The sequence below is a fragment of the Protopterus annectens genome, chromosome 2.part1 (assembly GCF_019279795.1).
Source record: "Protopterus annectens isolate FY-2018-M chromosome 2.part1, PAN1.0, whole genome shotgun sequence".
Lineage (NCBI taxonomy): Eukaryota > Metazoa > Chordata > Ceratodontiformes > Protopteridae > Protopterus > Protopterus annectens.
The window spans coordinates 1,005,398,778-1,005,470,866 of NC_056729.1; the positions used below are offsets into that span (position 1 = coordinate 1,005,398,778).

At 37.4% G+C, this 72,089-nt stretch overlaps 1 long non-coding RNA gene across 1 annotated transcript; it reads right to left on the reverse strand.

Moving 5' to 3' along the window:
* Positions 1–8,211: 8,211 nt before the first annotated feature.
* Positions 8,212–26,921, reverse strand: LOC122794761. Its single transcript, XR_006363690.1, has 2 exons — positions 26,773–26,921; positions 8,212–8,459 (listed from the first exon to the last, which is right to left on the reverse strand). It is a non-coding gene; the product is annotated as an uncharacterized LOC122794761 (long non-coding RNA).
* Between the last annotated feature and the right edge of the window lie 45,168 nt (positions 26,922–72,089).

Consider the following 72,089-nt stretch of genomic DNA (forward strand, 5'->3'; position numbering starts at 1 on the left):
CAAATCATTGCACAATAAACTTAAAGGTGCCAAATTCTCCAAACTGCACCATCTTTTCTTAAACTAATTTCTTACAGTTTTGCCAAACTTTTTACAACTATCTTTAATCTCTTACTAACAACTGCCTATGCACCATCTCCTTTCAAACACACATGAATAGTCCCAATACCCAAACTGTCATCTCCCAGGGAGATGAAGGCTTATAGGCCCATCTCAAACCTTTGTCCTATCACAGAAATATTTGACAAACTACTATATAAGCAACTGCTAAAACATATCTAGAGTTATATGATGCACAGCATGGCTTCAGAAACTCATTTAGAACTTTTACAGCTGTCTTAGCTGCAATTGATAACATTTATATTGACTAGAATGAAGGTCATATAGCTGCAGGGCTATTAGAAGTTGTACATGAATCCCTGAAATGATGAACCATGAGATACTCCTCAAGAAGCTACAAAATAAAATTTTGGAGAAACCACAACCCAGTGGTTCAGAAGCTATCTACAGAATAAATCATTCCAGGTTTGCCTGAACAATAGTTTTTAACAGTTGGTCTACTCATTATAGGTCCACTACAAGGATCAGCTCTTAGGCCCTGCTATTCTCCCTGTTTGTCAATGACCTTCACATTGAACTACCACATATAAAGCTGGTTATGTATAAAGATGATATACTACTCCTACAGTCCAGCCAAAACCATTGCAATCTTGGAGGCAAGCTACAAAACAACTTCACCAAACCGTACCAATGGTCCGGTCTGTTAGACTTCTTATTAACCATAGAAAGTCACAGAAATTCAAATGTTATGATTTTCTCCACACCTAAAAAACTACCTATCATTCCTCCAATTCATCTAACAGACCTTATGGGTAAGAGTATACCTAACATGAATGAAGAGAAATACCTGGGCTTAACATTAGACCCAACCCTCTCCTTTACAAATCACACAGACGTCACTGTCAATAAAGTCTTTGCACAACTAAAACTATGAAACAGCTTCACTCAGCTCCTGTCTGTTAAAGCATGTCAAAAACATACTATTACCCAAATTAGAACATGGCTTTCACTTCCTAGTCTTACATTCAGCCTATAGTTCTCACAGGATACAAATAGTAGAAAATAAAATCTCTAGGAATATGCTACTAGCACCCCCTTTAATACATCACTGTTAACTTCTTGAAGGTACACACTGGCTCACAGTGAATGATAGGGCCACATATCTCCTTAGTTCATTGATATTTCAAGCCCTAAAACAAGTATATTCTCCTTCTTTAAAAAGAAAACTACCTAAATAAGGGATTTTATATCAACTGAGGAAACAAATGGGATAATTCCTTATCACTTTCTCACTCACCTTTTAAAACCACAATTGGTGAAAGATTCTTTTCAAGATTAGGACCGGCAACTAAGAACCACTTACCAACAAACATTAAAATCAGGAATCAGAAATAACTTTTTAAAAAACTCTTAAAGAACAACTGTGTCAAAATCTACTTGTCAATGTTTTCAGTAGATAATATTGTAAATACTTCATTGTATTTACTGTCGCTATCAATCATATACATGCACATATGTAAATATATTTATAAATTGTGGAAATAACTAAATGTGGAATGTTACAATGGCTGCATATAACTGTTACAACATATGTGCTATGACACCATATACCACAATGTTGTCTGGCATATGTAAATGAACAACACTGATAGTCGCCACTATGATTCTGGATACTGGCTAAGTCTCTTGCCGTCCCAATAGTGCCTTTTTTAGGCAAGACTCAAACATCAAATGCACCACCATAGTAGATACAAACAAGCAAAATCTAAGGGTAATGCAACTCAATGCTAGAAGTCTAAACCTCAAATTGCACTCACTCGAGGCTCTCATTAAGATGGAGAACATCAACATCTGTGCAGTGACAGAGTCCTGGTTTAAGACTCCAGAGAACACCCTTGCATTACCAGGCTACAATTCTTACAACACCTTTCGGCCACCTAACCTGGACTGAAATACTAAAGGAGGAGGTGTGCCCATATTCATAAAGGATATGCACACCTCCCTGCTAGTTGCTCAACATAATGCATCCAAAATTATCCAAGTACAATTAACCAGTGAGCATGACTGCAATTCAGGTTGTAGCATGTTACAGCTCCCCCACCATGCCCGAGGACGCCCACTCCATGTTTCTTGATATACTGGATAATATTAAGGTACAGCCCAATACCCTAATTTTGGGAGATTTCAACTACCCTTCCATCAGCTGGGGAAAACTGCTCATGTACTAGCTCATTTACCCAACATTTTCTGGAATTCATCAATTCCAACACCCTGGATCAGTTTGTCCATACGCCTACCAGGGGTAACAACATCCTGGACCTGGTCATTACCAATATGGGTAACAGATGATTCATGCCAGAGGTCAACTCCTTGCTGGTCAGGTCCAACCACAAGCTAATCACCCTAGACACCCATATACCACCCCCCTCCCCATTAAGGAAACCACAGTAAAAAACTTCTCCAAAGCCAACTTCATGCTTCTTAAGTCAGAATTGGCAAACTTCACTACACAAACACAGATGGAAAATAGAAGCAGGACTGCTGAATCATATACAAATACACTGTATAAGCACATACACGAGTGCATGGACTGTGCTATCCCCAAAAGAACCAAGACACTATCCTCCAAAAAAAGGAAGCCAATCTGGTGGTCCCCTGCCATAAACAAACTCTACAACAGAAGGACGAAACTGTTGCAAAAAAGAGTTAAATCCCATGATTGCAGGAACTCCCTAGTCAGCCTCAGCAAGAAGCTGAGATCCCTCATAAAATCCTCCAAAGCAAGTTATGAAAATAAAATTGCCATGGATTCTAAAGACAACCACAAAGCTTTCTACAGCTATGTCTAAATCTTCATGAATAATGTATTGAAATATTTTTTGAGTTTTTGCTGTCCTGTTTTATTAGCTTAATGTGGAGCTTATCTCCTCAGGCCTCTACTGAAAATGGACATATATCCAGTTGGACTAGCCCGGTCAACAAATGTAAAATAAAATAAAATAAATAAAATAAAATAAAATGTCAAGAATTTCAAAGGCAACACTCAGATCTGCTCTGAACTACAGCACAATGGCACTACATTTACCGAACCAATTGATATTGCCAACATCCTGGCAGACAGGCTCAGTGCTAACTTCACCTCCCATCACCCCCCAAAGGGCCCATCCCCATACCAGGTGATTACAAAGCCCCTGTAATCATGGCCACACAGGTAAAGGTCGCATTCTCCAAAGCCAAGAACACAGCATCCTTGGGATAAGACAACATCCCAGGCTGTGTTCTGCATAAACTACAGTATGAACTGGCATCCCACCTAAGTGCCATGTTCAACCATAGCCTCACTTCAAGCTTTGTGCCTATGGAATGGTGCACAGTGATGGTTATCCCACTCCACAAAGGAGGTGCCACCACTGACCCCGGTAACTACTGCCCTATTAGCCTGATGAGCCTGGTCTGCAAGGCCATGGAACGCATCATCCTTAAACAAAGAAATAGGCAACCTCCAAACTCTAGACTCCACTCAATTTGGGTTTGTAAAAGATAGATCATACCTCCTAAACCTGATTGACTTCTTTGTAGCAGTCACGAGAGCTGTAGACGAGGGTAAGGTGGTGCACACAGCCTATCTTGACCTCGCCAACTGGCACCATCCCCCACTCTGGTATTATAGATAAACTCACTGAACTAGGCATAAATCCATATGTCACAAGATGGGTGGCCAACTAGCTCACTGACAGAACCCACACAGTGAAAGTAGCCTACTCTAAATCCAACTTCAGACTAGTGATATCAGACTACCACAGGGTTCTGTCCTGGGTCATCTCCTGTTCAGTATCTACTTCTCTGAAGTCCAGGCTAATACAGCTGGTCTCTGGCTAATGAAATTTGCAGATGATTGCAAACTAGGAGCCATAATCGATTCAACTAAGGATGTGGACATTCTGCAAATAGGTCTCACTGAGACTGATGCTTGGTGTCAAAGTCATGGCCTAAAGCTCAATGCCAAGAAGTGCATTGTCATCCCCTTTGGAAAAAACACTGTACCCATGAACTACCACATAGGCCGTAGTCTTCTAAATACCAAAAGTGTGACAAGAGATCTTGGGACACAGGTGGACAGTAGTCTCTTCTTTGATAATCACATCATCACAGTAGTCAGGAAATCCTTCTAAGTGGCACACCTTATCACAAAGGGGTTTTCCTCCAGAAAAAGAGAGGTCATTGTTCCTCTCTACTCATCCCTTATCAGACCCTTTATAAAGTACAATGCCCCATTTGGCATATACCTTACAAGATAGCTGCAACAACTAGAAAGGCCACAGAAATACCTTACTAAGAGGATTACCAGCCTCAAACAGATACTATACGCAGACCGTCTCAAAAAACTCCAGCTCTACTCCGTCGCATACCGCCTACTGAGGCGACCTCTGCCTAACATCCAAAGTCATGTCTAACCCAGATCTGATGGACATGCAACACTTAAAGAAATCCCACTCTCTCCGAGCCACACTCTCCAGGGACCTAAACCTTGTCACCACAATAAACAGAACATGCTGGAGGGATAGATTCCTATCCCAGACACTTCCCATGCTTTGGAACAGGCTACCCATTCATGTCAAACAAAGCTCCTCATTAGCCCTCTTTAAGAGAAATCTCGACAACTGGATGGGAAACAGGAAATTCACCCTGGGGATCACTGCTGTGGCTCTGCTCAACAGGGGCACAGGAAAATAATTTTTGGGTGGCGAAAGCCAGGGAACCTCATTTGGCTAGGCTTATATAGGCTCTAGAGCTGATAGCCTAGTACATCCCTATGAACCTATAAACCTATGAACTATCTTTTCTGTATCACTAGAGGTACCCGGGTCTAGAATGAAAAGGGTTGATGGACCAGTTAAAGCATGTAGTGCAAAATGCAGGCAAAATCTGGAAAATCCAAAACAAAAGGCTGTCCAGCACCAGCAGAGAATTCACGTTGTTTAATAATAATCCAATGGACCAGTTCACTGACTGTGTTATCAAATGGAAATAGAGAAGTAAATGCATAATCAGTATTTCTATTGACCCATAATGATGTCAAGCATGATATTTAATTTTTCTCTGGTATTTTTCTTTCAACTCCTTTTTCATGGGTGGTATGAGCAAGATATGTTCAGCAGGATAAAATGTAGTAAATGTATGTCTTATATATCTCCTATATAAAGTTTGAGGAAGCACCATTCATAGACTGGTATATTTACAAGGCCCCTTCTATCTGTAAGCCACTCATTGATATCATATACCTATGTCCAAATATAGCACTTAGTGATGAGTGAAATACTAGCTATGTCTTGTCATTATAACTAATTTTATTTATTTGAGAATATATCAGTAGTCATCATGACAAGTAGTGATGGTTTGTGTAAACAACGGTTCTGTTTTAGAGAAATTTTACACTTTCTTGTAATTTCAAGAAATTGTCAGGGCTAGATTTTATTTAATTTCATTCTTCAAATAAAATAAACAACAGATTATGCAGTTGCTGGTATGCTTATGTAGGGGGTGTTTCAGTGTGCCAGGGTCCAAATGGAGAAATGATAAATCAGTAAGCAAATGAGGGTAGCATTGTTGCAATTAAATTCATCCTCAAGTCTTGGTGAGTACCTTCACAAGGTAGACCTGTTTTTTTACAAAATCTCACCAAGATGACACTGATATAGTCTGTATTTTATACAGCATATATCATGGACAAAAGTAGGTTAAAAAAGAAAAAAGACAGCTGGATGCACAAGACCCAAGATAAAAGTTCCCAGTCCTGGTAGGTGCCAGGAATGGAAAAAATGACAGTGTAGAATCCTCAAGACATGAAAACATTCCTACAATGGAGCTAGGCATGGCCCATGGGGAGGATGCCCCCCCCCCCCTGTTATAGAAGGAAGTAGTAGTCCTCAAAAATCACAAAAATTGATAGACCAAAAATGAGTCATAAAGATGATAGAGTGGAATATTGAGGAAGATAAAGAAATTATGTATTGTTACTATCAAATGTTGGTTCTGTTTTATATCAATTTTAGACTTTATTGTAATTTTAAGAAATTGTCAAGGCTAGCTTTCATATCATTCTTAAAATAATTAGATTATTCAGTTGCTGGTATGCTTACATAGAAAGTGTTTCAGTGTGTCATGACGTGGCTGGAGTGATGTTGTTGCAGAATTAAATCCTTACTGGGGATGACTAGTAGGGAACATGTCAGTTCATCAAAGATGATTTCAGCAAATGCAATGAAATGTAAGCCAGTTTGCCGAAACCACCTTAGATGAAAGTGGAGATTGCTTTTTTCCTCCAATGTTGTGTGACCTTGGAGTTGGTATATATAATTTCAGGGGCTATAGGAGGTGTCCCCCACATGGACATGCAGGGGGGCTTGTCCATCTGCAAAAAAATGTTTTCAATGTTCGCTGAAGGTGGTTCCAGTTTATATGCATTCATTGAAACTGTTTTTGAGGGATTGACGTGAACCCTGAGTAGTGAGATGGACATTTTACAGGTATCAACCATGATATGAAAAATATATAAGCTGTCACATAAAGAGACTTTAAGCTCCAGGGATTTAGGAATTCAGCTATGTAAAAGAAACATGCTCAGTCATTGAATACTTATCCCTGTGAAATATAAAGCTTGCATAATGATGTATCTATATCTACAATAAAAAATTAAATATTCTATTTACAGGCCATATTAGGTAGATATTCTTGATATAACAGACTTCATAATTAAATGACAAGATGGGACTCGATTGAGGTCATGTGCTTGAGTAGCTCCATTGAGAGAATGTGTTCTGTGCTTTCATCCCAAAGGAACTTCCTCAGAACTGCTGTTACAAGAAAACACCATGTTTAAATACTATCTTAAAAAAATCACATGATCAACCATCTGATCTTTACTATTTGAAATTTAAAATATGAAATAAAAATAAGAAAATAAAATATGTACTTTCAGCTTAAAACACATGTATGTATATATTAATTGATAAATTGAGTGTTAACATCCTAAACTCTTGAGTTTGAGGACAGGAACAAAGGAACAGGCATCATTTAAACCAGGGGAAACGTGCATTTAAACTCAGCTGCCACATCAGTTCTCTCATCAATAAATGTTCTTCTATAATTCTACTCCTCACATCCCTTTTCAACTGTTCCACAACTCTGTACTTAACATAATAGTTAGGATGGTCCCTCACATGCCTGTATAATGGATTAGTATATATTTTTTTCTTTTTATATCTCTTTAATGTTCATAAATTCTTTCTTTCACCCTTCTAATGGTTTTGCCTATAGAAAAAGCTGGGCACAACTGGCAACAAGCTGAATAAATTGACCAACTGGTATCAAAGTTGTAACACTCTTTCACGTTTAAAGGTTGACCATTGAGGGTAACTACTTCCCCTACTAAAATGTGTTGACATAAGCTACAATGTCCACATTTAAACATACCCAGCTTAGGCTTGATAGCTTTATTACCATTTAAACGTATTTCTAATAAATCCTTAAAACAAGTGTGTTTTTTTTTTCTATAAACCACATTGGGGCCATCCCCCAACAATTTATGTAGCTGGGTATTAGATGAAATAGTTTCTGAAATCCACCATTTTCTTGATTGCTCAAATTGTTATAATTCAATAGGGGGTATAAATTCCTATAACTCTTTTACTAGTGACCTCTTTATTATTTCAGACAAAAATTGCATAGGATACCCACACTTTACAAACATCCCTAACAACTTATCACATTACAACTCAAATACATGGTCCTCATATACCATTCTAGCCAGTCTCACTAACTGATCTTTGACAAAAGATTTTTTTCTGAAACTTAGAGTCAACTTTGGAAATGCAAACAGGTATTAGAGAATCTCACTTTACGATGGATGTTAGAAACAAAACTTTCATTTTGGTAATTTTTAGAAATCTCACCATCTAAAAAAAATGTTGTCCTTATTAAATGTATGCACAAATTTCAAAAAAGAAGATTACATACTTATATAGTCCAATAATTCCACCAACATATTTTCATTATCCTCCCACACAATAAATATGTCAACCAAAAAGTGGGTGCAATAAGACCAGCAATTTTGAAATGGGCTATTGAACACATAGTATTTTTCCCAATAAGTCATAACCAGATTTGAATCTTTAATAATATATTTGTATCAGTACACTAAGACAAACACTTGGTTATCCCATTGTTGCAAACATCAATACAGTATTGACCAGCTCAGCAGTATTTATTAATTACAAGTTTCGGTGCAGCCAAGATTTTGTCTCCACATCGGCTCCAAGACATTTCACCATCATTTTCAACAGACAGTGAATTTCCAGCTTTTGGTTTCAGTTGACAGCCTGATCACCTGTTAGCCATTTCTGAAATACAGTAAGACTCTTTATGAAATAACATGGATGCCATCAAGGACTTAAATGTAAAATACCCACATCCTGTGACAATAGACTTAAATCAAACACCAGATAAAGTTTGGACATTACTATGCCAATGGTATGAACAAGCCAGCGTTGATATTAAAAGTAATAAAACATTGTTTGGTATTAGCAAAAGTGATACAGTTTATCTTTGTAAATGGATACAGTGTTATTACTTGGAAAAAAATAGAACACTTGTTGAATGGAGATAACAATTCTCAGTTCTGTATTACATGTCATAAAATTGTGTTGCGAAAGATAACAGCAAAATTTTCACACGATTGGTTAGATATGGCATGTGAAGCAAAAGGTCATTTTGTAATGCTGACCTCCATTTTGATAGGGTATTTCAGTCATTTTTAGATAAAACAAAAGGTTAGATTTGGGGATTTAGCAGAAATATTTAAGGCTTACTGTCTGCAGTGGAATGACATTACTATTAATGAAGATAATAAGAAACATTCAGACAAACAGCAGCTGGACAATTTAAGAAAGATTAATGAAAAACAAATGGAAATGTTAAAAAGCATGACATAGAAGTTAGGAAACATGCACAAGGTGTTACTGCCATTTTGGAAAGGGCTGAAGTAGTAATGCATGCTGCTACTAAGGCTCAGTCAAGTGGAGGAGATGAAACAGAAACATTTAGACAAGAATTAATCAAAGGAAAACAAAAAGTCCTGGAGGCGTTAGCTAAAGAGGCAGAACTACCCATAAAAATAGAGGAACTGCAGAAACAATTACATGAATGTAAAGCTTCAGAGGCAGAATTACAGAAACAGTTGCAGGAGCTTAAAGCTTTAGACACCATTAAGCCTGAGGATTTGCAAGTCGTGACAGGTCCTTCGGTTGATCTATACCAGCAGACACATCAGTTACAGACGATACCTCAGTGCAATGATAAAAAAGATATTTTTTACAGTATGTTAACATTTGAAGATTGGTTGTCATATACAGCTGGAAAAGCATGGAATGACTCTTTAAAACAATGTTTTTAGTATTTCTTCCAAAATGTTACAAAACTTTCATTATTGCTAATGGCTGTAATCTTGATTAAAAAATCAAAATTAAACAGAATGGCAGATGTGCTCCTGGCAAATTCACAGGGGCAAACTCTGACAACTAAGTTGTTAGAATATTTTAACATCACAGTTTCCAACAAAATGTTGGAATAGGCAGAACATTTTAACTGTGCTATTCAAATTGTTCACAACATAGATGACAGGGAAATGGAAAGGCCAGACTTAAGGAAAAGGTTAATATATGCATTTTTGGAGCAATAGAGGGAGTTTTGGATGACATTAAATGTATCTATGAAGAAACTACTGACACGATAGAGCAATGTGCTCACAAGTTGATGAGAGGATGGGTGATGAGTGACAACTGAGACATTTTCAAACATAACATTTTCTCCCTCGGCACTGATGAAGATGGTTTTGAAATTTTAAATGCAGTTGAATGGGGAGGAGGAAGAGGCAGGTGGGGAGATGAGAAAAGGGATATACTGTGAGCAGCATCAACTGCTTCAGGTATGGTAAGCCCTGATCAAAAAAAGGTGACATGTTTTTTCTGTAAGAAACTTGGACATGTCAAGCAAGAGTGTCCACATTACAAAAAGTGAAAAAACAAGTAAATAGTGAAGGGAATAAATGCTAAGGAACCAGAAAATAAGGAGACCAGAAAATGTTATTTATTTAACATTTGTTTACAAGGAAAGTCTGACTTCAAATGAAGCCAATTTTCGGCAGAGGCCCAGGGAGAAACACTCTAGACACATATCTTTATAACATAGGAGGAAACCAGAGCACCCGGAGAAAACACACACAAATGCATGGAAGGTATGCAGACTTCACCCCAGCTGAGAATCAAACCAGAAAACCTCTTGCTGTGAGGCAACAATGTAACTGCTGTACCACTCGAAAGGAAGACAAAAAAAAAAGCAAAAGTTGCAGGATGATAATATTGAGAGTCAAACTTTTTCAATAAGGCAAGGGGAAATTATAAAAGACAACAATATGACAATGAAGGGAATGTCTATCCAGTGGAATATATGGAAAATACTCCCTATAATCCAGACCACAAGAAAAGACAGGCTGTGTCTCAAAAACTGAAACGTCCTGCATCTACAGTGAATGAGAATGAGAATTCTCAGGAGCAGAAACACAATATTTGTGTCATTAGAGAAGTTCCCAGAAACATAGGGGATGTAGGGGATGATGTACACACCCAAATAGTTCATTTAGCATGTTTTAAGTGAGGGAATGATGGTTGACATTTGACCAATGTTTGGGTAGAGGGGATGCTGAGAAAAAATGTCTTAATGGACACAGGAATGTCAGTCTCTGTTACAAACAGATTGTTAAGGATGGACCTGAAAAAGAAAACTTTAATTTCAGGTTTCACTGTTAGTACATGTATAGCAGTAAGCAATGAGCCTGTAGAAATCAGATTTAATCAGGATGGGGATCTTGTAACAAGAGCATTTTTGATGCATCCCAGTTGTGGGACCACCATAATAGGGATGGATATCATGAACAAGTTGAGAATAGTAGAAGTCTCCAAAATGTTCCTTGGTAGAATGAAGAAGCACAAATTTATAAAATAAATCCACTTTATTAAAAGTGAAAACTGCAGAAACTGGTGTGAGCGCTTTCGCGTTGGCTTGCAACGCTTCATCAGACATAAAAAAGTACTACAGAATCCATCTTTAAATATGTTAGAATCACATGACATTACATAAATTTAAAAGGGCAATAAGAAAAATAAAAATAAGAAAAATAACTGTTGATACATAGATTTCATACCATTAAAGATTGTGCAAAACAAAAAGCCACATAGTAATAATTGTTTAGAAAAAATGTGAGAATTAAAAAACTCCTTATATAAGAACTCCATGTTAATGTTTGAGTGACCTGGCTGCTAAAGAAGGCTTGATACTAAGCCTATCGTTAAGCCCGAACCTGTGTGCTTGGAGTTTCAAGAGCCATTTGTTTTCCCTTTCCTCTACCTTATTCTGTAAATTACCTAGCCTTGCATCTGTATAAACTAGTTCCAAGACTAGGAATTTGAAAGTGTGAGTACTTCCAAGCTCAGTTGTATGTTTGGCCAGGGCGTTGAGTGTATTGTTCTTGTTGATGGCATATGTGTGTTCCCTTATGCTCACGCAAAGATCTTGTGGTCATACCTACATAAAATTTGCGACAAAGTTGACACTCAGCCAGATAAACTAAGTTAGTAGATTTACAAGTGGCATAGTGTTTGAAAATGTAGGTTCTCTGTGTGGTAGGATGTGTATATGTGTGAGTGTGAGAGCCAGAGATGTGTCTGCATTGATTGCAAGATTGGCAAGCAAAAGTTCCCTTCTTGTGAGTATTATTTGACTGAAAACTGTGAGGTCTATCATAGCACAAAAGTCGATTGAGAGACAGCATATTTCTATAGGCTATCCTAGGTCGAGTCTCAACAAGAGATCTGATGTTATCATCTATCAATAAAAGGTGCCAATGTTGATTAATAATTCGTTGTATATGATTGTTCCTATTTGTAAAAGGTATAACACACATATGCCATCAACAAGAACAATACACTCAACGCCCTGGCCAAACATACAACTGAGCTTGGAAGTACTCACACTTTCAAATTCCTAGTCTTGGAACTAGTTTATACAGATGCAAGGCTAGGTAATTTACAGAATAAGGTAGAGGAAAGGGAAAACAAATGGATCTTGAAACTCCAAGCACACAGGTTCGGGCTTAACGATAGGCTTAGTATCAAGCCTTCTTTAGCAGCCAGGTCACTCAAACATTAACATGGAGTTCTTATATAAGGAGTTTTTTAATTCTCACATTTTTTCTAAACAATTATTACTATGTGGCTTTTTGTTTTGCACAATCTTTAATGGTATGAAATCTATGTATCAACAGTTATTTTTCTTATTTTTATTTTTCTTATTGCCCTTTTAAATTTATGTAATGTCATGTGATTCTAACATATTTAAAGATGGATTCTGTAGTACTTTTTTATGTCTGATGAAGCGTTGCAAGCCAACGCGAAAGCGCTCACACCAGTTTCTGCAGTTTTCACTTTTAATAAAGTGGATTTATTTTATAAATTTGTGCTTCTTCATTCTACCAAGGAACATTTTGGAGACTTCTACAGCTCGTGGTGCACTCTATACCTTTTTTTATATCTTATTGTGCCTTGTAAGTAGAGTGCTTTACCTGGCAGTTTGAGTTCTTTGTTCACTTTGTTTGCTGTTGTTTTTACTCTCATTACTGCCAGGACATGGCTGCTGTACCTGTCGAGTCAGCTTTGGATTTTGAAACTAATGAACTGTTTAACCTGAATGGACTTGTTGACTTTGATGTCAACCCATTATTGAAATTAACTGCCAAGGATCTTAACACTGAAGGTAATGCAGCACAATGTTTTAAAAATAATATGCAGATCATGATGGCCACAAGGAATCTTGAAGGTAAACTCCATAAACTTCGTAACACACAATGGCAGAGACTTCATATGGAAGCCTGCCTTGAGTTCAAGTTAGTTCCGAGGGGCCTGAGGATTTTAAAGATGCCAACCTTCGGGAATTCCAATCCCGAGTTACTAGCTAAGTGGCAAAGATCTAACATTGAAACCAGCTTAATATACATTAACATTCTTGTTGAACATTACGATCTATTAATTAGTGAATTGAAACGAGAAATCGCAAAGATTCATAATGATCTGACTGAGTTATTGAGTAATGAACAACTCGACACCCTTTTCAATGATTTAAAACATATGATCTCATCCTTAGACATCAAATGCCTAAGTGATAAAAAAAGAAAATTACAAAGGGACTTCATTGATTTTAGTAGGTCCCAGGTTTTTTCTTGGCCGAGAGACTCATTACCATCGAGAGCCGAGAATCCTAACACACGATTGGACAATGCGCCTGTTCCTCATCCGCCCATCGAGCAACCACAAGGTTTAGCCACTCCTGCACTGCTGACGTCGGTTGAGGGAGTTACTGTTGTGGAACAAGCTACCACTACGACACCTGTAACGCATGAACAGCCGTTAGATCAACGGCCCAAAACCATTTTGGTTGAAGCGGAGATACATAATGCGTTTGACTCTGAGCAAGCTTCTGTTTCTGAACAATCTTATTCTGCTACTAGACGCAAACAAGATACTCGTGTCAAACAAGTATCCATTGACACATTCATCAGACAACCGGCGAGTGAGTTATTTGCCTTAGGTGAAGGCATGCCTTCTTTTCCTTTGCCCTACAAACCTCAGGAGAGGAGGACTTGGTCGCCACAAATGAAGGCAAACAAAAGGAAGAACACGGACGACCCTACACCACCTGTGAAGAAGGTATGGCGAACAAGGACTTAAATGACTTTACATGTCTTGATAATGAAGTTGACCCTGAGCATTTAGTGATTAATATTTCTAACTATTGTTTAGATGCTGTTGAAACTGAAGTTTTGAACAAGGGTCTTGCATTTATCCCGTCTAGCTGTAATGATGTGACAGACATTGTTGTTGACGTAAAGTTATTCACTAGAAACTTAGCACTGAAGTTGTTATATGGTAAAAATGATGACTATCATACTAATAGTGTTATACCCTTTAGGAAACCATCATTATTTATACCGCCACAGCATCCTTTACTTGATGCATTCGAACAGGCAGTTGAGAGAGACCTGTTTGATTTATATAATGATTCGAGTGCCAAACCAGAGTTCTATAATCTAACATTTGCTGAAAGGCAAGCCCTTAACAACTTACGACAGAACAATAATATCACTATCAGACAAGCTGATAAAGGGGGAGCTGTCGTTATTATGGACAGCTCCAAATATGATGACAAAATGCATTTTATGCTCACAGATAGTGAAACATACTTATCCATACCAGGCTACAAGTTGAATACCCTGATTAGGGATGTACAAGCCATGCTTTATGATTTATTGTTATCTGGTGTTATTGACAATGAGCTATACACTTATTTTTTGGTAGATAAGCCCCTAATACCATCTTTTAGGGGGCTCCCAAAAATACACAAGAATCCTTCTAATCCGCCCCTACGTCCAATTGTATCTAGTCGAGGTTGGTTGACCGAACCCTTGTCGATTTACCTCGACAAGATGTTTAAACCGATTGTAACCAATATTACTTACATCTTAAAGGACACCAACAGTTTTATACATAATTTGGCTAACTTTAATGGTACCTTTTCATCTACAGACAATGTATTATTGGTAACTTTAGATGTTAAATCGTTATTTACCTCCATACCGAATGATCAAGGTATGGAGTATGTTAGAGCACTTTTGTTACGCAATCAATTAGCCTCACGAACTATCAATAGATACATGTCTCTTTTAGAGATTATTCTAGAGAATAATGTACTTTGTTACCAAAATGAATATTTTCTACAAACAAAGGGCGTAGCAATGGGCACCCCTTGTGCCAATGCCTACGCCAATTTGGTGTTGGCACAGTGGGAGCACAATTTTGTATTCATTGAAGACCCTAGTGTCTCTAACCACCTGAGGTTTTACAACAGGTTTGTGGATGATGTGTTCCTCCTATGGGATGGGACACCTTCCCAACTTTTGAAGTTTGTTGAGTATCTAAACAAGTCAACTGATTTTCTTGCCTTTGATTGCAATCATTCCCCAGTCAATATAGATTTTCTTGACATTAAAGTTATTATGGGGTCACATGGTTTCGAAACTGAGCTTTTTAGAAAAAGCTGTTGGAGAAATAATCTTCTACATCGAGGGAGCATGCATCCACCACACATCTATAAGAATATAGTTAGAAATCAAACCACTAGGGTTTCTAGGTTAACATCTGTAGATACATCTTATCACAAACACAAAACATGTTTAGCCAAAAACTTTATTTCTAGAGGATATAACAAAAAGCTAGTCAATCAGGCTATCCTTGAAGGTGATTCCAGAAGATCCAATGAAGGTGCTCCACTCATTACTAGGCCTGTCCTCTCCACTAGTCATCAGCCTTCTGCTATAACCACTCAGAACAGAATTATTATACCTTTTACAAATAGGAACAATCATATACAACGAATTATTAATCAACATTGGCACCTTTTATTGATAGATGATAACATCAGATCTCTTGTTGAGACTCGACCTAGGATAGCCTATAGAAATATGCTGTCTCTCAATCGACTTTTGTGCTATGATAGACCTCACAGTTTTCAGTCAAATAATACTCACAAGAAGGGAACTTTTGCTTGCCAATCTTGCAATCAATGCAGACACATCTCTGGCTCTCACACTCACACATATACACATCCTACCACACAGAGAACCTACATTTTCAAACACTATGCCACTTGTAAATCTACTAACTTAGTTTATCTGGCTGAGTGTCAACTTTGTCGCAAATTTTATGTAGGTATGACCACAAGATCTTTGCGTGAGCGCATAAGGGAACACACATATGCCATCAACAAGAACAATACACTCAACGCCCTGGCCAAACATACAACTGAGCTTGGAAGTACTCACACTTTCAAATTCCTAGTCTTGGAACTAGTTTATACAGATGCAAGGCTAGGTAATTTACAGAATAAGGTAGAGGAAAGGGAAAACAAATGGATCTTGAAACTCCAAGCACACAGGTTCGGGCTTAACGATAGGCTTAGTATCAAGCCTTCTTTAGCAGCCAGGTCACTCAAACATTAACATGGAGTTCTTATATAAGGAGTTTTTTAATTCTCACATTTTTTCTAAACAATTATTACTATGTGGCTTTTTGTTTTGCACAATCTTTAATGGTATGAAATCTATGTATCAACAGTTATTTTTCTTATTTTTATTTTTCTTATTGCCCTTTTAAATTTATGTAATGTCATGTGATTCTAACATATTTAAAGATGGATTCTGTAGTACTTTTTTATGTCTGATGAAGCGTTGCAAGCCAACGCGAAAGCGCTCACACCAGTTTCTGCAGTTTTCACTTTTAATAAAGTGGATTTATTTTATAAATTTGTGCTTCTTCATTCTACCAAGGAACATTTTGGAGACTTCTACAGCTCGTGGTGCACTCTATACCTTTTTTTATATCTAATTGTGCCTTGTAAGTAGAGTGCTTTACCTGGCAGTTTGAGTTCTTTGTTCACTTCAAGTTGAGAATAGTAATAGATTTTTCAAACTGCATTTTGTAGGAAACAAAAGATAAAAATGAAGTAGGCAGTGACTGTAAGTGTATAACAGTGCACGTTAACTTGATAGAGAGTAAAGGAAACAGGACAGTGACCCTGGCAGATGAACAGAAGGCTATATAGAACACCATAGAGCAAGAATTTCAGACCCTATGGGCAAAATCAAAAACAGATTGTTGTAGATTAGAAGTACCAGTCATGGTAGGAAGCTCAAGGGACTTCATCCCTCCTTTCAAAAAGCAGTATCCAATTCCAGCTGAAGCAGAAGTTGATATGAAAAAAATACATTTTAGAAAGGGAACAGGCATGGATAACCCGAAAGGGACATAATCCAACAAATTTGACAATTTGGCTAGTTAAAAAGAAAGAGAGAACTTACCAATTGTTAATAGCTCTCCAAAAAGTAAATCAGTACACAGAACCAAGAGCGGATCTGATACTGGGAGTCTTGGAATTAGCAGCTTGAATAAAATCAGAAAGTCAGTGGTTCACTGTGACAGACATGGCAAGTGGAGTTTTTATAGTACCACTTTAGAAAAGGGATTGGCCATGGTTTCCCTTTACCTATGAAATCAACAATAGGTCATGACTAGATTACCACAGGTTTTTCAAAACAGCCCTGTGATTCTCCATCAGATAGTGGGGACAACCTTGCAAGATACGAGCAAGAACAGCAGGGCTATGTATTACATTTATGATATTGTGATACAGTCAGATATGGTAGAACATCACATACAACAGGAAGGAAAGGTTCTAAAGCAACTGCAAGAGGCAGGGTTTAAAGTAAACAATGGCAAAATGCAGTTAATGTTGCAAGAAGTCAAATTTCTAGGAACTATTATCAGACCAACAGGGAAAACTCCTTGTAAAGAAAGGGTGTGAGGAATTCTGGAGCTGCCAAAACCTTTGACAATTCCAGATTTACACAAATTCATTCAAATCATGAACTACAACAGGGAATTTATAAAACATTATGCAGCACCTGAAGCTCCCCTCTATAAAATGTTGTCAGAACAAAAACATGAATTCAGTCTAAAGTTGATATGCATTGAAGAAGAGGCACTAAAAATGTTAAACCATAAGTTAGTACAGGCAATGGAGCTGAGAGCTCCCAACAATAAATTGCCTTTTATTTTTCAAGCAGTGGCAGGAAAAGAGACACTCAGTAGTACTATTCAGTCATGGCTTCATGGGATATCTCCAGGAATGGAGAGATGGTTGAGGCCGATTAACCTTTGCAGCCAAAAAATGACTCTGGTGGGCAAAGGCTATCATCTCTGCATTCAGCAGCTTTTGGCTATATACTGGGGAATAAAACAGATGGAATACTTGACAATGTTTTCAGGGGTCATAGTACAAACTCCGCATCAGACAATAAAAACTCTGTTAAGTAACGAGATGAACAAAATTACTGAGGAGGTTAGACAGACTGTTTTTTGAAATGGCTGGCTACATTCAGTACAAGAGATATACACACAGAGATATGGGACAAGTATCACCTATGCAATTTTATTGGATACGAATAAAAGCCACATGACTACATGGCAGATCTGAAAAAGCCAGATAAGTCACCATTAAAAGCAGATCATGACCTCCAAATTCCATCTATGTATGTGGATGGTGCCCGATTCTGGAAGAATGGGAAACATTATATTGGATTTGCAGCAGTGACTCTGAAGAAGGGACACAAACTGATTCTATTCAAATTAGTAGGATACATGTCAGCACAGAGGGCAGAACTGGAAACTGTAAAGAAAGTTTTGCAGAACTTCCATCTGGTGAATATTTACATGATACTGTCTGTGTGGTAAATTCATTGAGACTACATATGGCAATGTGGGCAAGGAGAGAATTCATTGATAGTGCAGGAAAACCTTTAAAGCATGCTCCTGTTTTATAGGGCATATGGAGATACAAAAGTATCAATTGCAAGGACAATTCAGTATTTTAAAACTGACAGCCCACCAAAAGACAAAGAACAAAGATGCAAGAGGGAATACTTTGGCTGATGCCAAAGCAAAGGAAACTGCTGAAAAGGGAGAGCCTTTATACCCTGAAGAATCTGAAGGGGAACTCCAATTCTCCAAGGTAGGTCCTAAGAGGAGGGGGAATAAAAAGATGTGGATTTGGAAAAACTCCAGAAGGAAAGGGGAATACTAGAAGAATTGGAACAATGTGAGTTAGAACCTAATGGGGTAGACAGGCATTACTACATTTTTCATGCACATAAAGGGCTATGGTTACCATACATTCCATGTCAACTAGCAAAACAACTACTGAGGTTTAATCACCAGATTCTGGGACATATAGGGATGGAGAAATTATGGCCAGTAGTAAAAGATAATTACTGGAATCCAAATCTGAAAAAAATTAGTAAAGTAGTGCAGGATGAATGTCTGATATGTCTTCAGACAAATGCAAAATGTAAACAGCCACAGTTGAACAGGGTAGCCACTGCAGATGGACCATGGTATGCAATACAAACTGACTATGCAGGACCTCTACCTCTGGCAAAGGGCAGATATGATTATTTGCTGATGGTGGTAGATGTGTTTTTAAAATGGGTGGAGGCAATTATAATCAAAGGAATGACAGCCAAAGTGACAGCAGAAGTACTTTGGAAAAACATATTTTGTCACTGGGGGTGGCCCAAGGAGATAGAATCAGACAATGGACCACAATTTATCAGTAATATGATGGAAGAACTATGTGATATGTTGGGAATTCAGCAAAGATTCCATGTACCATACCATACACAATCAAATGGGATAGTGGTAAGAATGAGCAGAACTTTAAGGGACAGGTTAAAAAAGATGCACATTGAAAAAGGAAATGATTGAATAAAACATTTACCTAACATTCTGCTGGGAATCAGATGAACATCCAGTAGCAAAATGGGCATATCCCAGTTCAAGGTGATGGCAGACAAGAAGATGCCCCTACAGTTCCCATTTGATCCAGAGATCCAGAGCAAGAGGTCACTGTTCAAGGCAACAAAGCATCAACAATGGATGGAAAACCTGCAAGAAATACGCCAAGGCATAGTCAGAGAGCAAGCATTCAATTTATGGGAAAAAAGTTCCAATATTGACAGAAAAAAAGAACATTTAAACTGGAAGCAAAGTCATGATAAAAAAAATTCAGTGAAAGTGGTCCATGGGACAGTAAGACAAGGACCTTTTGAAGTAAAGGAATTAATTGCACCTTTGGTCCTAAACGTAAAAAATGTAAAAAAAAACTTAGAAAAACCATGCTGGTACATAGAAATCAGTGCAAAATAATAAAACAAGGAGAACAGAGTAAGGCAGATAAATAATAATCTTTTTATCTCTTTTCTAGATGCTGATTTACTGGTCAATGCCAGATCAGAAGGAAATAAATACTTGTTGATAAAATCCCAAAGAAAAAAGACGTGGAAAGAAAAATATATACAGTTAGTTATAATAATATTTGTAACGGGTTTGGTGCGAGGGACGGCAAGGCAGTCAGTACTAAAAGAGAAAAAGAAACAAAAAGTAAAACCTCAGAATGGATGCCTGATTGTATTATGTTTAAAGTAATGCAAATGGCATATGCAAAAATAAATAACACAAGCAAGAGCTGGGTATGCACACCGGTGCCTACAGCAAGGGATAGAGCAGTCCTTACAGCAGTCCCTATGTTATTAGAAGAGACATTGCAAATTCTTAGCAAGAGTAGGTTTTGTGGGAAAATGGGTAATGCAGAAGTTCCAAAATTACGAATACAGACAGTTCCAAAAGGAAGCATATGTATACAACAAACAAGGACAAAAATGGTACGAATAGAGTTGACAAAATGAATACATTCAGAGAGACTGTCAGAGGTAACACAGCTGGAAAAACACAATACAGGTGGAAGGATTGGAAGCATTGTCATCCAAAGAATAACAATAAGGGTCTGATACAAGCTGTACAATACAGAATTATAGGAAATATGGGTAAAGATGACAAGGATGTAAATACATGGGTTTTTTTTCCAAATAATCAATTTAAAACAACAAGATGATCCAATGGGTACATTATGTGAGGGACAATACTACATTTAGGTTCATAGGTTCATAGGTTCATACTAGGCTATCTACCCTAGGGCATTTATAAGCCTAGCCAGAGTGTGTGTGGCTTACACCACCCCTTAGGATGAGAATACTATGCCCATTTAGGGTTTAGTTTACTGTGCCTCTGTCTAGTAGTGACACAGAGATGACCCCTGGGGTAAACCTATGATCTCCCATCCACTCGTCAAGATTTCTCTTGAATAGAGTTAGTGAGGGGCTCTGCCTAACATGGACTGGGATTCTGTTCCAGAGTGTAGGGAGCCTCTGGGTTATGAATCTGTCCCTCCAGCACGTCCTATTTATTTCTGTGTTGAGGTTCAAGTCTCTTGCTCTCGTGGCTCTGATGGATTTGGATTTTCTGAGGTGGAGCATGTCCATTAATTCTGGATTGGACATGGCCTTGTACGTCAGGCACAGATCACCTCTGAGTAGGCGGTATGCGACTGAATAGAGCTGGAGTTTCTTCAGCCGGGCGACATATGACATATGTTTGAGACCCTTTATCCTCTTGGTGAGGAACTTTTGAGGTCTTTCCAACTGCTGCAAGTGTCAGGTAAGATACATCCCAAATGGGGCATTGTACTCAATCATTGGCCTGATAAGAGAAGAGTACAGGGGCACAATGACCTCTCCTGATCTAGATGTGAATCCCTTCATGATAAGGTGGGCAATATAGAAGGACTTCCTAACCACTTTGGCAATGTGAGTGTCAAATGAGAGGTTACTGTCAACTTGGGTCCCTAGGTCCCTGATTATCTCTTCCTTACTTAATGGATTACCACCTATGTGGTAATTTGTGGGTACCTTGTTTTTCCCAAAGGGTATGACTATACATTTTTTGGCATTCAGCTTAAGGCCATGGCTCTGGCACCAATTATCTGTTTCTATGAGGCCTCTCTGAAGGATGCTAGTGTCCGCTGGAGTATCAATTATGGCGCCCAGTTTGCAGTCATCTGCGAACTTTGTCAGCCACAATCCTCCTATGTTTGCCTGCACCTCGGAAAAATAAATGCTGAACAAGAGGGGTCCCAGGACTGAGCCCTATGGGACACCACTTGTGAACGGCTTAGAGTCTGACATGGCTCCAGCAACTCTGACCCTGTGGGTTCTGTCCTTGAGCCAGTTTGCAACCCATCTTGTGACATATGGGTTTACATTTATGCTGGTGAGTTTGTCTATGATGCCCAAGTGGGGTATTGTGTCGAAGGCTTTTGCAAGGTCAAGGTAGGCTGTGTGAACTGCCTTACCCTCATCAATGGCCTTAGTGACTGTTTCAAAAAAGTCGACCAAGTTCAAAAGGCAGGATCTGCCCTTGACAAAGCCAAATTGGGTAGGATCCAATGTCTGTAGGTCCCCAATGTCTTTGTTTATGAGTTCCATAATGATCCTCTCCATAGCTTTGCAGACCAGGCTCATCAAGCTTATGGGGCGGTAATTTCCAGGGTCCGTAGAAGCACCGCCTTTGTGGAGTGGGACCACTGTTGCCGTACGCCACTCTTTGGGTACATATCCTGTAGTAAGGCTAAGATTAAACAGCAGCCTTATGTGTGGGTTTAGTTCCTCTTGGAGTTCATGTTGCACACAGCCCGGGACACTTTCCGGTCCCATTGATGCTGTGTTTTTAGCTTTAGAGAGGGCGGCTCTCACCTGGGCATCGGAGATGTTAGGGAGGCTACACTCTGCTGGGATAGATATTTATCCTTTTGGGGGGGAGGGGGAGGAGAAATTTGCACTGAACCTGTCTGCCAGAATGTTGGCAATGTCTGTGGGTTCAGTGTAATTTGTGTCATTTTGGACTAACTCTGAGCATATCTGGGAGTTTCCACCCAGGTTTCTAACATAGCTAAAGAAGGCCTTGTGATTGTCTTTTGTGTCTTTTGCAATTTTTCTCTCAAAGTTGGCCTTGGATGATTTTATGAGTGATCGTAGTTTTTTGCTAGAACTGATCAGAGATGCCTTCCCTTTTAGGGATTTTGCTCTGTCATGTAGTAGCTTCCTCCTCCTGTTGTAAAGTTAGTTTATGGCTGGGGTCCACCAGACCAGGTGCTTGCCTTTGGGGGAATGGGTCTTGGATTTATTTGGGATTGCATGATCCATGCATTCTTGAAGGTGCTCCTAGAAGGCAATTGTAAAGGATTCAGCAGTGTGGGTTGTGGTTTCCACTGGCCAAGGGGCCTTGAAGGATACCACTTCAGTCTTAAGAAGTGTGAAGTTGGCTTTTGAGAAGTTCTTCACTGTGGTCTTTTGTGCAGGGGGTGGGGGCAGGATGTGGATTTCCAGTGAGATTAATTTATGGTCTGATCTCACCAATGAGGGATATACTTCCGGTGTGGAGCATTTTGTCCCCATGTTTGTGATGATCAGGTCTAGTATATTATCTCCTCTTGTGGGAATGGTGACTAGTTGTTCCATCGCATTTGAGTATATGAATTCTAGGAACCTTTGGGCTAGGGTGTTGGGGCTTGAGTAATGTTCCCAGTCTATGTTTGGGTAGTTGAAGTCTCCCAATATGATGGTATTTGGAGAGACATTCATACTCTCCAGTGTCTTCAGGAAGGCTGTGTGGGGTTCCTGAGTTTGAGAGGGTGGTCTGTAGCATGCTACAAACTGTAGGGCAGTTTGCCTATGGTTAGTTGCACCTGGATGGTCTCTGATGCTTCGTGCGTTGCCACTAACCTGGAGGTGTGGGTATCTTTGATGAATATGGATACTCCCCCTCCTTTTGTGGTTCAGTCCAAGTTTTGGGGCCGGAAAGCATGATATGAGGTAAAACCTGATAGTGCTGGGGTGCTCTCAGGAGCCTTGAACCAGGTTTCAGTCACTGCACAGACATCGATGTTCTCCATACTGAGGAGGGCTTGAGGCGTGCATCTTGAGGTTTAGACTTCTGACTTTGAGCAGCATTATCCTTAGTTTTTTCCACTTGTGTTTTCTAGGGAGGTAGGTTTGTCATTTGAGCCTTGCCTAAAAGGCATTATGGGGTGGCAAGAGCCTTGGCCAATATCCGGAAGCCCAGGGGTGACAGGTGCAAGCCATCCCTTGCAAAGCAGCGTGGCTTGTCAAGCATGTCATCCCAAGCAGACAGACATTGGATCCCCTTAGAATGACACCAGTAATTAAGCCAATTGTTAAAACTGATCATTTTGTCTTTGTACTGTGGCATCATTCTTGGTGAGGATAAGATGCTGCTCAGGGTCAGTGTCATACCGGCCTGGGCTACATAATCAGAGAGCTCCTCTATGTCTCTTTTCATGTAGTCCAGGGAGGTACGTCTCAGGTCATTCACACCGGCATGGACAATGACTGAGTCATATTTGTACTTGCTGTGGAGTGACCTGAGTGCTTGTGTTATGTGACGGATTCTAGCGCCCGACAGGCAGCTTACTGTGACCTTTTTCTTGTTCAGTCTGGTGAGCAGGACGTCAGTGCGTCTGACTATGGAGTCACCTATTACAAGTGTGTCTGGCATGTTGTTTGGCCTTAAGGGCTGTGACTGTTTAGCACACTGACTTTGTGAACTATGTATTGCATGTGCTATGTCTTGAGGTGGCGGTTGCTTGGGTGTCTGCTTTGGAGGCCTCTGTTGTTTTGGTAGATTTTTAATCAGCGCCTCCGAGTATATTTTTGTGTGTTTATGTGTTTGGTTTGCAGTTGTGATAGTTCTATGTGAGACTGGGTTTGTGGTGTGCGTGGTTACCTTCTCCTCCTGACTGGTCTTGCCAGTACTGAGTTGAGAGAGCTCAGCCTCCAGTTTGGCTATATAGTTGCATCTCTCGCATATATTTGTATTTGCAACACAAAAACATATAAATGGCTTCCCATGTAAAGGGCAGCATCCTGTTATGTGGGATATGTAATAAAATTAATGAAAATAACTGATAAATTATCTACAGGCAGAATAAGAAATATGAGGAAAAAAGAGAGGTAAAAAACAACAGTGACAAGCATTTGTAACAATTATTTTTTTGTTTATGATAACATGCATGCGCATTAAAATCTGTGTTGATAAAACGGTTAACCAGATTTCTATTGTAAATAATGTAACTGGTAATGGAAATCACATAAACAATGAGGAAATGCTTTTTGCTGTAAAAATTAAAATTTTTGATTTTTAAAATAAAAGGGGGAAAATTGATATCGTATAAAAGTAAAGTTGTCTTCCTCATAGTAACAGCACATTATTTTTAGAAATAGTATGTAATACAAAGCCTGCAAAGCATGCAGACAGAAATATGAATCAAACAAGTGTGATTAGCCTAGAAAAAATGAACAGCAGAACAACAAGATATGCTGTGGGCTTAAAACATTAGTAACTATGATAACTGAGGCCTTCTGAAATAGCACGATAAGCAAAATACTTGCAAAAACTCAAGTGACAGAACGGATCTAACAAAGGGAAATAGCTAGCAGTGCAAAAGGAAATGGCTATCTTGTCACAGAGTACACCCTGGTCTTCTCAGAAACTGATAAGGAAACAGAAAACTGGCTAGGTCCACAGTATTCTCAGAAATTGATAAAGGGACAGAAACTGGCGTGGTCCACAGAAAAACCACAGATATGCCAAGACTGTTTCAAAAAGATATAAATTTATACTGTATAAAAAGTGACTGAAAACAACTGGTTGGGAGGACATTTGATCATGAACTGATAGTCGTCTGAGGAAGTGCAGTGTACCTGTCAGTAATCCATGTTATAAAGAAAATGTTAGTATCTTGACAGTAGTGTTTGGTTGGCCATATTAATAAATATTATATTAAGTACAAATACAGTTGGACAGTGCCTTGGCCTGTTGTTTGCTATTTTAACAAAGATGTACTACATGAATATTACTCCTCCTTCATCCCCTTTCTCTTACATGCATACACTGGGAAAACTATTGTTATGTCTGGGGAATGCATGGGTTGCCCTCATAAAAAGAAGTTGGAATCCTCCATGACTCCCCCATTTTGAGCTTTGGTCTTTGGTTCAGTGCTTGATAGATGATTCAAGGAGGACACTGCAGTGGGGATGTAAAGCCCAGATTTTGTTAGTCTCCAAAGATGGGAAGATTTATGATAGCTATATGTTGATATTCTTACCGACCTTAACTTAAAATGGTTGGAGGAGCTGTTTTGCCTTTGAATGCTCAGTTCATCATGGAGGATAACTCGTTTTTTGCACATTCACTCCACTGTGTTAAGTCATTTCTTATCTGAAGTTTAACAGTAATTGTGTAAATGACTTTTTTGTTACTTCTTCCCTTATATATCTAAGTATTCACAGAAATGGCAATGTTAATGGGTCAGTGGAACAAGCTAGTATAGGTTCAAAGGTTCATAGGTAGGTACTAGGCTATTGGCCCAAGGTCCTAAGTAGGCCTAGCCAACAAGGTTTCCTGGCTTATGCCACCCAAGAAAGTTAATTTCCTTTGCCCCTATTGAGTAGAGCCACAGAAGTGATCCCCAGGGTATATTTCCTATTTCCCATCCACTCATCAAGATTTTTCTTGAAGAGTGCTAATGAGGAACTTTGCTTGACATAGATGAGTAGCTTGTTCCAGAGTATAGGACGTCTCTGGGACAGGAATCTATCCCTCCAGCATGTCCTGTTTATTGTGGTGACAAGGTTTAGGTCCCTAGAGCATGTAGCTTGGAGGGATTGGGATTTCTTTAGGTGTAGCATGTCCAGCAGCTCTGGGTTTAACATAGCTTTATATGTTAGGCAGAGATCTCCTCGGAGTAGCCGATATGCTACAGAGTAAAGCTGGAGTTTTTTGAGCTGGTCAGTTGTTCTGGTCAGGTTACTAAATTCTGTGGTTAATACAGTATTAGAGATGACACAAGAGACCAAGGCTCAAACTTTAGCAATTTTATTTTTAGCTTTTAACAATTAAGGTTTGTAACAAAAAAGCAATTGACTAGTCAATATGCAAAAAAAACCTATCACATTAATATGCAAAACCTAACCTATGACCTATCACATTAACAATTATAAAAACTGTTAAATCATGTACTTACAAGCATATGCAAAAAGAGAATCATCTGTGCCACTGATAGGGGGACTCCAAACCTATTCAGTACAGCTATCTGTTCAGTCAAGACAGGGCCGACACTGGCAGGCAATGCTGTATGCTCAGTTCAGGCTCTTGCTTCAATCAGATCCGGATACAAGCATATGCAAAAGAGAATCATCTTTGCCACTGATAGGGGACTCCAAACCTATTCAGTACAGCTATCTGTTCAGTCAAGACAGGGCCGACACTGGCAGGCAATGCTGTATGCTCAGTTCAGGCTCTTGCTTCAATCAGATCCGGATGATGATGAGTTCCAATCTATTACCAACCTCTGAGCCTTTTATAGGTTTGAGCATGGCATAGGGTCAATAGGTTCAATTGATTACACCTAGGCCATTAGGTAATCATTCAGCTGATGATATTTAGATCACCAGTTTATTCATGAGCTAATGAACTGTTTTAAAACATTACAAATCATTTCCTGAGTTGTCAACAAGCCCCGTAATGTCTAGTTTTATACATTACTTCCTCCTTTTAGAAAGCCGTTTGCCCACACACCTGTGGTATAGTTCCTCTTTGAAATCCCCCTCTGTCTGGTAAACAACTTTTAAACTGGCAAACAACTCCAAAGGTTAACTAAAGTTCAGTTATGCCAGCATCAGTGTGCAAGGCTTGCCTTTGAAGCATAATTCTTTTAGATTTATAATATTAAGCAGCATATCATGTATTTATTCAATTAACAGCATATCAATCTAACATCAAGCACACCTACAAACACACAGCAGTTCAATGGCTCAGGGCATCAAAAATCAGGTAAACTGTGTGGATCCATCACAGGCCACCCCTTGCACTAAGCAATGATCGCTGTGTGCTTCTAATAATGTGCAAAATTGACAGCATCTTATTGTATTTTTTCATAACCTTACAATAAATGCAGTAGGAAATTAAGCAGAACAACACTGAAACTATTGTGGTCAGCAATAAAGGGTGTAAAAGCAAGTTAAACCAGGCAGAAGCCTTTGGTGACCACATAAAAATATCATACCAATGTGAAACAGACATGTCTTGAATTTCGTTTGCAATTTGAAGAATGGTACCTTTGTCTTTAATCATTTTAATTACAGTTTGATGCGCATCATGTAAAGTCTTATTCAGCAGGAGCAGTACAGCTTGCCCTTCCTGCTTAATTTGTTTAAAGTCCGGGTGGACTAGAGATGGCCATCTAAAAGTGTGCAATGGTTCTATGCTAGCATTTAATGTGATGTCCATCCATCTAGTCAATCTGATCAATTCCCCAGTACAAAAATCAATGATTGCATGTACATTACTTTTACAATGTGCTCCACTGTCTGTGATTGTTCCGTCACTCCAAGCCAGCTTACAGGAGGATACTACACAAGCTGTGGTATCATTGAGTTGATAAATGTCTGTCCCATTCACTATATATCTATGCCAAGCACATTCTCCAGTCCCATTATGTAAACATGGATGAGGCTTTCTTTTAATTAGCATGCACACCCACCCCTGGGGCCAGGTCTCACATCCTGCTAAATCAATGGGCATATCATTATAATCAATGAGATTAGATTCTATCTGAGGCACCCACCAATTACTTCCGAATTGCAAAGGCAATGCTACAAATGGACAAACTTGTTTTGTTCCCTTTTACTAGCAAGATAATCAAAGATCAATATGCAAGAGTCATTTTCACATGTGAAATCTAGTGGTTTTAATATGCTGAACAATTCTAGCACTACTTACAGTTTTACATCCTCTTGTATATCTTACTATATGTCCTAAACCATCAAATACAGTTGAACTGTTGTCCATAGCATATATCTCCAAATTTGGAGATCTGGTTTCTGCAGTGCTGTTTTCCCTTTGAAATTCGGCTATGCAGGAAGAATCTAATGGAGACTCAGCCAGAGAAAATCCTGATTCATTCAGTCTCTGATATAAGCCCCAGCAGGATTGGCAGTGCATTTCTCTGGATGTCTGTCACAGTTTAATCTACAAACAGTTCTGATGTATTCTGTGCTGGTCAAATTCCATGTCAAGGTGGGTTTGGTAGTCACTGCAAACAACGCTCTTCCCAGCTTCCAGTAGAAGTCATCAGAGTATTGTCTCGTAACCACCCCTGGATTGGGTAGTCTACTTTCACTGTCACCGTCTGTTGTTTGGTCAGCTCCTCTACATGAATCAAGGCAGTATATACAGCCAGTACATGCTGTTCGAGAGGGCTGTATCTAGTCTGTGCTCCGGTCAGGGATTTAGACCAAAATCCCAGTGGTCTTTTCTTTCCCATATCATTCTTTTGCCACAATCCCCAGGACATGACATTATTAGCAACAGTCACTTCCAAAATAAAAGGTTGCTGTGGGTCTATTGGACCCAGTCCCACACTTTGTTGCAAGGCTTTTTTCGCTTCCTCGAAGGCCATCTGCTGTTTAGGACCCCACTGAAAGTCACATTTCTTTTTAGTCACATAGTGAATAGGTCGTAAAACTTGCCCAAGGTGTGGTACAAATGCTCTCCAAAGCCCATTGCTCCCAAAAGGCTTGTGCCTGCTGTTTTGTTTTGGGACTGCAATCTTTGGATACTTTCTAAGGCCGATGCAGGTATTTCTCTTTTGCTCCATTCCATATCATACCCAGGAATTTCACTGATGTTCCCTGCTGTGTTTTATCCTCATTTATTGCCCACCCTCGGCTCTGAAGGTGTTCAATCACTGTTTTCAATGCAATGTCCACATCCGGCTTTTCTCCTGTAATCAGGATGTCATCAATGTAATGGAATACAGTCACTTTATTTAACTGCAACTTAGCCAGATCTCTGGCCACCAGCCCATGGCAAAGGGTTGGGCTGTGTAGATATCCTTGTGGAAGTACCTGGAAGGTATATTGCCTCCCTCCCAGGTAAATGCAAATTGAGCCCTACTCTCTTCTGCTATAGGTATGGAGAAGAAAGCATTTGCTAAGTCCAAAACTGCATGGTACGGCCCAGCAGAAGAAGAAAGTCTCTCTACAATGGTAACAATGTCCGGCACTGCTGCAGTTAAAGGTGGAGCCACCTTATTCAAGCCCGATAATCTACCGTCATCGCCAGGAACCATCAGGTTTTTGACAGGCCACACGGGCTATTGAATGGGCTCACAGTTGGTTCGAGTATGCCAACACGAAGTAATTCCTGGATTGTTTCAGTAATTTCTGAATGGCCCCCTGGAACACGATATTGTTTGATGTTGGTCACCACTTTTGGTGTGGGAATATGCAAAGGTTCCCACTTGGCATCACCTCGAACAACAGCCTTGACTGCATTGACTGAACAGTGCCGTACTCCAAATCTAAATGGCCCTACTGTAGTTTCTAAGGTCCTACCCTTTAGAACATCTATTCCTAAAATGTGTTCTGGTACAGGAGCTATCACTGCTACAATGGCACTAGGAATACCATCCCCAAAGGCTATTCTTACTTTGGTTTTGACACCTATCGTCTTTGCCCCCCCATATCCATCAATCTCCACAGACTGTCCACGGAATTTACGGGGGTTGCCTGCAAAAATAGTTATTTCTGATCCAGTATCTACTAAAGCCATTACGTGTTGTGGTCCCCCCCTCCAAAAAATGGTAAGAGGCACGTAGGGGCGTCGGTCCCCAGGTGTAATGGCTCTAACTGTGCCTCTAGCTACTGGGGACCCGCCTTCTAGTCAATTTGCTTCCATTTTTCCATTGGGGTTCTCCACCCTTCCCTCCCCAATCTCTTTCATCAGTAAACTCTCCCCTCTGCCATTGTGCTAGCTCCTCATCAGTGGGGATGTCAGGATACAACTGATTCCACCCTTTCTTCCCTTCAGTGGTACTTCTGTTTGGGCTTTTTGCAGGGGTTTGTTTTCCTGAAAGATCTGATTCTCTTCCTTTCTGCTTCAGCTGGGGGTGAAATACTAAATAGGCACACTGGTGCATTTCTTTATCACTCAGTGACACCGCCTCTCCCCCTGTATCCCAGACCCAAAGAAACCAAGCCAAGAGGGACTCCTGTATTGCTTCAAAGAACAGCCATCCAGCTGCTCCCACTCCCTCTTTCACCTTCTTTCTCTTATCCTCCAATTTTAAACCTGATAAGGCCTTTGCCAGCTCCTCAGGGTCTACTGGGTTTACTGGTGAGGACTTAGGGGAAGGTGGAGGTGAAACCTGACTCAATGCCTTAGCAAGGGGGTCCCATTTTCCAAACAATGCTGGAAATTCAACATTTGCCCCTCCCTTACTTTTGGCATCTACAGATTGTTTCTTATTTAACCCTACACCTAGGTGCTTAAATGGGAAAAAACATTGGCTGTTGTGACATATCTACTGCAAACCACAGATCCTGCCGACTACGCCAGCTGTTCTGGTCAGGTTACTAAATTCTGTGGTTAATACAGTATTAGAGATGACACAAGAGACCAAGGCTCAAACTTTAGCAATTTTATTTTTAGCTTTTAACAATTAAGGTTTGTAACAAAAAAGCAATTGACTAGTCAATATGCAAAAACCTATCACATTAATATGCAAAACCTAACCTATGACCTATCACATTAACAATTATAAAAACTGTTAAATCATGTACTTACAAGCATATGCAAAAAGAGAATCATCTGTGCCACTGATAGGGGGACTCCAAACCTATTCAGTACAGCTATCTGTTCAGTCAAGACAGGGCCGACACTGGCAGGCAATGCTGTATGCTCAGTTCAGGCTCTTGCTTCAATCAGATCCGGATACAAGCATATGCAAAAAGAGAATCATCTTTGCCACTGATAGGGGGACTCCAAACCTATTCAGTACAGCTATCTGTTCAGTCAAGACAGGGCCGACACTGGCAGGCAATGCTGTATGCTCAGTTCAGGCTCTTGCTTCAATCAGATCCGGATGATGATGAGTTCCAATGTATTACCAACCTCTGGGCCTTTTATAGGTTTGAGCATGGCATAGGGTCAATAGGTTCAATTGATTACACCTAGGCCATTAGGTAATCATTCAGCTGATGATATTTAGATCACCAGTTTATTCATGAGCTAATGAACTGTTTTTAAAACATTACAAATCATTTCCTGAGTTGTCAACAAGCCCCGTAATGTCTAGTTTTATACATTACTTCCTCCTTTTAGAAAGCCGTTTGCCCACACACCTGTGGTATAGTTCCTCTTTGAAATCCCCCTCTGTCTGGTAAACAACTTTTAAACTGGCAAACAACTCCAAAGGTTAACTAAAGTTCAGTTATGCCAGCATCAGTGTGCAAGGCTTGCCTTTGAAGCATAATTCTTTTAGATTTATAATATTAAGCAGCATATCATGTATTTATTCAATTAACAGCATATCAATCTAACATCAAGCACACCTACAAACACACAGCAGTTCAATGGCTCAGGGCATCAAAAATCAGGTAAACTGTGTGGATCCGTCACATCAGTGTAGGGCATCTGTTTTAGGCCAGAAATGCTCTTTGTGAGGTACTTCTATGGCCTTTCCAGCTGCTGCAGATGTCTTGTGAGGTACATTCCAAAAGGGGTGTTGTACTCTATAATGGGTCTAATGAGTGCCGAGTAGAGGGGAACAATGACCTCTTTTTTCCTGGATGAGAACCCTTTTGTAATGAGGTGTGCCACATAGAAGGATTTCCTGACTACTGTGGCGATGTGATTATCAAAGGAGAGACTACTCTCCACCTGGGTCCCAAGGTCTCTTATCATACATTTGGCATTAATTAGACTGATGTTTATGTGGTAGTTCATGGGTACAGAGTTTTTACCAAAGGGGATGACAATGCACTTTTTGGCACTGAGTTTGAGGCCATGCCTCTGACACCAGGCATCTGTCTCAGTGAGGCCCTTCTGTAGGGTGTCTACATCATATGGAGACTCGACTATGGCTCCTACTTTGCAGTCATCTGCAAACTTCATAAGCCAGAAGCCTTCTGTGTTAGCCTGTACTTTGGAGAAGTAGATACCAAACAGGAGAGGTCCCAGGACTGAACCCTGTGGTAATCCACATGTCACTGGTTTGAAGTCAGATTTGGAGTCTGCAACTTTTACAGTGTGGGTTCTGTCAGTGAGCCAGTTGGCAACCCATCTTGTGACATAGGGATTTGTACCTAGTTTAGTGAGTTTAGCTATAATTCCAGAATGGGGGATGGTGTCTAAAGCCTTGGCGAGGTCAAGATAGGCTGTGTGAACCACCTTACCCTCGTCTCCAGCTTTGGTGACTGCCTCAAAGAAGGCATGATCTGCCTTTCACAAACCCGAACTGGGTGGGGTCCAGAGTTTGGAGGTTACCAATGTCTTTGTTTCTGAGTTCCATGATGATATGTTCCATGGCCTTGCAGACTAGACTCGTCAGGCGATAGTAGATAGATAATAGGGTGATAGTTCCCAGGATCAGTGGTGGCTCCCCCTTTGTGAAGTGAGATATCTGTTCCTGTGTTCCATTCAGTGGGCAAAAAGCCTGACGTGAGACTATGGTTGAACATGGTGCAGTGTGGGATATCCAATGTTTTTCTCAAATTGAAAAATGGTTCAACGACTTGAAACTCCTACTCAATCCAACTAAAACAAAGCTACTATTATTCTTTCCCAATGCTTCCTCTTCCCAGGAAAAAGAATCTCCAAACACTAACAAAATAACCTTCCATGTTAAATCTAATAATGGGACTTATATAACCCCTGTCACCAATACCAAACTACTTGGAGTAACCATTGATCACAAGCTCAAATTTGACCTGCACATTACTCAAACAATAAAGTCCGTTAATAAAAAATTAGGATCTATGTACAGAATCAAAAACTTCTTAACTCCCTCTACCAAATTAACCATAGCCCGCACCCATCTTCTCTCTCCCCTCCTCTACGCATCCCCAGTCTTCTCTTTCCTCCATAAACGTGAACTTAACTTGCTCTCTCGTGCTTACAACCATATTGCTAGATTTGTAACAGGTTCTCCTTATCGAACCCACCATTGTCTTAACTTGAGGACCCTTGGCTGGCTTGAACTACCTAATCTCCTCAAACTTAATCAACTCACCGAGGCCTACAAAATAGTCAACCACCCTGATAAAACTCCATCACTATCCAGCATTCTGGCCCCTTACTCTAATCTAAATAGTCTTAGATCATCCAACAGTTCTCTTATCCTTACCACTAAAGCTAAGAACTCAGGTGGGGATGCCCTCTACGCTAACTCCATTGGGAAACCATGGAACTCATTGCCAAACTACCTAAGACTCTCAACTTCACGCACCCAATTCAAAAACAACCTAAAAGAATATCTCATATCCCAATGGATATGTCCTTGCCGCCCACCGGACTAACATCATAGCTCATACCCTACTAGCCTTACTTCCTCCTAGCACGTTCTTCATTTTAGAACTCTATAACCTCTCACTTCAAATCACAATTGAAATTATTTACCCTTATCTTGTCTATGTACACCCCAAAGGAAACTAATTCCATGCTTAAATTACAGCATGTACTTTAATCAATATTTTGTATCACTATTTCTGTGTCTATTTTCTAACATGTATAAATTTTTTGTCTGTTTGATTGTTTGATTGGAGCTTTTCTCCTCGGGCCTCTACTGAAAATGGACATGTATCCAGCTAGACTAGCCCGGTTAACAAATGTAAAATAAATAAATAAAATAAATCTTATAGTTATAGTGGGAAGAGATTTTCATGAAGGTTCTAGACAATAGAGTAAATAGGATTCTGACTGGCAGTTCCAGACTAATACAAATAATGCTGTTCTTTGCAAATGGATCAAACATTTTTCAGTACTGGATGTCTGGCATTCAATGAACGTGTGTAAGTTTGGTTGCACATATCTCATATTACAAACTCATGCTGTGAGTAGAACTCACTATGTTTTGATCAGTTAGCACTGGCTGGACTGGAGTAACAAGATATGAAATATTCCCTGACAACCTATCTGACCATAGCAGAGTAGTGTTATATCAGAAAGGGGAGTGATTGCCTTGCACACCATGCAGACCATGAATGGATTCTCTGATACTGATATATTTGAAGGGAATCAGGAATTTGAGACAAGGATCCCAACTATTTTGGCAAAATGTCTTGCCTTTTTCAGCCAATATTTGAGCATTCAAGATTAATTTACTTGACTTTACTAATCATTTCCAAAATAAAGATAAAGACTGACCAAGTCAACATATGCTGAGGATAGGCTAGCTCAATTTATCACAGTTTGTGAACTCTGCATAGAGAAGATAAGATTTATAGTGGGATATAGAAATGCAAAAAATGGAATCAAAAATATTATAGTACACATTCCAAAATCATAAATGGGAAAGGATAAAACTACTTTATTGGATGAAGCAAATCCAGTGCCCCAAACTATTGGCAACAAGCCCTAGGGAAGACAAAGTTGTGCATGCCATTATTGCCTTAAGGGATGATGCGCATTCTATCACAAACTCATTCCAGGGAATAAATACAGTGATGACAGAGGCATTTGAATCACTGTCTCTACAACCACCAGTGTTTCAGGAACAGATATGGTCTTTGTTTTCCCGCAACATTATGTGAGAAAAAATTTGTGGGGAATGCTTAAAATACTTTGACTTTGATCTTTGTCTCTAGCAGAGATAGACTAATCAAATCAGGGACTGAAAATAGGTAAGTCCCTGAGTCCAGAAGGGATCCTGATAGACTTCAACAACGTACTGCAAGAGGAACTGGTGTCTGCATTTTTTAACTTTACAATGGAAATATGAGCAAAGAGGAACTGCCCCCAACATTCAAGAATAGCTGCTATACTAACCTTTCCCTAGGAAGGTAAGGATCTATTAAATTCTCAGAAGTATAGACTTATAGATTCATTGGTGCATAGGATGGTACTAGGCTATTGGCCCAGAGGCCCTTATAAGCCTAGCCAATAATTTTTCCCATGTCCCCATAAAGTCAGCACCTGTTCCCCCTGTCTAGCAGGGACACAGATGGGATCCCAGGGTTGTATTTTTTGTTTCCCATCCAGTCATCCAGGTTCATCTTTAAGAGGACTGGAGAGGTACTCTGCTTAAAATGGAGATAGAGTCTATTCCACAGGTGGGGGAGTCTCTGGCATACAAATCTATCCTGCCAACAAGTTCTATTAGTGTCACAGACCAGGTTTAGGCCTTGTGTGTAAGTTGCCTGAGTGGATTTTGACTTATGGATATACAGCAACTCCATCAAAGCTGGGTCTGAGATGGCCTCGTATGCCAGAAATAGGTAATCTCTGAGCAGTTTGTATGAGACTGAGTAGAGGGATGGGGATTTTAGCCTATCTGTATAGGACAGTTGTTTGAGACCCTGGATTGTCCTGGTCATGAACCTCTGTGGTCTCTCCAGCTGCTGCATGTGCTTGGCAAGGTACATGCCAAATGGGGCATTGTACTCAATAATGGGTCTGATAAGGGAGGAATATAGGGATGTTATGACCTCCTTATTCCTGGATGAAATACCCTTACTTATGAGGTGGGCCATGTAGAAAGCCTTCTGTACAATGGATGCAACGTGGTGGACAAAAGTCAGGTTGCTATCAACCTGAGTGCCCAAGTCCCTCACAACTGCTTGCATGCTCAATACATTGTTATTAATGTGATAATTATTGGGGATGCTATTTTCCCCAGAGGGGATAATGATGCATTCCTTGGCATTCAGTTTGAGGCCATGCTCCTGGCACCAGTCATTAGTTTGGGTAAGACTCTCTTGGAGGATGTTCACATCACTAGGAGAATTTAAGACAGTGTCAAGCTTGCAGTCATCTGCAAACTTGGTCAGTCACAGAAAACTGGTTTTGGCTTGCACCTCAGAAAAGCATACCTTGGGGTATACCGCTTGTTATGGGTCTGCTGCTAGAGGTGGCTTCCCCTATTTTGACTGAGTGTTTTCTATCAGTGAACCAGTTAACTACCCATCTGGTAACATATGGGTTGATACCTAGCTGGGAGAGTTTATAGCAATAACCCACGCCTGGGTGTGGGTAATGCTAAATTTACCCACGGTTGGCGTGGTTTGGCCCCGGGGGCGACGCCCGAGGGACCAAACAAAGCCAACCGTGGGTAAATTTAGCATTACCCACACCCAGAAGTGGGTTATTGCTATTATCATGACATTATTTAAGAAAAGAAACTATTCCTTTTCTTAAATAATGGCATAATATAATGCCTGTTTACTGCCCTTCCGCAGATGTCTGGCATCCACGGCAGTTCTGATGTACTGCGGCGCCTGCAGTACATCAGAGTTGAGCAAAAGCAACGGAGAAAGCAAGATCTCCGTTGCTTTTTAGTCTCGCTATGTTAAATGAGTTTAACATAGCGAGACAGTTTAAAATAAGCAACGGACATCTCCGTTGCTTATTTTAAACTGTCTCGCTATGTTAAACTCATTTAACATAGCGAGATTAAAAGCAACGGAGATCTTGCTTTCTCCGTTGCTTTTTTTTAAAACACTGTCTCGCTATGTTAAATGGGTTTAACATAGTGGGACAGCTTTAAAATAAGCAACGGAGATCTCCGTTGCTTATTTTAAAGCTGTCTCGCTATGTTAAACCCATTTAACACAACGAGACAGTAGAGTTATACTAATGGAAAAAAGTCCGGGCGACCGGACCTTTTTCCATTAGTATAACTCGATTTACAACGGGCACGCTGGCCAATCAGCGTGCACGTTTTGGGGGGATCATGGTATAATATCTATTTATGCCCAAGTGGGGAATAGTGTTAAAGGTTTGGCTAGGTCAAGGTAGGTGGTGCTCACCGTGTTCCCCTCGTCCATGATTTTAGTGACTGTTTTGAATAAGTTGACTGAGTTTAATAGGCATGATCGCCCTTTGACAAAACTATATATATATATATATATATATATATATATATATATATATATATATACACATATATATATATATATATATATATATATATATATATATATATATATATTTGATAAAAGGAGCATCACAAAAGCACATAAGGGGTTTCAAATTACTTCAGAATTAGAAAACAAGAATGTTGAGAGTTGAAATGAGCACAAGAAAATATAATGGGCATGAAAAAGGTTAAATGAGAAAAATGAATATAACAAAGGGCAAAAAGGGCACATTAAGTATAAATAAAGCAAACTAACTGCATTGTTTTAGTGAATTACTGTGTTTTGGCATAAACTACTTTTTCACATTGATTGGAGACCTGAATAGTATAGCTAGAGTTATTTGAAGTGTCTCAAAGTGTGCAAACATGCTTATAGTGTATGTTTATTACTGTGCATTGATTCTGAAGAGGTTGTTATGTGCAAAGTGCCACTATTTCATAATTACTTGTGCTGTGTGTGTCTATTCACAAAGTGCTGCCATTACAGAGTTGTTTAGCAAAGTACAGCCATTTTTGAGAAGTTTCAGTGTGCTTTGTACTGTTTATTCACGAAGTGTAATTACTTCGAAATGTTTCTTACTCTCAGCTTCTTCCACCAATTTATTCACACAGTGCAGTTATTTGAAATGTTTCTAACACGGATAAGTGGTGACTTCAAGAATATTACAGTGCCCAGAAAAAGTATTTCACAAAGATCAGTTATACTGAGGCTTGCTGTGCTATTGGGCATAGTTACAAGTGCTGGCACAAATTTCAGGCATATGCATATGTGTGTGTTCATGCATACTGGCAAAAGTCTTCACTGAGATGTAGTAATATGGCAAACAATTTTTGAAAACCACTACCACTTATATTTGATTAGAATATTGCAGAGTATTAGGGAATATTTGAGCATGAGTATGATATATTCATGCAAGCAGCTTATTCTGATAAAGATGCATGCACCGGGGCATTCATTTTGCTAAACCTAGCAGGGTCAGAGGCCATTGAAAGGGAGGGTTCATTTGTATATGCAACAGCAGTGTATGAAGGTGAAGGGGAAAATCATTGTATTATTATACAGGCTGAATCAAGGGAGGACTCCAAGTGTTTGAAGTGCAGATTCAGAGAGATGTGTAACCCCCAGACCAATGTCACATTAGAGAGGCATTTGTTTTACACAAGAGATCAAAAGCAAGGAGAAACATTTGCAGCTTATATTAATGACCTGGGGAAAAAGGTAAAACGTGTAGGTTTGGTGACTTAAAAGATGAGTTAATAAAAGACAGGCTCATGTGTGGTATTAATAGTGCTGCTGTGAGAAAGATTTTGCTTTATGACAGTGATTTAATGCTGAGCAAAGCTACGGAGATTTGTCAAATCCATGAAGTTACAGAAAGGCATACAAATATGCTTGCAAGTGATAAGAACATGTTTTCAGCAAGATTCAGAGCAAATGTAGACAGCATGCAACATGCGGCAGGCAGAAACAGGCCTAAGCATGTGGCAGCTGTAGCTCCTGTGGGTGTGGCAAGGAAAATCCGCAATCTTTCAGCAAGTTCTAAGACTAGTTCAGTTAAAGGAGCATGCTCAATGCAGTACAACGGTGAGTCAGCAAACCCCAAGTTAAGTTCTATTGTTAACCGTTGCAATTGTGGTTCCAGCCATGAGTCTAAAAGAGAAAAGAGCTTAACAGTTGGTCAACAATGCCACAAATACAAGAAATTGAACTATTTTCAAAAATGTTGTAAATCAAGTAAGACTCATACTGTTATGAAGTAGGGTCATTCGGAAAAACAAATTGATCAAGTTGAACTGCAACAGTCTGCTTTCTATGTAGATGGTGTGTCAGTAATTAATGAGAGAACTGATGCAGTAGATGTATTGGCAAAGAATGAAGTGTTTTGTACTGTCTGGATCAATAAAACCACTGAGCTCAAAGTAAACACTTGTTCAAAATGTAATGTTATGCCTGCAGATACTTTTGCTGAAGTGAGAGCTGGTGATAAACTAAATATGACCATTTGTGTGAAACTTGTTGCTAATGGAGGTGAAGAAATTCAAACCAAAGGCTCAGTAGTGCTTTCATGTTATGTGTCTCAGAGACAGTTTGAGAAGGAATCTGCTTTCTTTTACCAAAGAAGTTCATCAGATAAGCACATGCCCAAGTTCCAGCTTCACTAACACTATTTTTTCAGAGTATGCTGATGTTTTCGATGACAATTTGGGCAAACTTCCAGTTGTGTATTCTATGATGTTAGACCCAGAAATCAGTCCAGTGGTCAGACCAGCAAGAAACGTTCGGTGGCTATGCAGCATAAAGTCAAAGCTCAGTTGGACAAAATGGTGCAGCAAGACTTTAATTTGTCCAGTTAAAGAATCTACCGAATGGGTGTCGTCCATGGTAGCAGCTCACAAAAAAGGTTCTGATGAAATCAAAATATGCATTGAACCAAGAGATTTGAACAAAACATTAAAAAGACCTCATGCATTCAGTCAAAGAAGTCACAGCTCTAATACTGAATGCCACTGTTTTTTTCTGTCTTAGATGCAAAAAGTTAATTTTGGCAAATGATGCCAGATTGCAAATCTTCAGTACTGACTACATTCAGTACCCCATTTGGAAGATACAGATTTCTCAGGATGCCGTTTGGAATACATTCTGAAAATGAAGCCTTTCAGCATGCAATGGAGCACATATTTTCAGGTTATCCTTTGCCATAATAGTAGATAATTTGTTAGTCAGAGGCAATGGTGAAGTAGAGCAAGACCCATCCAACCAATAATTCATTTTTGAGGTGTCAGCACCAGATAATGTCAAGCTCTACAATGTTTTCTTTGTATGGTCAACTATTTAGGCAAGTTTATACCAGACTTTAGTGAGTTGATAGCACCTTTGAGAGAACTAACATATAAGAATATTACACGGTCATGGTTAGAACATCACCAGAAAGCATTTGAAGACCTTAAGTAGAAAATTGCTACTCCACCTTTATTAAGATACTATGGTGTCAACAAACCACTAACTCTTTCCTGTGATGCTTCAAGATTTGGTCTAGGCACATTTATTCTTCAAGATGGTAGACCAGTAGGCTATGCAGCTGGAACACTTGCTCAAACTGAAATGCAATATGCTCAGATTGAGAAAGATCTTATGGCAATAGTGTCTGCATGTTCCAAGTTTCTTGATTATATCTATGGTCAAGATATTCAGATTGAAACTGATCATTAACCTCTGATTACTATTTTAAAGAAGCCTATGCATTCAGCTCCAACAAGATTACAAAGAATGATGCTTAAATTGCAAAGGTACAACTTCAAAATGGTCTATACTAAAGGCAAACTTCTTTATCTGGCTGGTACCTTATCCAGATTGCCCAGAAATATAATGCTACAGCTTGACACAGAGAATTTTAACTTCAATGTCATGGAAGTGAGTAATTTTTCTACCACAAGACTTGATGAGCTACGAGATCATACAAAGACTGATCCAGTTTTGCAAAAGCTCAATCACTACATCAGTGATGGATGGCCATCAAAGCAATTTAGTGTTCCACCAGAAGTGTAACCCTACTTTCCTCACAGAAATGAGATGTTGATGGACGATGGCATTATTTTCAAAGGTCCTAAAACTGTTGTTCCTGCTTCCTTACAAAATGAATACATCCATATTTTGTATCATGGTCACCCAGGTTCCGAAGCTAATAAAAGAAGGGAGAGAGGACTAGTATTTTGGACTTCTCTTGCAAAAGACATTGATAAAATACTTTCTTCTTGTTCAGTATGCAGTAGAAATAAACCGCATTTGCAAAGAGAACCACTTCAGCTAAGTCAAGTTCCTGAACCACCTTGATCAACAGTAGCTACTGACATACTCAAGTGAAACAATCAACATTACTTAGTACTGGTAGACTCTTATTTGAACTAATTTGAGAATGATCTACTACCTAACCTAACTTCCACTACTGTTATTACTAAGTTAAAATGTAATTTCTCAGTCCATGGTAGTCCACAAAAGCTTATCTCTGACAATGGCACCCAATTTACAAGTCAGTTGTTTCAGAAATTTACAAAAGAATGGGACTTTGTACATGTTAGTAGTAGTGCAGAATATCCACAGTCAAATGGACTAGCTGAACATACAGTACCAAGTGCAAAGCAATTCCTTGAGAAGTCAAAGTGTGATACTACTGATGTCTTTTTGAATTTACCCAATCTCAAAAGCATACCCCATGATGACATACTTAGGTCACCTGCTCAGAGACTTCTAGCTAGGAAAACCAGAACAACATTGCCTATCAGTTCCAGTTTATTGAAGCCTAAAGCTAAAAATGACAAAGCAATCAAAGGCCAGTTTTTTAGAAAGTGTTCTTTCCAGAAGTCAAGCTATGACAAATCAAGCAGATCTCTTTTGCCATTGAAAAAAGGAAAGACAGTGAGGATACAAACAGCAAAAGCTTTCGACCAGATTGGTCAAGTGACAAGTGTATGTGCAGAGCCAAGATCCTAACCTTGTGAAATCTGAGGGTGTGGAGTACAGGAGAAATCATAGACATCTTCTTCCTGTATCAGAACTGTTATTGCAGCATTGCTCCTTTGATACAGACTCTAAATCTCAGAGCAATTCAGACAATTTTCCTGGTCTACAACATGTCTTGATTCTGACTACCATTTCTGATAATGTTCATAATGTTCTTAAGGTTGAGAATTCAGCAGAGACAATCCCAGTTGCTAAACCCAATTCCAATTTCTATGTCACATGATTTGATCGTATTTTGAGACCCAGTGTGAAAAATGCAGCAACTTGGACATAGTTGCATATATGTATCTAGTTTTGTATAATTGCATGATGAAAAATTATTTTGTATCTATGGCATATCAGTCAATGCTGTCAATGATGCATGACACATTTCTCAGAGGGCGGATGTAGAATAAAGTGTGTTGTGCCTTTAAGAAGCATTTCTAAGACCTGAATGTGCATATAAATAGCAAGCATGTACTAGATTCAGTGCCATTTTGTGAGTACAGCCAGAGTGTGAACATATATGCCTGAGACAGTTAGTTTTTATAGATGTGAAAGTTAATTAACTTCATTTGTAATGTGTTTGTACATAATAAAACTTCATCCGGGCTAGACAACCAACACAAACCAATACAATGGAATAGAGAAAGGGGATTCTGTCAGAAGGGATGACTGCAAGTAGGGGGTACAGAATAGGTAAGAGGGGCTAGAATTTACTGTTGAAATCTGACAAAGGAATTAGGGTATTAGGAGCAAATAATTATAGAGGGAAAGATAATGGAATGAGAAGAGGCCAAGATTTCATTTGGACTACAGGCTTGAGATTGCCTTTCCTATCCGGGATCGATATAAAAGTATGGGCAAAGTGAAAGAAATAGGGCATCCTAAGTGAAAGACTAGCACTGGTAGAATTTTTACTAGAATCTACAACAGAAGCTGCTGTTAAAAATGGATAATTAGTAGAGCATATAGAATATTGTATGCTAACTATAGGAATCAATCAGAAGAGGATAGAAAGGATTGAGAAGAGAAACTGGATATGCAATTCACAAAGGAACAATTGGAAAATATTTAATGGTTCCCAAATATGCAACAAAGTCTAGAAGATTTAGGATCTTTGCTTGGAAGTGTTTGCATAGATATTTTTATACCCCAGGATGAAGGAAATAGGTAATGGGGAATGCAGTTTTTAGGAGTGTAATGAGTTGGTAGACTTTAAAAATAACCTACAGACTACTCAATCAGAAATACTGGGTGAGCAAATTGGTGAAACATAGGAATTGTTTTAAGCTGTGATACAGAATCAGAATTGCCTAGACATAGTAAGGCATAGCTGAGTTTAATTATTATGGCTGCCAAAAAAGCAATTACTAGAAAATGGAACTTAAATTCTAAACCAACCATACTAGAAGTAGTGAATATCATAAATGAGGTAATAAAACTTGAAGTTGGTTCTTTAGAAATGGGTAGGAGCAAATTAAATAGAAAACATTTGAATTGTGGCATAATATTATTTTAGAGGAGGAATGAGGTTTAAGGGAAGGCAGGAACTGAATGAGCTATATAATGGTAGACTGACAATTGCTGTATATAAAAAGATTATAAGCAATGTATTATGTTTACAACTGAAAATATATCAATATGGTTTGTTTTCTTTTATATAATGTATGATTGCCTATCTCATAAGTGATAATTCAATGAAGTTGTTTATTGTTAAAAAAAAAAAATATATATATATATATATATATATATATATATATATATATATATATATATATATATATATATATATATATATATATATAAAATATATGATATAAGAAAATAACAATATAAAAACACAGAATTAGACCACTTGTCCTTATTTCGTACTTAAGCTCTAATGTAATATGATGGTTACTCTAGGAAGGGCAAGTGAAAACAAGTAACTGAACATTTTCATTATATAACATAAAACATATATACCATTCATAGGTTCATAGGTGTGTACTAGGCTAATGGCCCTGGAGCCTTTACAAGCCTTTACCCTGGCATCATGCCACCCAACCATAGTTTCCAGTGCCTCTGTCGAGTAGAGCCACTAGAGTGATTCCTGGGGGGAATTTTCTATTTCCCATCCACTCATCAAGATTTCTCTTGAAGAGGGCCAGTGAGGTGCTCTGTTTGACATGTATGGGAAGTCTATTCCATAGCATGGGTATACAACTGATTTAGAATAACATCAAAAGAATGGAGATTGTAATTTTGTACACTTGTCCTTTTTAGTGAACTATATGGGACAATGTAATAATGATATTAAACTGAAGCACAATTCTAATATTATTAACTATAAACAGTGGGTTTCATAAACAGGAGGAGACTACAATCCTCTTTTTCTTTGTTTTTTGATGCAGTGAAATTTGGCAGAAACCCGCTTTTTTTTTTTTTTTTTTTTTTTTTTTAATACTCACCTTTCTTTTTTTCTGCAGTACCATCAAATATATGACATTATAAATTGTAAAAAGACATACATTATTGAGTGAACTAGATGGGAGCTTGATCAGAGTTCCTAAATATACTATAAAGCTCAGGTTTCTCTTATAGGAAACTAAGAGTGTTACATGATAGTTTGTCCAAATCTTCATTGTTTCTCTTTTTTTAATAGAGTCTACAGTTTCCTGGACCATATGAATTTATAAGAAACATATTTAAATCAAAAATAATGTCTTGTTATACTAAAATGCATTTTGACTAAGCCCACAATAAACATAATATGCAATATATCTCAGTGTAATCATTGTAATGGCAAAAGTTTAACTAATGCCAAAAGTTAAGATTATATCTTTAAACATAAATGGGTTAAATAATGGTTGCAAAAGAGGGTAAGTAAAATATTTTAATATGAATATAGCTGATGCAATTTTCTTACAGGAAACACATTCACTAGAGAGTGAGAGATACTTCTGCATTTGTATTTATAAATTATGCTGTTCCAGTAACATCTTCCTTTAGATGAGTGATGATGTTACAGAAGAGTAGTTCTGCTTTCTTAAAATAATTTCTTCTTCTTTTAAATATACCAACAGAATGAGTTTAATGGCAACACATTAATATCAGCATAGACTCTTTACACTAGTTTATTTATACTAAATGCCAAGATACAGTGCTTAATATTGTAAAAATGCTTAGATAAACTTGTAAATAAAAAGAAAGATAGTATAGTAATCAGGCAGAGATTTCAATTTTATGTTAGATAAAAATATCACTAGTTCAATTAAAGAAAGAGAAGTATACACATCATTAAAAATTTAAAAAAATGGATGAAGCTAATGCATTTGAAAGACCAAATTACTTTATAAATTAAGACTCTTTATTCTGCACATATTGTTCTTATGCCTTTTGATCACAAATGAGAACTGATAGATTATTGCATCCAGTGAATTGAGCTCTATGATCAATTCCTTTAAAGTAATATTGTGTCCCTTATCAGATCAAAATCCAATTTCATTTACACTAATTCCTAATTACAAAATGTATCAATGTCTAATATAATTATTTTATAAGAATAAATTAAAATCATTTAAAGAACTGTGGAATAAAGAACTATATTTTTTGTTAAATAATGATAATAGTTCATTTCTATTAGGTGAAGAAATAAAAGAATGGAAGTGAATAATGAAGTAGTTATAATGCAATATTATTTAGATATTGTTAAAACATTTGTGGGAATTGTGGGAACAATACATGCAGAATATTGTTTATCGATGTAGTTTAGTCATCAAATTAGAAATATTAAAAATTTGATTGCAAGGCAGCGATTGTATTAAAAAAAACTTGCATCTGTGATAGAAACAACTGAAAAGCAAAAATTAATAATAATAATAATAGTTAAAGAGAAAAACACTGCATGGGTGGATAGAATAATTCCAGAAAGTTGGAAGTTAATTCCACAGAGTATTATACAATTAATTAAAAAATGTCCAAGTAAAGAAATCTTTTCAACATCTTGGAAATATATGCTGACAATTCCTATATTAAAACTATCAATATATATCCATCATATAGATTAGTTCAATTATTATACACTGATTATGAAATATTTATATCAAGTTTATCAAATAGATTAAAAATAACTGATGAAGACCAAATACGCTTTATAAATAAAAGACACAGAATGATAATAAAAGAATTTTGACACCAATAGATTTTGCTAACTATACTAAAATGAATTAGTGATTATTAGCTTAGATGTAGAGAAATTATTTGACTCATTAAATTGTCAGTGTTTATTAAAATGTTAAAAAGCATAGCGTTGCATTTTTATAGAGTAGTAAGTATGGTATATAATAATTCTAAATTGTACCTTAAAATACATGCATAATTTATATAAACAATAAACTTAAATAAAAGAACAGAACTGAACTAATCCATTTATGTACTGTTATTTCTGTTAGCTGCTGAACTTCTTAACATTTTGATTAGGCAAAACAAACATATACAAGCTTTTAATATGAAGGAAATGATAACTTAAAAATATTGTTTGCAGAAGCTGTATTGTTAGTGTTGACCAACCTCAACTTGGCAATAAGGCATTTAGATCATCTGCTAAAGAATACCAACAAAGTAACCAATCTTAAACTTAATGAGAATTAAAAATCTATCTTCTTGAATCAGATTATAGATTCTTTTAGGGAAAAAAGGCTTATAAACATAATTGTAGCTATGCACATTTAAAATATTTAGGAATAATTTTGAAAAAAATAGATACTTTTATGCAACTTAGCTATGATAAATAACATCCAAAGCCCTAAAGAAATAACACCCCAAACTGAATATATTTTTTACTTTGAAGAATAGGAAAAATATATTATAATGATACAATTACAAAAGGAATTATATATAATACAGAGTTTTTCTTTAAGACCAGATAAAAACATATATTACATTCTTTTGTTTAGTAACTTTTGACACATAGAATAACATTCATGCATCATATCTGGATGTGATATAATGGTGGTATGGGGTTTCTAGGTATTGAATCATATTCCATAGTTTATGTGCTCGATATTGTGGCTCAATGGTTAGATGTTGCTTAGTCTATGAAATGGAAAGCTATACATGATCTATGTGAAGAAAATAATATTTGAGTTCCATGCTAAATTGTTTTATTGCTTCTCCTAGGACTTTGCCAAATGGCTTCACTACTGGTATCCAGTTATCCCATTCATTCTGAGGACATAGAATCCAAGCATAAATGGTCAAACTAGCAGCCTTGTGGCCCATATACTTTTGCTTGGACACCCCTGTTACATCTCAGTTTTATGGTGAGAGATGGGTGGTAGGAAGCAGGCTAGATTGCTGTTTTTTAGGATCAGACTACAAAATGTGTTTAGGGACTACCAATACCATCAAAATACCTATAAAATAGGGCAATATTGAATCCATGAACAAGGGGGTAGGTTAGCTACACAGCTCAGCTGTGATAAAGATTCTGACTTTGTTATTTTGTGATTGCAGGATATGAGGATCCTAAAATTTTGTTTGCAAATGTTGCTAAGTTATTCTGATAGCTCTTCCTTCATGCCTTGGGGTGGCAATATGTGTAGAAAAATCTAATAATATTTGTGTTTTCATTCTACCTGACATTTTTTCTCTGCTATTCAATTTTATGATTTTTTTTAATAAATGGAGTGCCACAGTCTTTCCTGGAAACTATTGCTAAGTGTTTTTGCTGCTACAAGACATTGTTTCTATGGCTAAATTGAAAACAGCAATAGAGTGTCATGCTGTAAATTCTGAGCCTTTAAGAAGAACATACTGCTTTTTCATGGGGTGGGGGGGTTGAATAGTCATGACAGACTTGCAACTGCATTCATGAAAAAACAGCCAGTTGAAAAGATTAGTTAGCCAGAATACAAACTGGGGAGGTGAGGATACTGAAATGAATCACAAAATGATAATATAAAAATCATAGGCCTTGCAGTAACAATGTTGAGGGAGACACCATCTTTTGTTCTCAAAAAGCAGTTTGACAAGATTGATGTTTCCCAAATATGCGACAAAGTCTAGAAGATTTAGGATCTTTACTTGGAAGTGTTTACATAGGAATTTTTATACCCCAAGTAGACTCTGAAAAAATTTCCCTCAGGTAGATAGCAAATGTTGGAGGTGTGGTAGGGAAGAAAGAAATAATTGAAAATATATTTTCTGGAAGCGTAATGAGTTGGCAGACATTAAAAATTCCCTGCAGACTACTGTATCAGAAATGCTGGGTGAGAAAATTGGTATGACTAAGGAAATTATTTTGTTTTTGAGCTATGATACAGAATCAAAATTGCCTAGACATAGTAAGGCCTTGCTAAGTCTAATTATGGTGGCTGCCAAAAAAAAGCAATTACTAGGAAATGGACATCAAAGTCTAAACCAAATGTTCTAGAAGTACTGAATATAATAACAGAGATAAAACAACTTGAAATGGGATCTTTAGAAAAGTGTAGGAGCAAATTACATAGAAAAAATGGAAACTTTGAGAACAATACATGCGGACAAAGAATGAGGTTTAAAAGATGGCAAGATTTGAATATGCTATGTAATGTTTGACTGACAGTGACTGGATATATTATAAGTGATGCATAAAGTTTGCAACTAAAATTATGTCAATACTTTATGTTTCTTGTTTAATAAAAAAATAAAATATTACAAGTAAAGTTTTGAGAAGGTTATGCATGAAGTAATGTCACCTAATGTATATGGACTGAAAGGCACAAGAAGAAGAAGTCATGAATTATTAATAGTGGCAAAAGAGGTTGCCAATGACATACTGTTTTTTGGGAGTGTTAGTAAGTTAATGGTGCGAGACGTAAGGCATTTAATTATGTTTGTCATAAAAGTTTATGGGAACTTTTGATGCAATATGGGCTTAAAGGAAAATAATGAACTTATTAAGGGTGGTATAGAAAAAAAGAAATAAAGGCTTTCTGGAAAATGTTTAGGTTATTATTTAAAAAGAAAGTGTATTTTGATTAATACCATTAATTTAAGTAGGTTAGATTATACAGGAAGTGTATGCATTTCTCCAAGTGAAAAAGAAACATAAAAACGGCAGATTGGGGGTTAACTATAATACTGAGATCAAAACTTAAAACAATAAAAAAGGGAAGTGTGTATCTGGAAAAAGAAAGAGGAAGGATAGGATTAATACATCCTGTTGTGAATATGGCAACTCTGCACTTATACAGAGAGTTGAGGTGTAGAAAGACAGAAAAGTAGCTTGATTGCTAAAATGTTTGAGGTCGAGTATGGGATGTTTTGGGATAAAGTGAAAGCAGGAAAAAAGGGGAAAAGCTTATGAATGAAGAAGTTAAAGATTACCAGAAAAAAATATTATGGAAAATAAATACTTTAGAATTAGACAAAAATAGGAAAAATTATATCATAAGGTGATGTATAATTTTTATTGCATTTGAGGGATTGGGAAATTAGGTGGTTCACACTATAAGGCAAATGAGGTCAAGATTTGGATGTGTTAAGATGTGTCAAGATTTTTTAAGGAGACTAACAATTAACAAAATACCTGTAAATGGGGAGCATTTTATATAAGTGAATGTGTGATTGGCAGTGTATATATGGTGACCCTTAACCAGGAAAAGCTGAAAGAAGAAGAAGAAGATATCATGATGAAATAAAATAGCATAACATATTTTTTAGGTTGTGAAAGGATAAGGAAGTCTGGAATTGGGTATGTAAAGAAAATATTCTATAAGCATAAAAAAGCAGAAGGTTTGCACATGAATTTGATTTTTATAGATTTTATCGAAAATAATATATTGGTATGAGGAACAGAATAGATAGGAGAATGTTTTGGGTGAAATGGAATATCTGGAATAAAAAAATAAGAGAAAGTTTATTTAATAAATTATGGACTCTTGCAATATTTTAGAAAGGATAACATTTTGGTAGATATAGAAGGAACTATGTCACCCCTGTGTGTGTATAATGAATATATTCAAATATCAATATTGTAAATACTGTGAATGTCATATGCAAATACTGAAATTGTAAAATAGTGTAAAGTTATCTAAATAACATGAGTATGTTATATAAATTAAAAAAACACTGCTCTTTTGTTAAGTGCTGTGAGATCTATGTCATCCACCAGATATACCATCAACTCAGGCAGATGAGGCTTTAGTTTAATTTTTCATCTGAAAGATGGCAAACACACTCAGGGGTGCAATTAGCCACTATTATTCTGCACTGCAGTGTCAGTACTTGAAAATTAATCTGACTGCCTAGAGTTGGAAAATAACCCACATCCCTGTGATCTTCCAGCACCAAAAGTGTGCCCTACCTGTTGTGCTTTTGAGGCTACTAAATGTGGATAAACTTATTTCCACATTTGAAAGAAGAGCAGGTTTAAACAGTTTATGGTGATAATTAAAAGATATAGTTGATGAAGGTCTACATTTGCATGAAGATGTTCAATGTTATATTGTATATGCCTTGAGCTAAAGAGAACTAAATTAATCCTTGTAAAATATGACCTCAAGGCAACTTACAAGTTGTCTGGCATCATGTTACTATGAAAAGGGCCTGGGTTTGAGAGTAAATTACATTGTAAGAGTGGGAAATGGTATTCTCATTTAGTCAGATGAAAAACTGAACTTTCTTAATATGAGAGGAGAGTGTTGTGCAATGAGAATAATGGATGTAATGCTACATTCCAGGGTATAGTAGAAATTGAGTGGTGTTGGTCTATTTGGCTATATTATACCTGTCTTATTTGGGGCATGAGTACAGTGGCCAGGAAATAAGGGAAGTTATAGGTGAGAGATAAGTAGACAGATATGTCACAGAGATTACTCTGAAGAGCTTGACTGAAAATATATCAGTCTAATTATGTAGGAAATGAGAAACTATGTTTTGCTCAGTTGTACTCTATTTATTTGCATTTAGTAAATTGCTTGATAGAAAGTCATATGGAGAATACATTTGAGTATTTTGAGTAAGTATTGCGCATTGATATCTTGACAGTTGTGTATTTTTCCAAGATTAGAGTTCTTTGGAAGACATTGGGTTAGTTTTAGCCAAGGATACTAGAAGCTGCACACATATATGCACAAACATACACACATGCACTAGTGTGTGTGTGTGTGTGTGTGTGTGTGTGTGTGTGTGTGTGTGTGTGTGTGTGTGTGTGTGTGTGTGTGTGTGTGTGTGTGTGTGTGTGTGTGTGTGTGTGTGTGTGTATCTATTTATATATATATATATATATATATATATACATATATATAGAGAGAGAGAGAAGAGAGAGAAAAAAAGAGAGAGAAAGATTATATTTCATTAATATAACTGTTCTATTCCCACTCCAGGTAATTAAATTGCTGACAATGACATTATGGTGTATCATTAGGAGGTGCTGCATGCCTGATTGTATAGTCCTTCTGATACAACACTAAACCAATGGCCCATCTGCCTGAGTTCATGACAGCACAGGTGGATATAAAAGCTTGTCGTAACTACTGAAAAGAGAAAGAGAAGTTCCCCAATGCCCTGGACAAGGTTTCCTCAGAAAAGAGGCCACTAACCTAGTGGGACTAGCCAATCAAACAAAAGGATAAATAAATAAATACTTAAATAAATAAATATTATGCAGAGAGGGGAAATTACAATATATAGGAAAAAAACCTATTAGTACTGAACTTATAGCGATTCTTATTTTCTGCATTGCCATTCAGGTATGCACCTGCACATTGATGTTTTGGGGATGCAACATGCTGTTATTGAAAGTTGTAGACAGCAAACAGTTTTCTATGGTAACACTATGATATACATATGAGCAACATGCATGTGGGAAAATTTCCATCAGCATATCTTCCAACTTCTTGGTATAATAATACTGAACAAACCCAAAATAATAAAGGAATGTACTCAAAAATCAGGGCAGATTATAAATATGCTTTTATAAGTGCAGAAAGTTGCTAGAATAACAGGTTTTGCATTAGCATGGATTTTCTGAAGGATACGAGTCTGAAATTCAAATGCCTATCATTAATTAGTGACTTCAACCCTCAATGATTTATCAGAAATCAACAAATTTTATGATGAAGAGACCAAAAATATGAAACAAAAATCTGTCCCTTCTATGCAATCCTGGAAAGTAGAGAGATATGTGCATCAGTGTTCAGAAATGTAGCCCACAACAATCATTGGAGTGGAAGTATTGTCCTGTGCACAGAGTGGTTTCCAAAGAAAAACTCACAAATGTAGACAGTGAATCCTCACAAATGAAGGCAGCATCATAATATAGAGATACCTTCCATGCAAGTCTTCAACTTCAACAAACAATGTAGCATTATAACCATGCATGTTTACCTATTTATTGTTCTTTTGTTTACCAGGTGGTTGATCTGATTGATTGACCATTTTCAGTATCAACACAGACCTAAGAAGAGATAAAGTATATCAGATGTGATACAAAATAAGTGGACATTCCTTGGTATCAGGTAGCCATACTATTTCTCCATAGATAGCTAATCCCATAACCATAAGCATCTTAGAATTACACAGACATATGTGACATATTGGCTGCATCATTTTACCCTTCAGAACTATATTCGGAACTATATATCACTATTGGAACTCATCAATGCTCAATGTTTCTTAGTTTCAGGGACTGACAACAAACACCACCAGTATCTCACAACCCAATCAAATATATGCACTAGCTCTGTTGGTTTAGAGGATTAACATCCTTACTAGGTTCCAATTAGAGGCCCAATCACCTATAAAAGCTTGCAGAGTAAGGGTAAATTGATAGAAAATGTTTTATGTTGTCACTGTTTTACACTTGTAACAAAATATCTGCTTATTGCAATGTCTGTAATATTATTTTCTTACAATGTTTCTCCAAGCCCTCACTTGAAATGGATTCTACACAGTTGTGACTTTACTTTTCCATCATAAACTAACAAAAATGTTATTCTTTGTTCCATAAGACCCTCAAGCAAATTGAAACTACATCCATGTTATTGTGCCTGGCATTAACCTGCGACTTGGATTAAAAACCTACACAGACCATAAATCAGGCACAAGATAAATTGAAAAAAGAAAATAAAAGAAGAATTGAGGTAGGAGATGATAGAGAGGGAACAATGCAGAAAAGCAAACACTTTTCTGTTTTCCCAAGAAAATGGTGGATTAAACAGGGGATATTAAACAGTTTTGGCACTTAAAATGGATATATATTTGGGAGGCCAGTCTGGAATATCGGGAACTTTTCTGGCAGATTATGCTTGATTCTGAGAGATCAGTGGGGCTCAATGAACATATCAGTATTTTTCCCCTATTGAAGCTTAGGGCAGCTAAATTGTGACTTACCATTTATTATTTATTATTTAATAATGTGCACCTACTTCAAGCCTATAAGTCAGTATTTCTCTACTATATATCCATTAATTTCACATTTTTATGTCTTCTTGAATGCATTTTATTTTTTGGCCACTAGATGGTCATCATCATCATCTTCTTTTGGCTGTTTCCATTAGGGTTCGCCACAGCGGATCATCTGTTTCCATTTCTTCCTGTCCTCTGCATCTTGCTCTGTCACATCAACCACCTGCATATCCTCTCCAACCACATCCATAAACCTTATCTTAGGCCTTCCTCTTTTCTTGTTACCCAGTAGCTTCATCCTTAGTATCTTTTTCCCAATATACTCAGCATCCCTCTTCAGCACATGTCCAAACCAACATAATCGTGCCTCTCTGGCTTTGTCTCCAAACCTTCCAACCTGGGCTGACCCTCTAATATACTTATTCCTAATCCTGTCCACCCTCGTCACACCCAATGCAAATCTTAACATCTTTAACTCTGCAACATTCAGCTCTAACTCCTGCCATTTTGTCAATGCCACTGTCTCCAACCCATATAACATAGCTGGTCTCACTACCCTCTTGTAGACCTTCCCTTTCACTCTTACTGGTACTCGTCTGTCACAAATCACTCCTGACACTCTACTCCACCCACTCCATCCTGCCTGTACTCTCTTCTTCACCTCTCTTCCACACTCGCCATTACTCTGAACTATTGATCCCAAGTATTTAAACTCATCCACCTTCACCACCTCCATTCATTGCATCCTCACCATTCCTCTATCCTCCCTCCCATTCACATACATATATTCTGTGTTAGTTCTGCTGACCTTCATTTCTCTTCTCTCTAGAGCATGTGTCCATCTCTCCAGGGTCTCCTCCACCTCTTCCCTACTCTCACTACAGATCACAATGTCATCTGCAAACATCATAGTCCACAAGGACTCCTGTCTGATCTCATCAGTCAACCTGTCCATCACTTGGTAGCATTTATATATTGTTATATATATATATATATATATAAACTTTTTATATGTATATTTTATATTCACAATATTTATTTTTTTCTAACATGATTAAAAGACTTTGAATGCTTTGGATATGAAAATTTTAGATACTTTAGAGGTTCACTTATTTAACTTGTCTTTTTGGTATGACTTAAATTAATTGTGACTTAAATTAATTGGTACCATTGGATTGGTTCAAAACTTTTTAAATCTGTTTTTTAAGGGAACGTGATGGGTTAACCACTGTTATCTGATGAAGTTTGACTACGTTTGGAAAAAAATGAGTTATCCATTTTGTTGGCATTAATTTCATTAAAATAAAGCCTTCTGGAATAATCGTGCTGTCTCTCTTCTTGTGTGCTTTTGTTTGAATACGGTTTTTGGTTTTACTGGCACACTGTCCTTGGATTTGTGTTAAATAAATAAAGTTTCTTTGCTGGAATAGAAGGGCAGCAAAAGAAGGGGAGTCTTAATATTAAATAAGAAAGTTACCAGAATAAAGACTGAGGAACAAATGAAAAACAGGCAGGGAAGATTTATAGAGATGAAGGTTTTTTGGTGTGGCATGAGAATCACACTGGCTACAGTATATATTCAATAAAAAGCATATATTATGGGAGAAGATATAGCTTTTAATCATGTATTGTGGTGACTGAAGATAAGAACATTAAAGAAAATAAGACAGATATCGCTGGGTGACCAATATATATCACAAAACACCTGTTGGGGATAGAAACTTAGAGACATTTGTGTATGTATTTGGACTCATTTCTGTAATGTAAATAATTCAGAATGAAGTGAAATATTCAAATTTTAGTGAAATATGGTTCTTGGGCAAGATTAGACAGATGTCACATTTCAAAAGTATACTGTAAGATGGTGTGAACCATGAAAACACATATAATCATAGTGTCAGACCATGTACCTATACAAGTTAAATATTGTAAGCAACTAAAAGTCTGTTGTGGCAAACACTAATAATTTTCAGTATACATTTTGAAAAGAAATCTGTTCAGAGACTGGATACATCAAACTTTAAGTTACATTTTATTAGATTTGAATCTAAGCAGTAAATCATTTGCAAAGGATTTGAATAATTGGAAATTAAAGATTAGACATGATGACAATGAAAACAAGCTAGGTATGGAATAACAGTCATTATAGGTATTTGGAAAACTTAAAAATAAGAGTTTTACAGAAGAAAAAATAGTCAAACACAGCATGTTGAAAAGTAATTGAAACAAGCTATAATGTCTATGAAACAATACTTAGAAAATATAATTAAGCATTGAGCAATGATTTTAAAACAAATATTTTTTGACAATAACAAAAGAGCAACCAGATTGTTTGCTTTAAATTGTTGAAAGGGTGATAACTAAAATAAGGAATTATTTTAATGGTAGGATAGAAGTGACCCAGGAAAATTGTGAATGTAATGGTAAATTATTACAGTACACTATATAGGCAAGATGTAGACACTGAGAATAATCCTCAGAAAATAGTAACATATTTCATACAATTACAACTTCTTCAGCTAACAGAAGTAAAAGAAGGCAATAATATCATAAATAACTGGAACTTACATTAATGAAGCAATGAGAAACCAAAATACAGGGAAATCTCTGGAAAACATGGAATTCCAATAAAAGTATGGATGAAAAGGGAGCATTAAATAATAAACATGTGGATAGTACTTTCTAACAATATTCCTCTGTGTGGGAATGTGCCCTTGACTTGGAATGAAACACCAGTTGTAGTTATACTGAATGAGGGGAAAGAGTCTTACTTCCCCATATCTATTCTGGATTATGACTATATAGTTACTTATGATGATTTTAGCAAAAAGATTGCCCAAATATATTACCGATAATAATGGACATGAATCAATGTGGGTCTATAGAAGAAAGTTAAGTATCTGACAACATTAACAGAACCATTATGACTCAGGAGGATGCATTGGAAAATAATAATTTTACTAATGTTGATAGGTTTGGAGGCCAAAAAGCATTTAACAGGGTGAATTGAGAATTTATGAAGATACATTTTAGGTATTTGGGTTTCTACAACATGGACAACAGTAATATTTAATACCTAAAGAGGAAGGGTGAAGTGGGGTGGTGAGCTGTCCAAAGGACTTAGTCTTACTAGAGGATCTAAGAAGTGGTATCCACTTTCACCATTGCTATTTGCTTTTTTTAGAACAATTATCCAGAGACATACAATATTCTAATTTAATTGGATAGAAATGAAATGCTAACAACAGAATAGCTATTTATGTGGATGACAGAATTCTATATATTCTCAATCTAGAACATGATAGCAAAATTATATTTGATAAACTGAAATATTTTACTAGTATAGCAGGATATAAAGTAAATGAAGCAAATGCAAACACTATAGTAATGCATTCTGCTCCAACACATGATTTTGTGTGGAGCTTCCCATTTTTGTGGGGTCATGAGAATCTGGTTGAAACTGGATGATGAAAAAAAATCTAAAGAAATGTAGGAAGAAATTACTCAAAAGATTATAATTAAGATAAGGCAATGGATTTTTATTTATAGGTATGTATGATAAAATACAAGTGATTAAGATGCTTTTAGTCCTGCTAGTTCTTTATGTTGCTCAGGCTTATATGTATCAAACCAGTGATCAGATATAGAACAATATGAAAAAAGAAATTAAACAATTTACATGGGAATAACGAAAAACAAAGAATAAAATGAGAGCTTTCAGCTGTCAAACAACTAGTGAGAGGATATTTATTTCAAGTGTTTTAAGTCCTAAAACCAACTCCTCCAAAATATTAGCATATTTTGCATCAAATCATAATGCTCTTCTTTTTAAATCAACAATGAGCACTAAAACTACTAATATGCTGTCGAACTAATTTAAATAATAATTAATGTATTGCATTGGTATAATAAAACAAATGTTAAAATATGACATTTTATTTCAGAACCCATAGATATTATGAAATTTACTAGACAATGATGTCCTTTGTCATCTTTGCTTTTTGTTTTAATAGTAGAGCCTTTAGCCAACATTATAAGAAACAACCAACAAGTAAAATGTTTTGAAACAAATACATATCGCTTAAAATGATGTTGTTTGTCAATAATATTTTATTAACACTTTTGGATACAGTGACTTCATTTAAATGTGTTCAAAATATAATAGCTAAATTTAGAGATATATCCAGTTTGGGTGGCCACGGTGGTGCAGTGGTTAGCATTGCCACCTCACAGCAAGAGGTTTTCCGGTTCAATCCTCGGCTGGGGTGCCTTCTGTGCGAAGTTTGCATGTCCTCTCTGTGGTCATGTGGGTTTCCTCCGGGTGCTCCAGTTTCCTCTCACATCCCAAAGACATGCTGCAGGTGGATTGGACACTTTAAATTGGCCCTAGGTGTGAGTGCATGTGTGTGTGTGCCTTCTGCAGAAGGTTGGGTGCCGGGCTGGCAACTCGACACTGTAAAACTCCACTGCCAATCATAAGCGGACAGGTGATCCGCTGTGGCGACCCCTAACCGGAAAAAGCCGAAAGAAGAAGAAGGGATATATCCAGTTTGAACTTTAATATTGACAAAACAAATGCATGATTCTGACTTATAAAAAGAATTATAAATAAAACTTAATGAAGGGTATAATATAAATACTGAAAAGGAAGTATGTTATTTAGGAATAAAATTAAAAAAAAAACGTTGTTGATCCAATAACTGAAGCAAATTTAGATATTTGAAAATCTCAATAAAGCCATTACTTAACTGAATAAAACATTTTTATATTCAAAGCTAGAATGGGATTGATTAAAGTCAATATTTTACTTAAAAAGCAGCTCTGTTACCTAATAAGTTAATATTAAAAAGCATGGAAAGAACATGTGCAACTTTATTATAGCATCCTGATAACCACAGGATAGCTTACAAAAATAATATTAGAGAGTAAAATAACATTAGTTTTGGATTTCCTGGTATCGAAATGTGTGGAATAGTTACTAGTCTTTAAATTATTGTATGCTGGTTAAACAATGAGCATAATCCAAAATATCTAAATTAAATAAAGATTTCAGAGATAATAGATTCTAATTAATAATCTCAAATTATTGTCAAAACAATATTATTTATTTAAGTCTGAGTATATAAGCAATTTATTAAAATATTAAAAAAAAAAAAAAAATATATATATATATATATATATATATATATATATATATATATACACACACTCTAACTTTATTTTTTATTACAGTACAGCCCTTTGTATAAACACAGGCTTACTGGAAACTGCCAATGAATATAAAATATTAAACTTTAAAGGGGGGTGGTATAATTGTATATCACAGACCAAAGTTAAAACTATTAAAAACATAATATAAAATTTCAGCATTTCAGTATTTGTAGCATGGATTGTCTTAGGTTACAAGAAGTAAGACAGTACATTATAAAAGGTTTTAGTGATGCTTTATTAATATCCAAAACATTTGGATTTTATCAATAAGATATCATATTTTGGAAGCACACTATCATCATCAATCATCAACTCCTTGTTTTCCTATTTTCTACAATGGGGTTGGGTGCCATATCAACTGTAACCATCTCTCGATATTCAATGCAATTCTCCTACCTTCTTCAACATTCATGCCTAACTGTCACAGGCCTTTTCTCAAACAATCCATCCACCTCTTTGCTAGATTCCCTCATTTCTTCTTGCTTTCTTCCTGTCTGTCCTAAATCTTCTTTATCCCGTTGTCTTCTGTCTTTCTGCACATGTGCCCAAGCCACTGTAATCTGTTCTCCTTGACCTTTTTTGCAATTGTAGCTACTTTGGCATTGTGTGCATCCTAACACCCTTCTCAGGCACTTCATCTTTATCACCTGCAGCTTTCTCAGCTGCTCTGCCTTTACTTCCCAGGTTTCTGTACCACACAGTTAGGATTCTTCTGTCATAAACTACCCCTCTGATTCTAGCCTTGGACTCCTCATTCAGAATTCCTTTCTCTTCAACCACCTCTCCTAGATACTTGAAACTGTTATCCTATTCCATTATCTTTCCTTCCATCTCATTTATCTGCGTCTTCTAATTTCCCTCATTTGCTGCTATTGCAAATGTCTTATCTGTACTCAATTTCAACACATGCATTCGGTTTTTGCATTCCATTTCCCTATTATTTGCTGAAGTTCTTGCTTGTAATGCCACATCATCTGCGTATAGCAACTTTGTTGATCTGGCCCCTCCAACCCATTTGTTAATGTAGTCCAATGCCAGAATGAGCAGCGGTGGGCTCAGAGCTGAACCCTGATGCACCGCACTCCTACTAGCAACTTCTCTGTGAGATTGAACACTATTTGTATTTGAGTCACTGGGTCCCACTAGATAACCTGCACTAATTCTAAAAGTGTTTCTGGGACTTTGAACCACTGCAAGACTGTCCAAATCAGCTTTTTAATGGACCTTGTCATATGCTTTCTCCAAGTCTAGGAATGCCCAGTTGGAATCTTTCTTCATCTCTAGCATCTTCTCAACTACTTTCCATATCGCAAACATTGGGTGTTGTGCTGCATCCTGATATGAATCCAAACTGCTCATCTCCCATCTTGCTATCTTTATTTTTCTGTCTTTGTCGTGCAACCTGATAGAATTTCTTTGTGCCAACTACTGGGTCACTTTCCAGAAGTTGGTTGAGTGCCTCTAATGCTTTGTTCTTTACTATTACAACTCCTCTCTTAGTCTTTTTGTTAGCAAGCCAGTATTCCTTCCTAGCCTGGTCTGTTTTCTCTATCCCCACCTTTTTCCTGCATTCCATCTTTCTGTTGATGACTCCACTACCAGCTTTCCTTATGCACCTTATTTAAATACTAAACTTGGTCTCAGGCCAGTTGGCATAATGGTCAAGATCTTTGCCTCTCATGAAGAAGGCACAAGGTTCAATCCTGACCTCCAGCAAATGCCTGAATGAAGTTTATATAGTCTCTTTGTGTTTCTGTGGGGTTTCTCCCACCTCCCAAAAATATGCTGAGTGTTTCCATCTCAAACTCAACCAAGAATGGAGTAATGGGTAGCAGCACAAACTCTAGATGGAGACCAATAGGGAGAGGAGTTGTACAGATCAACCACTTTGGGCATCTACTATGGTGCACAGTATCCTCATGATAGGAGAGTTTGGACTACAGACCATATCAGGGCTAGCCACTCAATGGTGTAAAATATGAATCTAGGTAATTCAGTCATGTTGACTAATGTCAAATGGGCATGGGTAGTTGCCAGTGAAAAGGTGGTGGAAGACCCTACCTACTACAACCTACATGAGAGACCCATGCTAATGGAGGGAGGGGTGTATGTGCCTCTGTTGACCATCGTGTGCTCACTATGAAGCCTCAAAACTCAGGCCGGTATGCAGTTGCCCATCTTGGGTTACCTGGGATAGCTTGGTTGGTGAAAAGTTGGAAGTAAAACCAATCATCTTGCCAAACATGAACTAAGAATTGTTGCACTTGTGGGATCACTGACAAGATGGAGCTTGTAATTAGATCACATGATGGTAAGAAGGAAGCAGGATATCTTATGCATCCAGAAGACAAGGTGGAAGAGCAGTGCAGCAAAGCCACTTGGCTTAGGATCCACAGTCTACTGCTCAGGAGGAGGACAGATTAGAAGTGGTGTAGGAATTATAGTGAGGGAGAGATGTCATTAGAATTAGTGACAGACTCATGGCAATCAGACTCCAGTGTAATGATAGGGCAGTATTCATAATCTCAGCTTATGCCCCACAGCATAGGCTGAGATGACATAGGGTTGTGATAATGAGGATGAGTACATTCAGACAGCAGTTGCAGGACTTACTAGATAAAGCAGGAAAATGAATTGGTGTTGATAATGTGTGACCTAAATACACATATTGGAACAGACAGAATAGGATATGAGGACAGTCTGCGTTGATGTGGGTAGGACAACAGGAATAAAGAAGGATAGGCCATTCTCAGTGGCGGCTGGTGACTTCAAATTAAAGGAGGGTTGCAGGAGACAGATGAATGGGTAGGGCCAATGGGACGGGGTGTGGTCAGCTAGAAAGGGGTGGAGCTATGCTCAAAACCACAACTGGAACTTTAATTAAATACGCTGCCCTGGGTGCCAAACAGTCATTACGAGAGTCCAATCAAGACAAAATGAAGTGTAGAAGAAAAAAAATATTTCAATGCATTGGCTACATGACAACTTACTTAATATCCAGATGGAAACAGGTTGTGAGGCATGAAAAAATAAATTATTTTTTAAATACATTACTGGAATGCCAGTCAAAATCAAGTATAAAAAAAAAGCAGCACTTAATTCAAACCACTACTCCTTGCACTGTAGTTCTAATTATAATTTATATTCAGCTTTATAAAATTACCAAGTAACATGCTGAAAGTAGATCTCTGTGATACCCCACTTGTAAAAATGTTTCTTATCCAAAAGACCTGCTGCCTGACACAACTATCTACTTGTTTCATGGGGAAGACATGATCAAAGTAAAAAATGAACAGCAAACAAGAAACAAGCTCAAGATAAATTGCTTAACGATTTCCTGCACAAGTTATGGACCACACATGATAGACTGGCATTCTGTTTAGTTTACGGGTAAAGCCTGCAAAGATGACTGCAAGTCTCCAACAAAAGATGACTGCAAGTCTCCAACAAATGTAATGAGCTTCTGAAAATACTGTAATCCTGTCCTTTTATTAAAAATACTGTCATATGCATTTCAATACCCAAGGCTTATACATTATCTAGTTATGTAAATATTCTCTGCATGGCAACAACAAAAAGGCTTTCAATGCTGGTAATTCTTTAACAGTATGCTTATCAAAGCTTACTTGCATCTTACAATCTCCGACAAGCTTACCTGATGGTCATTAAATCATTGCTACTTAAACAGAGCAACAGGGCACTGACAGCATGCATTTCCTGAATAATAAGAAGCATAAATCAACAGTATAAAAATATGACAGAAAACCAGAACATTCTGCAAAATCAAGGAAAGATGAAAAGCCACGGTCGTGCTTGTGGTCTACCTTCGATAGGGGAATACTCTGCACACTTAGACTGCATAACTGCTCCTTGCCTTCCTTGGACACATCCAGAGCCACTATAATGGGGAGTGGGGTGCAACAAGTATGTCACAATTTGAAATGTCTCTGGCTGACGGTGATGGCTCTGACACTCATACCTCTTAAATTCAGAGCAAGAAATCTAGGCAAAGCCATACAATGAACCAGAAGTGGAACACAGGCCCAAAAATAATGACAATTTTTAAATATTGCTCTTATTAACTTAGATAATAGAACAGTAGTAGGTCTTGCATTAGTACGAATTTTCTGAAGGGTATGAAATCTGAAACTCAAATGTCTGCCATTATTTTCTAACTTCAATCTTTAATGACTTGCCACTAATTTGCCAGAAAACCACAATTTTATGAAAAACAGACCAAAAATGTGATGCAAAAATATAAAGTTGCCACACTATACAGCTGGGAAGTAAGAGCATCTACATGCATTTCTGAAATAAAAGTAATCTATAACTCTGATCATTACAGTTATATATAATGGTAAACCCTCCACATTTTCTTCCAAAATTGTCATTTTGAGGAGGGGTTATTAGAGGAGAGCAACATTTTGAGCCAAAATTGGGGACAATTGAGAGGTTTGGATAGTCCTAATTCTACAAAATGATTTGCACGTACCTCTCAACCTCTTAATGCAGGAAATCTAGACAAGGCCAAATATATTGGGGGAACATACAAACACTACTAAAAATTGCTCTTGTATAAACTTAAGACAGTTGATAGAATAACAGGTCTTGCATTAGCATGCATTTTTCTGAAGGTTATGACGTCTGAAACTCAATGTCTGTCATTTAGTGACTTCATTTCTAAATGATTTGCTAGAAAACCACAAATTTTATGAGGAACAAACTAAAAATAAGAAGCAAATATCTATTAATTCTGCAAAAATATGGACAACTAAGAGGTACAGTTCAACCGGGGCTGTCTGAGTTTGCTACCCTCCCCCTCACAAAATCATGGTTGAATGGAACCTTCCCCCTGCAGCCATTCCAATGTCCCATTCCTTGGTTATTTTGCCCCATTTACCATAAACACTGTAATGTGCATACTGCTTTACTTCTGTGATGATTTAGATTTCATTTGAAAGTTTTATTTTGCATTTTACAGCACAAACCCAAATAGATATCTTTTAAACAAAGCAATGCAGTCTCACAATGAAAATAGACTTAGCATTAAAACTTATCTGCCTTTGAAACTCACATGCATTGAAACAGCATTGAAACCCACATTCAAAGAAAATACATTTTGCCAGTGGCAGATAAAGATTAACTTTGGGCTGTTTTCAAAATCATAGGCCCCTTGAACATGAAACATACACAAGCTCTTCGATACACCTTCCTGACTGTATTACATTATATTCCTTGTACAATACAGTACAGTTGTTAGAGGGCATTTTAAATTTATTGTTTTGAACATTTTTCCAGTAAACAATGAAACAAAATGCATGCACCAATGACAAAACTGCCCAATTCAGAACATTTCCATCATAAAAAGTCTACTCGACCTTCTATAGTCCACCAGTATCAGTAAATATGCACAATCTCAGAAGTAGTGAAATCCACATTAAAGAAATTTGTAACTAATAAAGAGGTTGCTGCTAGCAAACAATTTTATATGTCATTGTTTCATCTACAAATAAAGTGCCTATTGCCCTTGAGAAATAAATTGCCTGTATTGCATGCATTAAAAAAATGATAAGCTAGTAATACCGCAATAGGGAATGGATGGCAAACTGATAACAGGTTCATAGTTACTAGATATCTTGGCCAAAAAGGACTGCAGCATCCACCCCCTTTACAACACAGTACAGTATCAGCAATGAATCTACCTACTGTGGGAGTAGAATCCACAGCCTTCTGCATCTAAAGCAAGTACACTACCTGCTGTGCTATTAACAATACAAGCAGACTTAGCATAAGCAGCACTAAACTTTTGTTCCCCTGCAGCTTTCAGCTCCTTGTAAAATCTACTCGACACTCAGCTGTATCTCTGAACTTTGCAGCACAAGAAATCTGGAAAAAGCCAAAATTTATTGGGGGGGGGGGCAACAAAAGGCCAAACACCAGGGACACATTTTAAACATTGCTTGTATAATGTTGGAAAGTTGCTAGAATAAAATGCTGTGTTACCACCATACATTTCACTGCCACATCTTGAACCCAGGAGACCCTGTGCAAAACAGTCAGAGAAACATACCACTATGCCAAATCAGCCGAAACAGAGAAAGACAAACTTTAATGATTACCATTTAGTGAATTCAGTTCTCACCATAGCCATCAACCTCTTAGCAAAAAACACCTAAAAAGCCAATAATGTGGGAATACAGCTGCTAAACATATTCAGTGAATTCAGTTCTCACCATAGCTCTCAACCACTTAGCAAAAACATGTGGACAAAGCCAGTAATGGGGGAATACAGCTCCTAAACATTCAGCGAATTCAGTTCTCACCATAGCTAGAATAAAAGATTGTTTTACCATGTACTTTCTGTAGAATATGAAGTCTGAAATTCAAATGCCTGTTATTTTTAAACATTTGTTAACCAGAAAACTAGTCTGACTTGGAACAAAACAAAGCCATTTTTCAGCAGAGCAGGGAGAAACACTCCAGAAGCATCTTTGTAAGGGATGGGAGGACATGCAGACTCCACACAGAAGGCACCCCAGCCAAGAATCAAACCAGAAAATGTGCAGCTGTCAGGCAACAATGCTGCCAGTGCACCACTGCACTACAAACCTTTGCAAGGAGAACTGACGATACAGAAACCACCGATTTTATGAGGAACCGAACAAATATGAGGCAAAAATCTACAGTTTTTTTACAAATAGTGGTGGGTAGGGAATTCAGGTCCTTGCCACTTACATCCAAGGTACAGGGTTCAAGCCTGTGTATCTCTACATAGACACACACACACCTCCTGATTGAAGCAGCAAAAAACAGCCTTACCTGTCTCCTGATTGGTCCTGTGTTCCCTGTGAGAGCTTTGATTGGTCCTGTCTGCAGATCAAGCAGTCCAGAGCTCCTCTGTTCTGTGCAGGTGTCTACTGCACAGATTCCTGGGAATCTGCGGGGCAGTCTGAGTGTGTCTGTGCATGCGCCGAAGTCCTGTACTTGTAAAACAATTTTTTTTTTAATTTTATGTTTCACAATTTTTATTTAATTTGTTTCTAGGTGGGAGGGCTGCAGTCCAATAGCACATGCAACTCCTGGCCATTCTAGACTTTTCTCTTTGGAAAATGTGGTGGTCAACACATGGTTTAGCAAGAAAGACAGTAACAAGATCACATACAAGAGTGGACAACATGCAACTCAGATAGACTTCCTCCTAGTAAGAAAAGGGTATGGGGGGGTAGAATCACCAATTGTAAAGTCATCCATAGTGAAAAAGTTGGCTCGCAGAATAAACTACTGTTCATCACAATCAGATGCAAGCAGTGGTCAGAGAAAGCTCCAAGGTCAACAGAGACCATGCTGAAGACCTGGAAGTTAGCTGGAGAGAAAGCACAACAGTTCAAGTAATTACTCAGGGAACTAGCATCTCAAGAAGATGAGGAAGTAGGTGGAGTTGAGGAAGAATGTCAGTGACTCAAAACAATATGTGTGAGAACTACAGAACAGATATGCAGCTGAGCCAAGTATGGAAATAAAGTACATTTGGAAGCACAAATAAATATGCATTATCAAATCAATATAAAATAATAAGAGACAGAATATGTACACTAAATGTAAATATTGGGTACATATATTTAAATATGAAGAAAATTCTATACTTATGTTAAAATCCATAAAATATCCCAGTGTAATTCCTGTTTTGGAGCATTTTATACTTCAGCATTAACAAAGATCAATACCGATTTGGACTGTTAGCTTTTGTCAGGAAAGTAATAACAAGAAACTAGATGAAGGAAGGAGAGTTGATATTTACAGAATTTTTATCATTAGTCAGACAGATTCATGATAAAAAAATTTCCATAATAAAATTTAAACACTCAAAAAAGAGATAATGTTTACATTCTGACCAAAAGCCTCACCAGTCTTAGATGTATCTGATAATGATGATTCATTAAATGAATGAAAATTATAGACAGTTAATAGTAAATTGTTTTTTATAATACTTAAGAAATTGTATTACTGGATTAATGATTGAATATTAATAGAAAACATACTGTAAATAGTTAAGTTGTATTTCACCATTTACATTAAGCAGAAGAAATAAATCATTAAATATCATTAAATATCAATGGAGAATATCTGCATAGTAAAAATCATTACATTTTCTTTAGCTCTTTATATTAAGTAGAAGAAATAGTTACATAATTAAATATTAGTGGAGAGCATGTATATGGTGTACATAGTTTTCTTTTAAGTTTTTGTGAAAATATAGCTGAGATTTAAAATCTCATTTTGCATCAATGCTGTACTTTCAATATGCATTTGAATAGCTACTGAATATTTATTTATTTTATTTTATTTTACATTTGTTGACCGGGCTAGTCTAGTCCATTTTCAGTAGAGGCCCAGGGAGAAAAGCTCCAAGAAACATAAAAATATCAATTAATATAGAAGTTATGACAGATCGATATAAAAAAGACAATTCTTACAAGTACATAAGTTATATATATATATATATATATATATATATATATATATATATATATATATATATATTTTAGTACAAATTATAATACTCGGAGTGATTAATAACATAAGCCTTAATTCCGTAGAGGGTAATGTATAAGAGAGGGTGTATTATACATATATACATAAGTTTTAGATGCAATAACATAGTAAATTGAAACATTAAGGGAAGATTGTGAAGGATGTGGGGTGAAAATTAGTAAAAGGAAAAAGTTAGTCGGGTTAGTACAGGAGCATAGCCAGTGTTTGTTGAGAAATAGTTTTAGATTCCTTTCGAAAAGTGAGAGAGAAGTCTGAGAGGTGAGTTCAGAGGGTATTTGGTTCCATAGTTTACCAACAGAGTTAGAGAACAAGGAGTCACCTGTTGAGTTGTTAGATTTGGTTGTATTGATCAGCAGTTTATTTGAGGAGCGTAGAGTCTTGAGATTATTGTAAGGGGTAATGAGGCTAGACAGTATTGGAGTGTTGTGGGTTGATACAGGGTCTTGTGGGTTATTGTAAGATGGTGAAATTGGAGCTGGTTAAGAAATTCTAGCCAGTCTAGTTGTTTTAGATTCAAACAGTGATGGGTTCTGAAAGGAGAGCCTGTAGCAAATCTAGCAATATTATTATAGGATGTTGCTAGTTTGTTGAGGTTGTTTTTGGAGAGATTGGTGTATATAGGAGAAGCATAGAGTAGAGTGGAGATTAAGTGAGTTCTAGCTATAGCGGTCTTGGCTACTGGTGTAAGAAAGGGTTTGACTCTTTAAAGGGATCCTAGTTTTTTGTTAACTAATTTTATTGTGGTGTTTATGTGAGTATCAAAGCTGAGGTTGTTGTCGATTGTTATTCCTAAGAGTTTAGTGGTTGGGTCAGGAGAAATAAGAGTACCGTTGTTGGATGTGAGAGTGAAATGTAAGGGGGTGGACTTTTGGGTGGGTGTAAAGAGTAAGAATTTAGTTTTTTGGGGGTTTAACAGGAGGCAGTGGTGTGAGAACCACTGTTTGACATTATTGAAAGCTTTTTGGGTAAGAGACTGAAGTTCAGATTAAGAAGTGGCAGAACAAATTATAGTAGAGTCATCTACATATTGAATGCAGTTGGTGTGTGGAATAGCTGTTTGAAGATCATTAATATAAATGGAAAATAGGAGTGGGCCTAATATGGAGCCCTGTGGGACACCGAGGGAGATAGGAAGGTGATTAGATAGTTTATTTTGCCAGAGTACAGCCTGCTGTCAGTTTTCTAGGTAGGATGTGAACCAATTCATAGATAGAGGATCAAGTGAAAGTGAATTAAGTATGTGTAGAAGGAGTTGGTGGATGACCATGTCAAAAGCCTTAGATAAATCAATGAAGACTGCAGAGGAAAGAATATTTTTGTTGCGTTTTTTGTTAATACAGTTTGTGAAGGATAGCAGGGCTGTGGTGGTACTGTGATAAGGTCTGAATCCATGTTGACAGTTGGCAAGTAGGTTATTATGGAGTAGGTGGTTAAGTAGTTGTTTATGGATGCATTTTTCCATTATATTTGCTAGGGGGATAGTAAAGCTATGGGGCAAAAGTTAGAGAAGTCATTTGCGTTCCCCCTTTTATGCAGTGGGATGATATGAGAAATTTTCCAGATAGATGGGATAGTTCCTTCACTTATGGTTCTATTTATCAGAATGAAAATGGGATAAGCAATGGCTTTAGCTCCTTTTTGCAGGACTTCTGCTGGGAGTTTGTCAGCTGAAGGGGTAGTTGGTTTTAATTTTTGGAGAAGGGAGCAGATAAAGGAAGTAGACACAGGTTGTATATAAAATGATGGGGGTGGGTTTGTAGTAGAAGTAGTCAGATTAGAGGTGTCAGGAGATAGATGGTTAGCAAGAGTTTGTATAGTGTCTGTGAAGAAAGAATTGAAGGCATTAGCTGTTTGTGTGGGATTTTCTGGGTTAGATCCTTGTGGGTTGGGTGTGATAGATTGGCCTGGGTAAGAAGTTTGTTAATGCTAGTCCCAAATTTTTGTGGTTCTTTGCGGGAAAATTGCTGTAATTGGAGGTAAAAGTTCTCTTTGTCTTGCAGGATGGCGTTTTTTGTACTATTTCTATGTTGCCTAAAGGTTTGGTGATCTGTAGGATTCTTAGTAGTACACCATTTTGCCCAGGATTTGTTTCTGAGAAGGATTTTTTCCCTAGTATTTTTAGAGAGCCATGGGGCTGGTTTAGCTTTATTTCTAGTAGACCGTATTGGGGCGTGGTGGTCCAGGATGGTTAAGAATGTGGAATTGAAGTATTCTACTGCTTCATTTAGGGGGAGATATTTTAATGGTGACCAATTACATTGTTTGAGTTCTGTTTGGAAAAGTTCTGGGTTAAAGTACTTTTTGGTGCGTACTGTTCTGAAAGTGTTAGGGAAAGTTAGGTTGGTTTTATGTCTAATAATATAAGTAAGTGAATGGTCACTTAGGTCATCTGGAAGGGTTCCTGCTGTATAGGTTTGATGAGGACTATTAGTAAGAATCCAGTCCAAGGTACTTTCTTTGTTATTGAGTCTATTTGTTCTGGTAGGGGAGTTAATAGTTTGTGAGAAGTCATAAAGGTTAATATGGGTGGTGGGGTTTGTATTACTACAGGAATTCCAATTGATATTAAAGTCTCCTAGGACTATGGTTTCTTGTGGGAGATTAATAGAAAGCCACTTAAGGATATACTCGAGTGCACTAATGTTATTTCCTGGGGGAATATATATACAAATAATATTTACGGCTTTACGTGTGTTTACTTGAAATTTGGAGATAATTATTTCAGCATTATTGTCCAAAAGTGGGTTAAGATTAATAGTGCTAACTTGTAGCTCTGCTTTATAGAGGATTGCTACCCCTCCTCCCTTTTTGGCTGTGCGGTCTAGTCTAATAATATTGTAACTGGCTGGGGTGATTTCATTGTCTTTAATGGTAGGTTTTAGCTATGTTTCAGATAAACATAGGATATCATATGTGATTTGTTTTATCACAGTTGTTAGAAAAATATGTATTAGTAATATGCATGCTTAGTGCATCGAGGTTTAAAAGGGTTAATACATGTATTCTGTTCACACTGCATGAATCTGCACAGCTATTAGAAACTTAACAAGAAGCATTCTATTTTCTGCTAATGTCAGCAAATAACAAGAAGTGTTTCGTTTCTACTAGTGTCATGAGACTTAACAAAGAGTTATTGATTTTCTGCTTATGCCATGAGAAAGTACAAAGCTGTTAGAAGCTTTGATAAGGAGCACAATGGATGCATGAAAGTATAAACCATAGTCAGCATTACTTGTACCTAAGCTAGAAATGTACCTTGAATCTAGGCAAAATGTAACACATATATCAGAACTGCACAACTGAAGAATTGAAAATTTGTGGTGGGCTAAAATAAGCCCCAAGGCCAGGTTGTTTTTCTCAAATGTTTTGTAAATCAGCAGTTATTCTCAACTAGTCACCAATTAGTCTAGTAACATTTTCTGTAGAACAATACAGAAAGCTGTGTCTAACTACATCAGCAATAGAAGTAACATTTCTGTGTAACATGGAAAGAACTGTATAAAAATGCCATACTAATTATTAATGTCCAGACAAACCATTCTGCCAGCATGCTTTGTCCCCTTGCTGCAAGTTAATAAAGGGTGCCTTACTTGAACCTTACGTGAACTGGTCTTTGAAGTTTTTTCCTTTGACAGCAGTTAATAAAAATATTTGAAAATATAGGACAAAAGGAGTCAGAAAACATTGCCAAGTAACTGACATAGTGTATGCAGTATATGTTATATAGGAAAATAGAAGGACAGATCAAATGACTGAGTTGATATTTTGTAGTTTGATGTCTCTGAGGGTGATTAAACATTTGGAGTTTTAATTATGTCTTCATGCTACAATGCACGCTTCCACAACATTACTTCAGGAAAAATAAGTAAAATCATATCTAGAAGAAAACAGGTCCTGTGCAAGTTTCAGGTCTTCCTGCAAAGATTATATGAGGCCCTGCAAACTGCAAATTCAGTAAATCAAGAACTATATAACAGGCTTTTCATTTTATATATTTGCTGTCTGAGGAGATCAGTCAGATTTCTGTCCCTTTTATTACAGATGAGACACAATTTTTAATATCACATTTTAAAAAAGAAAAGGTCCACAGCTGTAATGACCTACTAATAGGGAAGATCATACAGATTTATCAGTAAGTCATGCTTAATGAGAGATTTTGCTTAGTATATAGATTTATCAGGCTTTGTCAAACAATATAATACATTGGCTTCTCAGTTTTTGGTTTGGGGATTGAACTGGAACTCGTAAATGTAATCCTTTGATAGCCAATGTGGCCATCATTGTACAAGGTGGAAAATCTACCCACTTACTCCATAGGCTGCATAGATAGGCTTTATATCCTCAAGCAGTCTGTCTGCCTAATAAGAAGCCATGAGTGATATGAAGATGGCCCAGTAAAAATTTGTCAGCAATGAACCATAAGCAATTAGCATTAGAAGCATATGGCAATAATAACAGTATTGAATGTAGCATACCACAAACAGAGCTTCTTCATGGCCAATTGCATAACTGAACTCAGATTACATTTTTGTGGCTATATGGGTGTTTGTATTGGAAACCAATTAGGGTTTATAAACAGCAGACACTCATCTGATGTATTGATAGAGATCTGCTATTGCAGGGTAACTATAAAAGGAAAAATGCCTCCATAATCCAAGTTTTAACAGTCCAAGGCTACTGAATAAGTTTGCTAAATGGAGAGTTTCAGGCTATTCAACTAGTGAGTTAAATAGCTATGATCCAACAAGAGAATTAAGTGGCTGACAATTCTCATGTCATATCTGTT